We start from the raw sequence: 71,563 nt of genomic DNA on the forward strand, positions 1-71,563 counted from the left end.
CCCCGCTTGGCAAGCCGGAATCCACCCAAGTGCCCCCCCAACCCTGATGGAGGGCTGAAGACTCGAAGAACAAGATAACACTCAACCATCATCTGCTGATTGATTATGACTTCAAACAAACATCAGCATGATGAAGCGATTCCCCTAGACTTGTATAAGGACAAAATCCTATAAGGACAGAACCAAAAACTCAGGGACTTTGAGTCTGGTTCTGCAACCACCCTTCAGGAGCATTGGATGCACATCTGACAACAACTCGGCTCCACCCTTGTGTGCAGGCTACCTGGCCAGTAACTTGGCATGAGCAACCTCTAGGCAGTGTGACAGACCCAGACCAGTGGGGTACAGGAGTCTGGTAGAGGGCAAATATACTGGTCACTGGATGAGTAGTTTTCTGTTCCCTGAGTGACCAGAGCAGGGGATGCACTAGAGTAATCAGGAACCTGCTAGAACCAATTAAGGCAGGCAGGCTAATTAGGACACCTGGAGCCAATTAAGAAGAAGCTGCTCGAGTCAATTAAGACAGGCTAATCAGGGCACCTGGGTTTTAAAAGGAGCTCACTTCAGTTTGTGGGGAGAGTGTGAGGAGCTGGGAGCAAGAGGCGCAAGGAGCTGAGAGTGAGAGGGTGTGCTGCTGGAGGACTGAGGAGCACAAGTGTTATCAGACACCAGGAGGAAGGTCCTGTGGTGAGAATAAGGAAGGTGTTTGGAGGAGGCCATGGGGAAATAGCCCAGGGAGCTGTAGCTGTCATGCAGCTCTTACAGGAGGCACTATAGACAGCTGCAGTCCACAGGGCCCTGGGCTGGAACCCGGAGTAGAGGGCGGGCCCGGGTTCCCCCACAAACCTCCCAATTGACCTGGACTGTGGGTTCTTCCAGAGGGGAAGGCCTCTGGGCTGTTCCCCAACCCACATGGTGAATCTCTGAGGCAAGAAAATCCGCCAATAAGCGCAGGACCCACCAAGATAGAGAAGGAACTTTTTCACAGCAGGTAACTATAACAACTTCAGTTTGCAGACGGTGTGTGTATGTGTGCATGTATGGATAGAGGGTTGTCTTTATAAATGAGTGTATTTTGCTTCCTTTCATAAATGAACTATTGTTTTGTATTAACAATAAATGCGGCGCTTTTGCCTTATCCCTCTTACAAGGTCCTGTTGGTCTTTATTGGTATAACATTGTCTGCTTCCCAAGGCCCAGAAAATGCACTAGTTTACCCCAGCTGAGGACCTGGCCTGTAATCAATTTTCAGCTCCAGCGCTGTCACTGCACCACTAAATGCTCTTCCACTTTTTTTGTTTTCAAACCGTGCTTTCCCCACAAAACTATGAAATTCGCTGATGTCATGTTTCCGTAATAAACTTCTCCAAACTGAGAGCAGTGACGGTGTCAGCCCACTTCTGTTCACCAGTATTTATTTATATTATCTTGGCACATACAGTCCCACTATGCTTGGTGCTATACATACACACAGTAAGAGGCACTCCCTCTCCCAAAGAGCTTACAAGCTAAGTAGATGAGATGAACAGAAGGTGGGAGAGCAAAAAGATTATTACCCCTTGTGATAAATGAAAGCGGGAGGGTAGCTCCCTTTTATGGGCACCCAGCCAGCCAGGTACTATAAAATCCCTCTTAGAATCATAGAATATCAAGGTTGGAAGGGACGTCAGGAGGTCATCTAGTCCAACCCCCTGTTCAAAGCAAGACCAATCCCACTGAGAACTGTCTAGATCCATCCTCTTCAGGTAGTTGAAAGCAGCTATCAAATCCCCCCTCATTCTTCTCTTCTGCAGACTAAACTATCCCAGTTCCCTCAGCCTCTCCTCATAAGTCATGTGCTCCAGACTCCTAATCATTTTTGTTGCCCTCTACTGGACTCTTTCCAATTTTTCCACATCCTTCTTGTAGTGTGGGGCCCAAAACTGGACACAGTACTCCATATGAGGCCTCACCTCACCAATGCTGAATCGAAGGGAATGATCATGTCCCTCGATCCGCTGGCAATGCCCCTACTTATACAGCCCAAAATGCCATTAGCCTTCTTGGCAACAAGGGCACACTGACTCATATCCAGCTTATTGTCCACTGTAACCCCAGGTCCTTTTCTGCAGAACTGCTGCCTAGTCATTTGGTCCCTAGTCTGTAGCAGTGCATGGGATTCTTTCTTCCTAAGTGCAGGACTCTGCACTTTTCCAGGTTGAACCTCATCAGATTTCTTTTGGCCCAATCCTCTAATTTGTCGAGGTCCCGCTGTATCCTATCCCTACCCTCCAGCGCATCTACCACTCCTCCCAGTTTAGTGTCATCTGTAAACTTACTGAGGGTGCAGTCCATGCCACCCTCCAGATCATTAGTGCCTCTCTATGCTAAAGTAAGGGCTGTCAGATTCTGTAGGCCAAGTGGCTAATACATTCTTACCTTGGTTTGAAAAGGCTGCCTGGCATTACTGCAAATACTCACTGAGAGCATTGTTCCCTGAAGGAGTAAAGAACAAACCTCCCACTAGAGTCTGACTCTGCTGGACTTACTACAGGGAGCCATGGAAAATGACGGGGATTGCTGGCACCCAAAGGCCTAGTTTTGGAGACCACAGATCTGCCCTCATGGAACTGTGTAGGTCCTTGGGGCCCAGCACACTACAGGGATCTCTCCAAAGGGACTGGTTACAGGCTGCTGCATAGACCAGACCCTGTGAATCCATGACACCCTGCCCCAGGGCATTGAGAAGCCACTCAGACTCCAGACTCCCAGATGCCTCCTACAGGGCATCAAAGGATGAGACTAGAATAGAAAAAATCCAGATAAATCCAGGGTAACTCCAATAAAAGTAAACCAATGGAGTCATTCCAAATTTACACCAATGTTACTGAGATTAGGGTCAGACTCATACAAAGGTGCTTAGACTCCTTTATTTAGTAATATCTCCCTCTGTTGTTTATTGCCATATCTTAGATTTTAAACAAGTTTTATTCATCTTCTCTCAAGTGTTTTTCCTCCTTGGACTGTTCTGGTTTCTACCACCAGCAAGTGCCCAGAGGACAAACAGAATTGGTAAGTTCTCCAGTTAGTGAAACATAATGTCTTGTGTAAAGTTTCTGTGCCCATAATAAGTGAGTCCCATATAGAGTGTCTGCAATGAAGCTGGTATTTGCTTGGCAGCTCTCAGCAGCATTATCTGGACTCTAATGTGGGGGTTCGTTGCATCTGGGTCATGAAGAGTAGCGGAATACCCAAAGGGGTGGATACACCTCAGGTTCTAAACAGGCCGTGAAGGGAAATCTCAAACTTTTGAGAAGAGGAAAGATTGGGCGTCAGGGATAATTCCTCCTTCTCTGTGTTCCTTTATTCATTCACTCCCTTTTTCTCCCTCTGTCACTCCTTAGGGTATTCTAGTTTTAGTCTGCTCATACTCTGTCCCATGGCGGACAAGAACCTCTTTCTGCTGCCATGTCCCACTAAGAGGTCTTTTAATAGTGTCACTAGGCCATACTGAAAAGCCAGAGGTGGGCCCAGAAAGTGTTAGCTGGAGATTTCCTATACTGGACTGCAGTTCCTGGAGGTCTGTCAGAAAGGAGCGAGGGAGAATGAAGTAGCAGTAACTCTGGGTCTGTCCTTTTGACAGTTTCTCCTTTAAGAAGCTGTTAGTATTACAGGATTGCAAATGAAAATTGAGATCACGATCAATTTCATGTAGAAACTTGAAGCACTGGGAAATCATAAAAATGGAGCTAAATCCAATGGAGAGGCATTGAGGACCAGCAGCCAGGGCCAGCCCTAGACCAAATGGCATGCCCCCACCCCTCCAATTGTTAAACTTTTAAATACCTTATTTTTTATTACATTTGTAGCCCATTTCATTACTTTTATGCATGATTTGTATGCATGATTTATCCCTGTCTCATAAGACTAGCTGGTGATACTAGGGTTGCCAGGCGTTTGGTTTTTGACCGGAACGCCCAGTCGAAAAGGGACCCTGGCGGCTCTCCGCAGCACCGCCATTAAAAGTTGGCAGCAAAGTGGGGCTAAGGCATGCTCCCTGCCTGCCCTGGCTCTGCGCAGCTCCCTGGAAGCAGCTGACATATCTGGCCCCTAGATGCAGTGGCGATCAGCGAAGCTCAGAGTGCTGCCACCACTCCCAGCACCAGCTCCGCAGCTCCCATTGGCTGGGAACTGTAGCTGATGGGAGCTCTGTGGGTGGCAGCTGCGGGAACCGTGCAAAGCCATCTGGCTGCATCTCTGCCTAGGGCCGGAACATTCCATCCACTTCCGGGAGCTGCTCGGAGCCAGGGCAGGCAGAAACTGGGAGCTCAGGCACCAATGGGGAGCTGTCTGAGGTAAGCGCCTCCCAGCCAGAGCCCCCACGCTGAACCCCCTATCCCAGGTTGTACCTATCCTATCCTGTACCCTATCCTGTACCCAAGCCCCCTGCCCCAGCCCGCATCCCCTTTTGCACCCCTATGTCCTGCTCCAGCCCTGATCCTTCTCCTTCACTCCAAACCCTTTGGTGCCAGCCTGGAGCAGGCCAGGAAGAGGTAGTGTAGGAAGCCAGCAATGACAGCACACACCACCTGGTGGAGACAGAGAGCTCAGGGACACTGCGGCGGGGAAGGGAAATGCTGAGTATGGGGGAGACCTGCCTGGGGGGTCACACCGGGATTCTTGTTAGCACAGCCCTCCAATTATAGCGCTCCGTGACCCAGAGATGGCAGGTTCCTCGGTCTATGGAGGGCCCTGCGGCTGCACATTGCTGATGCAGGAAAGGAGCAGCGATTAGTGGTTAGAGCACAGGAGCAGGGCTCAGGGGATCCTGGTTCTGTTCCCAGCCCTGCCACAGATTCCCTGGCTGATAGTGGGCACGTTACTTAGTCTCCCTATGCCTCAATTCCTCTCCTGTGACATAGGGATAGAACAGGCCACACTCCTGGGGATGCGTAGGCTGAGGCCAACTGTGCCCTGTGTGAAGAGGCCTAACAGGGGATGGAAACATCCCCCCCGGGAACCTACCCGTGTCCTGCACAGCTCAGAATCCAGGGAGAACAAGGGGTGCAAAGCCACACGCCCCAGCCCTGCTGTGAATGGAGGAACAGAGTAGGGGAGAATCAGGCCGTACCTGACTGCGGGTGCGGGTCACCGGGGTGAGGAAGATCAGGTCGGCCAGGAAGAGGCAGAGGCAGAGCTGCAGGTGGAGGGAGGTGTTGACGTTGCAGATGGAACAGCACAGGAGGAAGGTGAGGATGGTGAGGAAGAGGCACAGCAGGGAAAGGGTCATTCCCACATAGGTGATGACGGTCAGTGGGTTACTTTCCTGTACCACAGCAAACGGAGAATCACCAGTGACCCCAGTCCAGCCCCCTCAGCCCTGAGATCCTGAGGTTCCTACTCAGACTTTGCCCCACCAAAGCCACCAATGGCTCAGGGTCCAGCCCTTTGAGCTGAGTCTGAGAGTGAGACACCTCCACTGTGGTGGGACTCATAAGGAGAGCGAAGCTGGGGAGATGGTCACAGCTGCAGGTGGTGTGAGTGCTCTTTGTGTGCAGAGCGGTGCAGCCAGCTGGAGACCAGGGCCTTTTCCAGTGATGAATTTCCAGTGGATGCAGAGAGCCTCTTCCTTGGCTGTCTTTGCCTGGAAACACAATAGCACCATCATCATCCTCACAAGATCACTGTTGTTTCTATTATTGTGTGTATATCCCATGCAGTAATAAACCCAAAGGCACGTAGTGCCCCATGGCTCTCCCCACGCAGCACCCAGTGCCCATGGGGCATTTTATAATGACAGTGGAGAGAGAACTTAGAGCTCAGAACTACCTGAGAGCCCTTGTTATCTACCAGCACTACAGGGCATGTGGCACATGGCTGAGCTGTTCTCATTCCATCCAACAGAGTGCTAAGAACATATAACATAAGAACATAAGAAAGGCCGTACCAGGTCAGACCAAAGGTCCATCTAGCCCAGTATCCTGTCTACCGACAGTGGCCAATGCCAGGTGCCCCAGAGGGAGTGAACCTAACAGGCAATGATCACGTGATCTCTCTCCTGCCATCCATCTCCATCCTCTGACAGACAGAGGTAGGGACACCATTCCTTACCCGTCCTGGCTAATAGCCATTAATGGACTTAACCACCATGAATTTATCCAGTTCTCTTTTAAACTCTGTTATAGTCCTAGCCTTCACAACCTCCTCAGGTAAGGAGTTCCACAAGTTGACTGTGCGCTGCATGAAGAAGAACTTCCTTTTATTTGTTTTAAACCTGCTGCCTATTAATTTCATTTGATGACCCCTAGTTCTTGTATTATGGGAATAAGTAAATAACTTTTCCTTATCCACTTTCTCCACATCACTCATGATTTTATATACCTCTATCATATCCCCCCTTAGTCTCCTCTTTTCCAAGCTGAAGAGTCCTAGCCTCTTTAATCTCTCCTCATATGGGACCCGTTCCAAACCCTTAATCATTTTAGTTGCCCTTTTCTGAACCTTTTCTAGTGCCAGTATATCTTTTTTTGAGATGAGGAGACCACATCTGTATGCAGTATTCGACATGAGGGCGTACCATCGATTTATATAAGGGCAATAATATATTGTCAGTCTTATTCTCTATCCCCTTTTTAATGATTCCTAACATCCCGTTTGCTTTTTTGACCGCCTCTGCACACAGCGTGGACATTTTCAGAGAACTATCCACGATGACTCCAAGATCTTTTTCCTGACTTCTTGTAGCTAAATTAGCCCCCATCATATTATATGTATAGTTGGGGTTATTTTTTCCAATGTGCATTACTTTACATTTATCCACATTAAATTTCATTTGACATTTTGTTGCCCAATCACTTAGTTTTGTGAGATCTTTTTGAAGTTCTTCACAGTCTGCTTTGGACTTAACTTTCTTTAGCAGTTTAGTATCATCTGCAAACTTTGCCACCTCACTGTTTACCCCTTTCTCCAGATCATTTATGAATAAGTTGAATAGGATCGGTCCGAGGACTGACCCTTGGGGAACACCACTAGTTACCCCTCTCCATTCTGAGAATTTACCATTAATTCCTACCCTTTGTTCCCTGTCTTTTAACCAGTTCTCAGTCCATGAAAGAACCTTCCCTTTTATCCCATGGCAGCTTAATTTACATAAGAGCCTTTGGTGAGGGACCTTGTCAAAGGCTATCTGGAAATCTAAGTACACTATGTCCACTGGATCCCCCTTGTCCACATGTTTGTTGACCCCTTCAAATAATTATAATAGATTAGTAAGACACAATTTCCCTTTACAGAAACCATGTTGACTGTTGCTCAACAGTTTATGTTTTTCTATGTGTCGGACAATTTTATTCTTAACTATTGTTTCGACTAATTTGCCCGGTACCGGTCTGTAATTGCCGGGATCACCTCTAGAGCCCTTTTTAAATATTGGCGTTACATTAGCTAACTTCCAGTCATTGGGTACAGAAGCCGATTTAAAGGACAGGTTACAAACCTTAGTTAACAGTTCCGCAACTTCACATTTGAGTTCTTTCAGAACTCTTGGGTGAATGCCATCTGGTCCCGGTGACTTGTTAATGTTAAGTTTATCAATTAATTCCAAAACCTCCTCTTGTGACACTTCAATCCGTGACAGTTCCTCAGATTTGTCACCTACAAAAGCCAGCTCAGGTTTGGGAATCTCCCTAACATCCTCAGCCGTGAAGACTGAAGCAAAGTATCCATTTAGTTTCTCCGCAATGACTTTATCGTCTTTAAGCGCTCCTTTTGTATCTCGATCATCCAGGGGCCCCACTGGTTGTTTAGCAGGCTTCCTGCTTCTGATGTACTTAAAAAACATTTTGTTATTACCTTTGGAGTTTTTGGCTAGCCGTTCTTCAAACTCCTCTTTGGCTTTTCTTATTACATTCTTGCACTTAATTTGGCAGCGTTTATGCTCCTTTCTATTTACCTCACTAGGATTTGACTTCCACTTTTTAAAGGAAGTCTTTTTACCTCTCACCGCTTCTTTTACATGGTTGTTAAGCCACGATGGCTCTTTTTTAGTTCTTTTACTGTGTTTCTTAATTTGGGGTATACATTGAAGTTGGACCTCTATTATGGTGTCTTTAAAAAGCGCCCATGCAGCTTGCAGGGATTTCACTTTAATCACTGTACCTTTTAACTTCTGTTTAACTAACCCCCTCATTTTTGCATAGTTCCCCCTTTTGAAATTAAATGCCACGGTGTTGGGCTGTTGAAATGTTCTTCCCACCACCGGGATGTTGAACGCTATTGTATTATGGTCACTATTTCCAAGCGGTCCTGCTATAGTTACCTCTTGGACCAGCTCCTGCACTCCACTCAGGACTAAATCTAGAGTTGCCTCTTCCCTTGTGGGTTACCGTACAAGCTGCTCCATGAAGCAGTCATTTAAAGTATCGAGAAATGTTATCTCTGCATTTCGTCCTGAAGTGAAATGTTCCCAGTCAATATGGGGATAATTGAAATCCCCCACTTTTATTGAGTTCTTAATTTTGATAGCCTCTCTAATTTCCCTTAGCATTTCATCATCGCTATCACCGTCCTGGTCAGGTGGTTGATAATAGATCCCTAATGTTATATTCTTATTAGAGCATGAAATTTCTATCCATAGAGATTCTATGGAACATGTGGATTTGCTTAAAATTTTTACTTCATTTGATTGTACATTTTCTTTCACATATAGTGCCCCCCCCCCCCGCACGACCTGTTCTGTCCTTCCGATATATTTTGTACCCCGGAATGATTGTGTCCATTGATTGCTCTCAGTCCACCAGGTTTCTGTGATGCCTATTATATCAATATCCTCCTTTATCACAAGGCACTCTAGTTCACCCATCCTATTATTTAGACTTCTAGCATTTGTGTACAAACACTTTAAAAACTTGTCATTTTCCCGACATGCCTACCACATTGTAAAAATTTGGGATGCCTGGATATCAGGAGCAAGTGTTAAATCTCTGGAAGACCTGTCTCTCCTAACACAAATGGAGCAGTTCTTAGAGGGTGTTCCTGAGCAGATAGAAAGGTACATCCTAGATGGGAAGCCCAAAACAGTAATCGAGGCAGGGGAGTTCGCAACCAAATGGGTGGAGGTGGTGGAAAAGAAAAAATCTAGTAGCAGTTGGAGCGGATATCAGAAGGGGCAACCCGAGACAACACCCTACCACCGGGGCAGCCCAAGGCCCCACCTATATCCCAAGGAAAACCCCAAACACCTTATCGTCCCCTCACACCTGTCTCCAGCAACCCACCTCACCCCAGTGACCAGTCAGCTGGATGATGTTTTAAATGTAACAATGTGAAGGCCAACTGCCCCAAGAGCCCCAACAGATTACAATTCATTACACCGGCTCATACCGAAGGTCCTCAGGCCCAGATGCCTCCTGGATACCCTCAGAGTGAAGGGAAACTGTGAGTGTGGGCAAGAAGAGGGTTATCGTGTGGAGGGACACTGGAGCACAGGTGTCAGCTATCCACCAATCCTTAGTGGACCCCAAATCATCAACCCAGAAGCCCAAGTAACGAGTCAACCCTTCAAGTCTTAAGTTTCTGATGTTGGGTCTGGCCCATGCTGAAGGACAATGGCTTTGTGGGTAAGGCACAGGACTGGGACTCAGGAGATCTGGGTTCAGCTCCTGCCTCGGCTGTTGACTCTGGGTGCCCCGGACAGAGACCGTAATCTCTCTGCACCTCAGTTTCCTCTCAATCAAAGCAAGGGTAATCCTCCTTCCTCTATTTGGTTTGCAAACGCTCAAGGAGAAGAAGTGTCTGTGACTCAGTCTTTGGGAGGGCCTAGCACAATGGGGAGCTGATCTTAGCTGGTGCTTCTAGGCACTGCCGTAATACAAACACCAAAGATTTTAGTCCAGACATTTCCATACGGTTGGTAGAAACACTGAACAAAACACCCAACAAATGAATGATCAGTTCAAAGGTACCTGCAGCGAGAAGTTCCTGCACCTCTCTATGACTCCCGCAAACTCAGGGCTGCAGTTAAAGATGGGCATTGGAGCAACGGAAAGAGAGGCGCAGACATTAGAGCTTTTACATCAGATCAGATTGGGGGGGAAAATCCCCTTATCTTCCCAACCATGAAGGCTGCCCTCTGACTCCATGCCAGTCCTGTGCTGCCAATAGTCTAGTAAGTGCCTGCTTCCAAACTCTTCTCAACTTCCTCCCCCTCCCCCCCTGCCTTTCTCTCCCTCCATTGACACTCCCCTGTCTCCCTTTTCCTGCTCCTGTTCCTTTGGTCCCTCATGTGACCTGGTCTTCTGAATCCCTTCAGCTGATCAGAGTGTTTCACAAGGTGATGGAAGGAATTTAAGGCATACCCCTAGAAATGCAGGGGAGCTGCTGGCCTTGAGCCTGTGTATCAGCGCTAGAGAGTGCTGTATTTGGGAGGGCGGGAGAAACTAATTCTTACCCCATCCTCCTACCACACCTACAAGCCAGCTTCATAGACCTCTTGATATGTTTCCATCTACCCCACAGACAGACCTGCTGGATACAGACACCTCTTCTAGCTGGGGGAGAACTCATCTTTACATGTGGTTTTGTTCTGTACCCAGGTCCCGACCCTAGTGGAAGGTGGAAGGGATGCAACCAGTTTCTCATCCACTGTAATTCCCAGGTCCTTTTCTGCAGAACTGCTGCTTAGCCAGTTGGTCCCCAGCGTGTAGCAGTGCATGGGATTCTTCCTTCCTAAGTGCAGGACTCTGCACTTGTCCTTGTTGAACCTCATCAGACTTATTTTGGCCCAATCCTCCAATTTGTCTAGGTCATTCTGGACCCTCTCCCTACCCCCCAGCATATCTACCTTTCCCCCCAACTTAGTGTCATCTGCGAACTTGCTGAGGGTGCAATTAATCCCATCATCCAGATCATTAATAAAGATGTTGACCAAAACTGGCCCCTGGGGCACTCTGCTTGATACCAGCTGCCAACTAGACATGGAACCATTGATCACTACCCATTGAGCCTGACAATATAGCCAGCTTTCTATCCACCTTATAGTCCATTCATCCAATTCATACTTCTTTAACTTGCTGGCATGAATACTGTGGGAGACTACATCAAAAGCTTTCCTAAGTCAAGATATATCACATCCACCACTTTCTCCATATCCACAGAGCCAGTTATCTCATCATAGAAGGCAATCAAGTTGCTCAGGCACGATTTGCCCTTGGTGAATCCATGTTGACTGTTCCTGATCACCTTCCTCTCCTCCAATTACTTCAAAATGGATTCCTTGAGGACCTGCTCCATGATTTTGCTGGGAACTGAAGTGAGGCTGACCGGTCTGTAGTTCCCCAGGCTCTCTTTCTTCCCTTTTTAAAATATGGGCACTATATTTGCCTTTTTCCAATCACCTGGGACCTCCCCCAATTGCCATGAATTTTCAAAGATAATGGCCAATGGCTCTGCAATCACATCCGCCAACTCCCTCAGTACCCTTGGATGCATTAGATCTGGACCCAGGAACTTGTGCATGTCCAGCTTTTCTAAAGAGTCCTTAACCTGTTCTTTCACCACTGAGGGCTGCTCACCTCCTCCCCATATTGTGCTGTCCAGTGCAGCAGTCTGGGGACTGACCTTGTCTGTGAAGACCGAGCAAAAAAAAAAAACATTGAGTACTTCCACATCATCTGTCACTATATTGCCTCCCCCATTCAGTAAGGGTCCCACACTTTCCCTTACCTTCTTCTTCTTGCTAACATACCTGTAGAAACCCTTCTTGTTACCCTTCACATCCCTGCTAGCTGCAACTCCAATTGTATCTTGGTCCTCCTGCACCCCAAACTCCTCATTCCCAGCCTCACCCCAGAGACTTTACCCCTAGCCAGAGTTCTCAGCCCCCTCCAGCCTGGAACCCCCTCCTGTACCCCCAACCACTCTTCTCTGGCCCCATCCCAGAGCCTGCATCTCCAGCTGGAGTTTCCACCCTCTCCTGCACCCAACCCCTTGGCCCAGCCTGGATCTCCCTCCCACACCCTGAACCCCTCGTTTCTGGCCCCACCCCAGAGCCCACACCCCCAGCTGGAGCCCTCACCCCCTCCTGCATCCCAACTCCCTGCCCCAACCTGGTGAAAATGAGCAAATTAGTGAGGGTGGGGGAGAGCGAGCGACAGAGAGGGAGGGATGGAGTAAATGAGAGGCGGGGCCTTGGAGAAGGGGAGGGAGAGGGGCAGGGCCTCAGGGCAGGGGCAGGGCAGGGCAGGGAGTGGAGCTAGAGTGTTCGGTTTTGTGCCATTAGAACATTGGCAGCCCTAACTACATACTATGGGTACCATTCTAAGGAGCCTCACAGATTCCTTAAAATAGTTATACCAGCAAACCCTCGCCAGTGTAGACAAGGCCTTAGTTCCAATCAATTAGATTTGGGCAAAACTTTTGAAGACAATGGAGTTGCTCCGTTGTCACTGAGGTAATTCAGATTTATACCAGTGTAAATAAGATCAGGAGTATTTCTAGTAAAAGCCCTGACACTCAATTTTTTTCATTCAGGACTCATCCTCTGATATTGCTTAGGGGCCTGGGTCTGAGTGGTTTTTCATTCTCCCAGCACTGCATGTTTTGAGGATGAGACAGGTCTTTCTATTAGATTTCTATTAGGCATCTGGAAGACATCTTACCTCTAGTTGTCTTCTATGGGGAAAGAAGACCTTAAAACTCTTCTCTGCTTGTATTTTTAGGAGATGACTGCTTGCCCATTCCAAAGTTTGAAGATTCTGGTCTTCTGCGCTACCCATACCATGTGTTTTTGTGAGGAATATCTGCTAGGCCACCATCCCTTCAAACCCTCCTGCCTGCACCCCTCTTTCTATAGGAACATAGCTAGAAACACTCCCAGGTCCTGCTACTGCTGCATATGGGTCCTGTATCATTCAGGGAATGTCTACACTGCATTGAGGAGATAAAAGCTAGCTTCAGTAACAATAGCAGTGTCGTTGCTGTATTGGGTAGCTCTAATATGGACAGCGCAGTACAGAAAGAGCAAGTTTAAGGTGAAGATTGGAGAATACCAGCAGACAATAGAGCTGGTTGACTTTTTTCAAAGTTTTGACAAAAATGCTGTCAAGGCTGATTCCACACTCTGGGACTTCGAGTGCAGAAGGTGGGGACCCACTAGGATTTTAAAAATTAATACTGGCCACTCTAGGCTTGTATTGAACTCCCAAGGTTACAGCTTCTCTCTCACCTTGGCTTGGTAAATGCTTCCACCACTCTAATGCAAAACTCCTTTTGGAACCCAGGAAGATGCACTTGGGAATTCTTTCCTGTGGGGTACCCTCAAGCCCTTTCACCCGCTCCCCCGTTCGGGGAAGAGCTGAGAAAGAAAACAAAGGAAATTAGCTGTTGCCACCAGCTAATTAAACAACATATGCACAAACCTCTTAGGACACCAAAAATCCAATCCTGTTCTTAAAAAAAGGTAAATATTAGTAAAAACAAAAAAGAAAGAAAAATAGATCTGGAACTTAGGCTTTTGCTAGATTCCAAAAATTAAGCACCCAAACTTGCTTTCTTGGGGGTTCAGCTTAAAGGTTATGTTGGAGAATAAGAGAGTTCTCACTCTTTTGGTTGGGTACAGCAAAGTCAGATACTTTATTCTCTCAAGCAGCTGCGTAAAGGGAGAGAGTGCACTAGGACACAGGGTCTCCCCCTCCTAGGCAGGTCTCTCAACAGATAAACAATTACAGCAAGCATTTGTACCTTTTGTTACAGACAATGAAAAGCAACAGCTGCATTTTGTTTATACATAGGTCATTCTGATATCTTGTCAAGTATCAGGGGGTAGCCGTGTTAGTCTGTATCTACAAAAACAACAAAGAATCTGGTGGCACCTTAAAGACTAACAGATTTATTTGGGCATAAGCTTTCGTGAGTAAAAACCTCACTTCTTCGGATGCAACCGAAGAAGTGAGGTTTTTACTCACGAAAGCTTATGCCCAAATAAATCCTTTATTCTGATATCTTGTTTTTCTCACTTATGTAGACTCTTAGTCTACATTCCATATTGTCTGCATATTATCTACACAAGGTCGCAACAACTTCTCTCACAGTTCTTTCCCACTCGCCTCACACAATCCTTGCTTCTACAAATCTCGCGTCATTAGGGTTACAGTTAGCCTAACTCTTGCTAACAAACTGTCATGCATTGCAATCCCCTTCCTGTCAGTTCTTTCTCTGCTTCCACAACCTCCCCTTTTGTACTACTAGTACAACAAACATTCTCAAATCTCTATTTGCATTAAGTCTTGGAATTCAGATTCTACATCAGATGCTTCAACCTTAGGGGTTTTGATTGGATGTAATGACAATGCATGATTAGCATGGACATGAAAGGTATTACTATTATTACATCCTTTACAACAACATAATCCTAAACTAAATAACAACAATAAAAGCAGTAACATTCCCACAGTAATAATATGATGGAGTTGTACAGTTTTAATCACAAAACACAATACATCATACTTAGTACATAAAGTAGACACTCTATAAGCTGTCTGAAAGGCATTCTTTTCAACTTGATATATATTTTGAAGCATGTGAATTTGCCCTTGTATTTCAAAGATTCTCTGAACCTCTGGTAACAATGAAAGCAAAATTTGAAATCGATCAGGCACTAAGCTGGTCCAATTAAAGGGTATCTGGAACCTAAGGGCTACTTGCAAAATGCTATCTGCAGGCCAGGAAATAATTTTGCCTGCAGCGGTAGTAAGATTAAAATGTATATCTTGCAAGGTGGTGGCTTTAACATACACACAGCTATCATTAGCTTGAAAAAGTAAGTGTCCTGTCAGGGTAGTTCCTTGTCCCCTACCCTCCCAGCAAACGTAGTCATGAAGAGTAACAACTGCTCCTGGCTTCAGTTTATGGATACACTGAAGCTGTGGGGGTTCTAACGGCCAAAACGTCCATTGACTCCCTAACCCCATCCAAATGTCAGGGGTAATCCCAGGAGCACTGACTAAAAATTGATTGGGCATACCAGGTAATCTAATTTCCCAGATGTCTCGGTGAATTACCCAATCCCACATGCATCCTCCCCATTGACCCGGCAGGATTTGGTATGTGGGAGCCCACACCCCCCAACGGTCCATATGCTTGGAAGGAGCACTGAGAACGTTCACACTTCCACCCAGAAAGTCTCCAAGTATGTCTCCATGGCCACAGATCAGATGGTACTCCTGATGTGTCTGTAAAGGCAGTGGGCCAAGCCTGATGCTCAAGATCATTCCGAATGGCCATTAGCTGGTCATTCAGGAAATCCTGAATTTCTGAACATGCTAGATCCCACTGCAATGCCTTCCCAGCCTCAGTGATATTCACTACCATCTCTCTCAGCAACTTCTAGGTCATAGAACTAAGGGCGGACTCCCTAGTGTAGTGTTAATCACAGTCCATCGATATCCTAATACATCTGTCTTTGGTGTAGTACTATACCACATCTGTTGGTTGAACACCTTTATATATTTCCGGGAGGCATTGATATTAATGACATAAGAGGGGGTGTATTGCAATAAGGTACAGGTAACATTATTAGTCACTGGAATAATTTCTATGCAGGTAAAATTTCCAGTGGCAGAACAAACTCCAAGAGTATTTGTTTGATTATTCACTAATTGGGTGACCAGATAACAATAAGGGCCTCTCTCATTTAACACAGTGCAAATTCCAGGAACAGCCATCATATCTACTTCACTATAGAACCCATCAATTTTCAATTACAGATTCTTGGAGTTCACTAGTGGTGATATCATATACTTTTATCTCCAAAGATCCATTCGTTTTCCATTCAATTGTTCACTTAAATGGGATATCCTGAACCTTAAAAATAATTTCTTTTTCAAACGATATTTAAATAAATCACTAACGTGTGAAGGCTTTGGCCATTGGTTTTATCAAATATATGGCATTGTCTGTATTTGGATGTGTTACGGGGGTAATAGTGTAATGGAGAAGATGGCAGGGGCAGTGGCAACAAGGTGCCTTCGGTACTTGTCATTCAAAATCCAGTTAGGGAGGGCAATACATGCTGAAGGACATATTCAAAACACAGGGCACAGCCTGTAGAATAAACCCCAAAATCCAATCAATACCACATTCCCAAGCAAGTTTCTTCCTGGAGTGTATAATTCTTTGTTTCTCCACCAGGGTCAGTTCTCAATGTCTTTTGTAGTCAGGAATCCCTGGACTTTGGTGGTTTCACTGGAGCGAGTGTTCCTTCTTCTGTTGTCCTGAAACAGTCGTGGTTCAGCATCATACAGGGGAGAGGTTACTAGCACATCACCCTGTAATGGTTTTGCTTCTTCTAGAAAAATCCAAAGGCACAGTAGGTCTGCCAGTGGACAAGGGAGTGGTTACTAGCACTTCACCTTGTCTTTTTTCCCCTGCTGTCCAGAAGGCACAGCAGAGCTAGAAGGAGGAATAGGCTGATCATCAGTCAGAGAGTCCTCCCGAGGTGGAGGGGTCTTTTTACAGTGAGAAGCATGGGTCCAGGCAGGTAGTCCTTGGCACTTCATAGCAGTGTTGGTGGTTAACAGGATTTGGAAAGGGCCTTTCCAGCATGGAGCCAAAGCAGTCTTTCATTGATGGACTTTATGTAGACTCAGTCTTTTGGTTTCAATGAATGGCAGGGCTGCTAGGGTCTTTGGGTAGCACTTTTTTACCTGTGAGAAAAGAAACCTAACACATTTCATTAATGCCTGGCAGTGTTTTGCAGATTTTAGAGTTGCTTGGGCTCATTCAAGCCCCCCCTTTTCTTGGTTGTAAGCCAAGTCTTAGCTGTAAGCAGTGTCTTTGAATGGGGCCAGCGTCTTATCTTTGGACTGAGCTTGCTAGCTATTTTTTTCCAGTTAACTCGTTCTGTTCTTTTTCCTTCTCCCCTTCTTGGGTTCTTTTACCCTACAAAGGAAACTTCCACTCTTCACTCATACATCTTTTCCAACAATGAACACATACACATTGCCATTATACAGTACATTAGTCTTATTATTCAATGTATGCCATGTACACCCTTCCAGTAAAATAACTTCTATACAGAGCTTTGGAGCAACAAACCAGGACAAGCACACCCACTTTTGAGGAGTCCACTCGGTACAACCTGTGGTGTCCAATAGCTTTCCCTTCTCCCCAGCCCTCTGGCTATAAATCTGAGGTAACCAGAAGGATCCCATGTGCAATATGGGGAGTGGGTTAACTTTTCATGTCCTTCCTTCCAAAGACTGTTGGTATGCAAATTTTAACAACAGTTTTTTTCAATTAAAAGATCTGGCCAATGAAGTTTCTTTTTCTTACTTAAGCAAATGTATTAGACTTTAGTATATCACATTTTCCTGATTTATCCAAACACTTTGTATTCCAAGTTGAATAAAACAAGTATCTGCTTTTTGATTTAACCCTTCTATTTAATTTTGAACTAGACTGTCTTATGAAAATATTAAACACAACAATTCTGGCCACAAGACAAACACCACAAGACAGGACATAGAACACAAAAATAATTCCTATTGTGCCAGTAAATGCATGGTACATTGAATGCTGTTCAGCTGGCATCCGTTTTCTCTGGTTATCTGAAAGACAAAAGAACAGAGGTCTACCCCTTCTGGGCAGTCAGTCATTACTTGAAATATTTCATTTATATACAAATGTTCTTGTTGATTTCAGGCAAAACAGAGGGATTACCCCATATTTCCTTATATTTGTTTCATAGGCAGCCCAGGTTTCAGTGGCTTCTACCTTATCAGTTAGATAATTTGCATTAGTACAGATGCTTTTTGGCTTGCTTCTGGATTCAAAGCTATCCACAGCTTAAAGACTCTTACTTAAAAAAAGGACACAATTAACTTTCCCAGACTTTTGATTGCCTTTTACTTCTAACTCCTGCTTTCAAACACACAGCGATCTGAAAAAAACAACACAACCTATATTGGTAGGTTTGCATTTCTTTTACCTCTGCTACATTATACACTGCACATGTTCTGGGGAAAATGTACGTTTCCTCCATAATTCAACTTCCACAACACTAGTCACATTAGTTTCTACACAAGATGTAACTGTTTCTTTTATGCTTACAAATTCTCCATGCACCCACAGCAAAGTGACAGTTCAACCTCACAGAGCCAGGGGCACTGTCCTTCTCTCTCTTTACCAGACCTTTTATCTGCTATTTTGTTACCCAAAAACAAATTCAAATCTTTTATTCTCCTGGCTTTGACTACCCTGCTGCAGCCACAACCTTTGGTCTTTATTTAAAACATTTTAAATTTTGTAAAGCATTAAGTCACCTTAAGGATTAAATGCTAAATACCATATTAAACAACACTAGTTTTTTGTGTCTGGCAAAAGTATTCTCAGTTTTGCAACTTTAAACAATACCAATTCATTTTAAACTTATAAAATCCCCATGCTTATAATTACTTACTTTAGTTTTTACTATGCCCTTAAAGTTTTTAACCTGTTTTCCAATCTCTCTATCTGTTGCCTGCCCACTTGGGCCTGATCCTGCTTTTCTCGCTGAACCATCCCTTCCATGGGCACCGGCTTTTTTCACTACTAATTTAGCTAGAAGGGTGGGCTTCTCAACTAGCCCCCACCCTTCCTGGTCTCTTCCCTTAAACATTCTTACTTACAAAGCTACCCGAGTCCTCCCTCGTGAGGTTTGCCACCTGGGCAAAAACGCATGGCCCATTGGCGTTTAACTATTCAGTTTTCTTTTGTGGCAAACACACTGCTGTTACAGCATATGCAAATACAAATGGTTAAATTCTGACAAGTCCCTGAAGGACCAGTACTTGCTTAGCCAGTGCTTCCTTTTCTGCCTGGAAGTCCTGTCTCAAGGCTTGCAACTTGCCCTGGGCGGAGGTTTGAGTTGCTGCCTGGTTCATGATCTATGCTCTTAATTGCTCAATTCTAGTTATCCAGCACTCAACTCTTCCCTTTTCTCCAACTTCTCTATTGCCCAGTCCTGCTACGACTGGGGTAGATCCACCTGACACCCTTCCCGGTCAACCGGGGTGGAGAAAGGAATGCTAAACCCCTCTCCGGTTCTCAGACTTACTGCGGCTGAGAGTAGGCACACTTTCATACTCACACACGTACGTCCAGACTGGCCACATCTGTGTAGAACGTCCAGAGAAGGGGGAGAGGTGGACGGGAGATTATCCTGTATACAGCTTGTCCAGTATCTCCAACTTGCTTCCACCCTTGGGAGGGTTGTTCTTTTACATCCTGGGGTCTCCTGCGGCGTCTCTTCAGAGATTCCAGTCCAGGCCGGCTGCCTGTGGCTTCTTCAGTGTCCCCAAACCACGTCGGCTCCAGGGTCGCAAAGGCAGAGTGTTGGATCTCACTGGACAGTTAAGCTTTGCAAATGTAATCTCAGTCCTGTAACTTGTATTGCCTTTCGTTTGCCTCTGTCTATATTTTTCACAGCCAGCTGGGGCCAAAAGCAGTTTTTCTTTGTACTTAGCATGGTCTGCGTTGATTTTTGACCTTGAACGCAGAGCAACTTTCTCTTTATCTCTGGGCCAAGCTGAATTTCAAATTAACCTGTTCCTTTCCTCAATAGACAAATTGCTCCCATTGTGTGTCAGAGGCTTTTTGGTGATTAAAAGCTCCTCTGAGATGTATGATCTTATCTAGATTGAAGGTACCTTCTAGTGGGCATTGTTTAGATGGATTTGCATGCGTGTAATGAATCCAATTCTCTAAATACCTGCAGGTTTTAGGACCATAATGTACGTACATAAAATAAGCTGGGGTACCCTTAGGGGGAGAGAGGGAATGCTTAGACTGTCCCACACCCACTTTCCAATCACACACACAGGGAGGATGCCCTGTCCACGCTAGCGGCACATAAACTAAGGATCTCTCCCTACAGGGTACTCACACAGGAGAGACTAACGAGGATGGCCACGACCCTCCTACACCTCCCTTCAGCAAAGAGCATTGGCTAGTCTCAGAGAGACCCCCACAAGGCCTCTATTTCTAAATACCACAATGCATTTGTACCTTATGTCTGGACTCAATACACTATGAGGCGGTAACAACCCCTCTTGAGGCGGTAAAAGCCCCTCAGCGCCGGTGCATACCTAATGCATTTCCCTTATGCATTAACCTTGTTGGGGGCGGCCAAACTATAGTCCCCAGTACTGCATACAACTACCTTATTGAGGATGGCAAACTAAGTCCTCAGTACCACTTTAACTAACCTTGTTGGGGGCGGCAAAACAGTTCCCCAGTACCGCTCTGCATCTGATCTTGCTGCACAGTCAATAAGTTCAGATGGCGTAAGCCCAACAGGGACAGACGGCCCCACGGACAGTCCTCCTCCGACACCCCAATAGAGATTTCAAAAGGTCTCCTACCTCTATTGTGGTGCCATGGGGTTCGAAGGGGAACGGTCCGTGACAGCTGCCACTGTCTCAGTAGGCATTGCCATTCCAGATGAGCCCCCAAATTGTCAGAGAATAACAGAGTTCTCACTCTTTTGGTTTGGTACAGCAAAGTCAGATACTTTATTCTCTCAAGCAGCTGCGTAAAGGGAGAGAGTGCACTAGGACGCAGGGTCTCCCCCTCCTAGGCAGGTCTCTCAACAGATAAACAATTACAGCAAGCATTTGTACCTTTTGTTACAGACAATGAAAAGCAACAGCTGCATTTTGTTTATACATAGGTCATTCTGATATCTTGTTTTTCTCACTTATGTAGACTCTTAGTCTACATTTTATATAGTCTGCACATTATCTACACAAGGTCGCAACAACTTCTCTCACTGTTCTTTCCCACTCGCCTCACACAATCCTCGCTTCTACAAATCTCATGTTATTAGGGTTACAGTTAGCCTAACTCTTGCTAACAAACTGTCATGCATGGCAATCCCCTTCCTGTCAGTTCTTTCTCTGCTTCCACAGTTACAAGCAAACAAAGGCATCTGGGGTTAGCACAGAGGAGTCCATTTGCCATAAGAAATAAAAAGAAATAACCCTAATTGCATCTTTCCAAACATTCCTGATCTACTTACACATTTGGGAGTTCCAAATAAGTAGTTCTAGGTATGATCTGATGATTTATGATCATACCTGGCTTAAAGCTTCTCATAGCATAACTGCTCCCTGTTCCCCTCTTTCCCAGAGAAACAATGACAGAGACACAAAGGGGAAGTTTTTTCCCCATTTTAAAAAGTTCTAGCCTTCCCATTGGCTCTTTTGGTCAGGTGCCAACTCCCTTTCCTTCACCTGGGGGATTTTGTTAACCCTTTACAGGTAAAGCAAGAAGAGAACAGCCACCAAGAGGGATTTTACAGCTAACTGGCTGGCTGGGTGTCCTTAAAAGGGAGTTACCCCACCCCCTTCATTTATCACAAATGCATTGAAAAAAAAGGAGTGGGGGAAGAATCAAGAACATTTTAAATTTCAACAAACGGGAGAGGAGGGGAGAAAATGTAGGGAGGAAAAATGCCAATGTTTTTATAGTTTTTGAGCAACTACATAGCTGGCTGAAATTTTGTAGTTTTAGTGGGAAGTGAGTATCAAAATAGTAACTGTAGGGGACTTAGGCACCAGAATTTAAGAGTTTGAAATAAGACTGGATGACTTAAGCAATCAATTAAAACAGCTTGAGAACTGAACATCAAATAAGTCATTCAGCAAAATTATTCCATGGATAATGTTGAACAATGAACATATTAAAGGAAATTGGTTTCAGAGGGGTAGTTGTATTAGTCTGTATTAGCAAAAACAACAAGGAGTCCTTGTGTCACCTTAGAGATTAACACATTTATTTGGGCATAAGCTTTTGTGGGCTATATGCATGCATCTGATGAAGCAGGTTCATCTGATCAGATTTACCTTCTCCCAGCGGCTTTCCCATAATTGCTCCCTGTCTCTCACCAGCCTGGGGGAAAACACCCCCTTCTTTTTCAGTTGGGTCATTTTTATTCTGGAAGACTATCACCTGGCAATTTCCTTGTCCAATCTCCTCTGTTATCACAGGCATTGGGGCTGCATCTTGATTTACAGAGACACAGTTACTTTCCAAAAGCTTATCAGAAATAGCATCCTGAAAAACTGGGACCTGGATTGGGGTACCCTTCGCCACCCCTTTCTCTGTCCCTGAGAAGTCAGCTGTGTGACTGCTCCCCTCCAGGAGGTCAGTTACACAGTTCCTTCTCAAAACCTGGGTCACAAGCTGAGTGCCTGGGTGCACAGATGCTGACCCAGCCATTCTCCTAGTATCCTGGGCATTCTGCCCTGAGTGACTGGTTAGGAGACATTCCTGTACCCCCACTATTCCTTCCCCAGTTCCCTCCTCTGGGCCTCCTCCTAAGACACATTCCACTGTGGGTCAGCAGGGATTGTACCTAAAATCTTCTGCACTAAAAGCATGAGCCTTGTACCCCTTTAGCTAAGAGATATGGAGCATAAGGACTGTCTGATTCTCTGTTTCCCTGTGAGGGCAACCAGCACACTGCAGGGGTTAGGGAAGATAATAAATAATAAAGGGCCCATCCCCTTAGTGGGATCAGTTACTGACTCCAGTGAGGTGAACTTGGCTCAAAGACTCTGTTTCCAGAGACAAAGGGACTAAAGAGGAAGATGCTGTGACTGAGTGTGTGTCAGTTCTGCTTTTGGTCTTGTTTCTGGTTAATAAGGAAGCTGCCAGGGTTATAATCCCAGAACTTGTCTTCTGAACAGCCATGGGACGCCGAGGCTTTGCATCTCCTCCAGGTAAGTAGAACCCAGTTAGTGATGACAGAGCCATGATGTAGGGGAGAGTGTGGCAGGCAAGCCGCTATCCTCAGAATAGCTGGGAGTAGCCAGCTGGCAACTTATTAGAGATGCCAGGGAGGGGAAGCTAGAAGGGTTCTGTCCTCAGGTATTTCAGAGGTTCCCTGGCCTATCAGGGGACATCTACACAGCCCGTGGCAGGGACCCTTGACAGACTCGGGTTTGTGCTACCATGATAAAAATAGCTGTGCAGACACACTTTTAAGTTGTGGTTTGGACCAGCCGAGGCCCATCCCCCTCCCTAGCCTGACCTCCCGTCCAAGCCACAACTTAGAAGCTCTGTGTACACAGCTACTTTCAGCACAGTCGCACGAGCCCGAGTCTGTCGAGATGGTTCTGAGTCTTGCTGCTGCAGGCTGCTGCGCGGTGTAGATGGACATTCTGTGACCAGTTGGGCTTCACAGGTTGACAGTGTTGGAGAATAACAGAGTTTTTACTCTTTTGGTTGGGTACAGCAAAGTTAGATACTTTATTTTTTTAAGCAATTGCGTAAAGGGAGAGAGTGCACTAGGACACAGGGTCTCCTCCTCCTAGGCAGGTCTTTTAACAGGTAAACAATTACAGCAAGCATTTATACATTTTGTTACAGACAATAATAAGCAACAGCTGCATTTTGTTTATACATAGGTCATTCATATATATATATATATATTTACTTATTTAGACTTTAGTCTACCACATTGGCTACACATTATTTACACAAGGTCGCAACAACTTCTTACAGTTTTTTTCCACTCGCCTTACACAATTCTTGTTTTTACAAATCTTGAGTTATTAGGGTTACAGTTAGCCTAACTCGTGCTAAAAAAGACTGATGGCATTTGAAATTCCCTTTTCATTTTTGTCAGGCCTTGCTCTGCTTCCACAACCCCGCGTTTTGTATTACTAGTAATACAAATAAAAATTTGAAAATGTTTGTTGTAAGTTTTGGAATTTAGATTCTACTTTAGATGCTTTAACCTTAGGAGTTTTGATTGGATGTAATGACAATAGATGATTAGCATGAACATGAAAGGTATTACTATTATTATGTTTTTTACAATAACAATAACATAATTTTAAGCTAACTAATAACAACACAAGCAATAACATTTTCATAATGATAATATGATAGGGTTGTTGTACAGTTTTAGTTATAAAGCACAATACATAATACCTAGTGCATAAAATAGACACTTTATAAGCTGTATGAAAGGCATTCTTTTCAACTTGATATATATTTTTGAAGCATGTGAATTTGCCCTTGTACTTTAGAGATTTTTTGAACCTTTGGTAACAGTGAAAGCAAATTTTGAAATCGATTAGGCATTAAGCTAGTCCAATTAAAGGGTATTGGGAACCTAAGGACTACTTGCAAAATTCTATTTGCAGGCCAGGAAATAATATGATTGCCTGCAGTGGTGCTGAGATTAAAATATATGTATTGCAATGTGGTGGCTTTAACATACACACAGCTATCATTAGCTTGAAAAAGTAAGTGTCCTGTCAGGGTAGTTTTTTGTCCTTTACCTTTTTAGCAAATGCAGTCATGAACAGTGACAACTTGTTTTGGCTTTAGTTTACGGATACACTGAAGATGTGGGGGTTCTAATGGCCAAAATGTCTATTGACTTTCTAACCCCATTTAAATGTCAGGTGTAATTCCAGGAGCACTGACTAAAACTTGATTGGGCATACCAGGTAGTCTAATTTCCGAGATGTCTTGGTGAATTACCCAATTCCACATGCATTTTTTTCATGGACCCGGCAGGATTCGGTATGTGGGAGCCCACACCCGCCCAACCGGTCCATATGCATGGAAGGAGCACTGAGAACGTCCGCACTTCCACCCAGAAAGTCTCCAAGTATGTCTTTATGGCCACAGATCAGATGGTACTCCTGATGTGTCTGTAAGGGCAGTGGGCCAAGCCTGATGCTCTAGATCATTCCAAATGGCCATTAGCTGGTCATTCAGGAAATCCTGAATTTTTGAACATGCTAGATCCCACTGCAATGCCTTCCCAGCCTCAGTGATATTCACTACCATCTCTGTCAGCAACTTCTAGGTCATAGAACCAAGGGCAAAAATAACATGTAACTCACCAACTTTAGCCTGTACGTGGGATAGCTGTGCCCCAGAATTCAGGCCAGTGGTCTTCTTTAGTTGCCCCAATTTTTCATTATGTTTTTGGTTTTTAAAAATATTTTAAACTGCTGCTGCACTATTGGCCCCATCCCATAGAGATCTGGTTATGTTTTTTTTTTTTTAGAAGAAAGAACCTCTGTTGTGCTAATTTAATGGCAGTCCCCCATGAACAATTTGGGTATGTAGAGGTGATCTGGAAACTGTATAAAGGCAATGAAAATTTAACAGTCCCTAATGTAGTGTTAATTACAGTCCATCGATATTTTAATACATTTTTTTTTTGGTGTAGTACTATACCACATTTCTTGGTTATGTACTTCAGGGAGGCATTAATACTAACGGCATAAGAGGGGGTGTATAGCAATAAGGAACAGGTAACATTATTATTCACTGGAATAATTTCTATGCAGGTAAAATTTCCAGTGGCAGAACAAACTCTTTGGGTATTCGTTTGATTGTTTACTAATTGGGCGACCAAATAACACAGTGCAAATTCCAGGAACAGCCATCATATCCGCTTCGCTATAGAACCCATTAATTGCAAAAACAGAGCTAGAAGGAGGAATAGGCTGATCATCAGTCAGAGAGTCCTCCCGAGGTGGAGGGGTCTTTTTACAGTGAGAAGCCTGGGTCCAGGCAGGTAGTCCTTGGCACTTCATAGCAGTGTTGGTGGTTAACAGGATTTGGAAAGGGCCTTTCCAGCATGGAGCCAAAGCAGTCTTTCGTTGATGGACTTTATGTAGACTCAGTCTTTTGGTTTCAATGAATGGCAGGGCTGCTAGGGTCTTTGGGTAGCACTTTTTTACCTGTGAGAAAAGAAACCTAACACATTTCATTAATGCCTGGCAGTGTTTTGCAGATTTTAGAGTTGCTTGGGCTCATTCAAGCCCCCCCTTTTCTTGGTTGTAAGCCAAGTCTTAGCTGTAAGCAGTGTCTTTGAATGGGGCCAGCGTCTTATCTTTGGACTGAGCTTGCTAGCTATTTTTTTTTAGTTAACTTTTTTTTTTTGTTTTGGCTTTTTTTAATTTACAAAGGAAAGTTTTATTTTTTACGTATATACTTTTTAAAAAATAATGAACACATACATATTGCCATTATACAGTACATTAGTTTTATTATTTAGTGTATGCCATGTACACCTTTTTAGTAAAATAACTTCTATACAGAGCTTTGGAGCAACAAACCAGGACAAGCACACCCACTTTTGAGGAGTCCACTCGGTACAATCTTTGGTGTCCAACCTTTCCTTTTTCTCCAGCCCTCTGGCTAGAAATTTGAGGTAACCAGAAGGATCCCATGTGCAATATGGGGAGTGAGTTAACCTTTCATGTCCTTGCTTCCAAGCAAATGTATTAGACTTTGGTATATCACATTTTCCTGATTTAACCAAACACTTTGTATTTCAAGTTGAATAGAACAAATATTTGCATTTTGATTTAACCCTTCTATTTAATTTTGAACTAGACTGTCTTATGAAAATATTAAACACAACAATTCTGGCCACAAGACAAACACCACAAGACAGGACACAGAACACAGAAATAATTCCCATTGTGCCCGTAAATGCATGGTATGTTGACTGTTGTTCAGCTGGCATCAGGTTTCTCTGATTATTTGAAAGACAAAAGAACAGAGGTCTACCCCTTCTGGGCAGTTAGTCATTGCTTAAAATATTTTTTTTTATATACAAATACTTTTGTTGGTTTAGGAAAAACAGAGGAATTACCCCATATTTCCTTGTATTTGTTGCATAGGCAGCCCAGGTTTCAGTGGCTTCTACCTTATTAGTTAGATAATTAGCATTAGTACAGATGCTTCTGGATTCAAAGCTATTCACAGCTTAAAGATTCTTACTTAAAAAGGGACACAATTAACTTTCCCAGACTTTTGATTGCCTTTTACTTTTAACTCCTGCTTTTAAACACATAGTGATTTGAAAGAAAACACTACTTATAGTGCCCCTTAGAGCCCAATAGGATTTTAATTAAATAGCATGGTAAGTTTGCATTTAATTAGATTAGATGCATGTGCAGTGTATATTTTTTTTAACCCTGCTAAAATATACACTGCACATGGTCTGGGGAAAATGCACATTTCCTTCATAATTTTACTTTTACAACACCAGTTACATTAATTTTTACACAAGGTGTAACTGTTTCTTTTATGCTTACAAAATTTTTATGCACGGCTAGTAAAGTGACAGCTTGACCACACAGACCCAGGGGCACTGTCCACCTCTCTTTTTACCAGATCTTTTATTTACTATTTTGTTATTCAAAAACAAATTCAAATCTTTTATTTTTTTGGCTTTGACTACTGCTGCAGCCACAACCTTTGGTCTTTATTTAAAACATTTTAAATAAAGACCAAAGGTTGTGGCTGCAGCAGGGTAGTCAAAGCCAAAAAAACAAAAGATTTGAATTTGTTTTTGAATAACAAAATTTGTATGCACCCCTAGTAAAGGGAAGAGACCAGGAAGGGTGGGGCTAGTTGAGAAGCCCACTCTCCTAGCTAAATTAGTAGCGAAAAAAGCCGGTGCCCATGGAAGGGATGGTTCAGCGAGAAAAGCAGGATCAGGCCCAAGCAGGCAGGCAACAGATAGAGAGATTGGAAAACAGGTTAAAAACTTTAAGGGCATAGTTAAAAAAAAAAAAAGTAAGTAATTATAAGCATGGGGATTTAAAATCCCCAAGACAATAATTAAAATGGTAAAATCTAAGTTGATTAAATGTCGTTTTAAAAAACAAGCAAGTAATTAAAAAAAAAATAAAAAGTTAACTCTGTAGTTGCTAAAAAAATCAAGCAGTGAAACTTGGTAAAAATGTCTGTAAGTAATCCAGGCAAAAGGTTATTTAAGTGAAATTATTTGACTATGAATAAGTTAGTCGAATTTGCTGAAGCACACTCCTGCTGTGTACAATCTGTATTTTTTACCCCTGCTAAAATATACACTGCACATTTTCTGGGGAAATTGCACATTTCCTTCATAATTCAACTTTTACAACACTAGTTACATTAATTTTTACACAAGGTGTAAATGTTTCTTTTATGCTTACAAAATTTTTATGCACCCCTAGTAAAGTGACAGCTTGACCACACATCCTCTCTTTTTACCAGATCTTTTATTTACTATTTTGTTATTCAAGAACAAATGCAAATCTTTTTTTTTTGGCTTTGACTACCCTGCTGCAGCCACAACCTTTGATCTTTATTTAAAACATTTTACATTTTGTAAAGCATTAAGTCACCTTAAGGATTAAATGCTAAATACCATATTAAACAACACTATTTATTTGTGTCTGGCAAAAGTATTCTCGGTTTTGCAACTTTAAAAAATACCAAGTTCATTTTAAACTTATAAAATACAGATTGTACACAGCAGGAGTGTTCTTCAGTAAATTCGACTAATTTATTCATAGTCAAATAATTTCACTTAAATAACCTTTTGCCTGGATTACTTACAGACATTTTAACCAAGTTTCACTGCTTGATTTTTTTTAGCAACTACAGAGTTAACTTTTTACTTTTTTTAAAAAAAATTACTTGCTTGTTTTTTAAAACGACATTTAATCAACTTAGATTTTACCATTTTAATTATTGTCTTGGGGATTTAAGTTTTTAACCTGTTTTCCAATCTTTCTATTTGTTGCCTGCCCGCTTGGGCCCGATTCTGCTTTTCTCGCTGAACCATCCCTTCCATGGGCACCGGCTTGTTCCACTACCAATTTAGCTAGGAGGGTGGGTTTCTTAACTAGCCCCCACCCTTCCTGGTCTCTTCCCTTAAACATTTTTAGTCACAAGGCTATCCAAGTTCTTCTTTGTGAAGCTTGCTATCTGGGCAAAACGCATGGCTCATTGGCATTTAACTATTTAATTGTTTTTGTGGCACACACACTGCTGTTACGGCATATGCTGAGCACAAATGGTTACATTTTGACAAGTTCCTGAAGGACTGGAACTTGCTTAGCCAGTGCTTTTTTTTAGCTTGAAAGTCCTGTCTTAAGGCTTGCAACTTCCCCTGGGCGTAGGTTTGAGTTGCTGCCTGGTTTATGATTTATGCTTTTAATTGCTTACTTTTAGTTATTAAGTACATAACTTTGCTTTTTTTAAATTTTTTTATTGCCCAGTCCTGCTATGACTGTGGTAGATTTATTTGATACCCTTTCTGGTTAACCGGGGTGGAGAAAAGAATGCTAAACCCCTTTTTGGTTCTTAGACTTATTGCGGCTGAGAGTAGGCATATTTTTAATTATGCAATTTTTAACATATAACACCAACAATACCAAGCAAGCAGACTAGGGACCGAATGGCAGCAGTTCTGCAGAAAAGGACCTAGGGGTTACAGTGTATGAGAAGCTGATATGAGTCAACAGTGTGCCCTTGTTGCCAAGAAGGCTAATGGCATTTTGGGCTGTATAAGTAGGGGCATTGCCAGCAGATAGAGGGATGTGATTGTTCCCCTCTAGTCGAGATTGGTGAGGCCTCATCTGGAGTACTGTGTCCAGTTTTGGGCCCCACATTACAAGAAGGATGTGAAAAATTGGAAAGAGTCCAGCGGAGGGAAACAAAAATGATTAGGGGGCTGGAGCACATGATTTACGAGGAGAGGCTGAGGGAACTGGGATTGTTTAGTCTGCAGAAGAGAAGAATGAGGGGGGATTTGATAGCAGCCTTCAACTACCTGAAAGAGAGTTCCAAAGAGGATGGATCTAGACTGTTCTCAGTGGTACCTGATGACAGAACAAGGTGTAATGGTCTCAAGTTGCAGTTGGGGAGGTTAAGGTTGGATATTAGGAAAAACTTTTTCACTAGGAGGGTGGTGAAGCACTGGAATGGGTTACCTAGGGAGGTGGTGGAATCTCCTTTCTTAGAGGTTTTTAAGGTCAGGCTTGACAAAGCCCTGGCTGGGATGATTTAGTTGGGAATTGGTCCTGCTTTGAGCCGGGGGTTGGACTAGATGACCTCCTGAGGTCCCCTCCAACCCTGATAATCTATGATTCTATGAATCTATGAAAGCAAACATAAAATAACAAGGGCAAAATAAATAGATGGTGTGCATTATGACTGAATTTTAAAGCTTTATTAATAAAATAATAAACCAATAACAGAGAGTGTTGGAAATGCTCCCACATCACTCAGGAAAAAAAAAACATTAATGCCCCAAGCTTTAAGCCACTTTTATACTTACATACATACGTCCAGACTGGCCACGTCTGTGTATAACGTCCAGAGAAGGCGCTGTGCAATTTTCAACTTGCTTCCGCTCTTGAGAGGGCTGTTTTTTTACTCCCTGGGGTTTTTTGTGGTGTTTTTTTAGAGATTCCAGTCCAGGCCGGCTGCCTGTGGCTTCTTCAGCGTTTCCAAACCACGCCGGCTCCAGGGTCGCAAAGGCAGACTGTTGGATTTCACTGGACAGTTAAGCTTTGCAAATGTAATCTCAGTCCTGTAACTTGTATTGCCTTTGATTTGCCTTTGTTTATATTTTTTTTTACAGCCAGCTGGGGCCGAAAGCAGTTTTTCTTTATACTTAGGATGGTCTGCGTTGAGTTTTAACCTTGAACGCAGAGCAACTTTTTTTTTATTTTTGGGCCAAGCTGAATTTTAATTTAACCCTTCTGGTCCTAGAACCTGCAGGTATTTAAACAATTAATCTACGTACATAAAATAAGCTGGGATATCCTTAGGGGGTAAGAGAAAATGCTTAGACTGTCCCCCACCCATTTTCCAATCACACACACACAGGGAGAATGCCCTGTTCGTGCTAGCGGCACAAAAACTAAGGATCTCTCCCTACAGGGTACTCACACAAAAAAGGCTAACAAAAATGGCCACGACGCTCCTACACCTCTTTTCAGCAAAGAGCGTCAGCTAGTCTCAGAGAGACGGCGCTGCTCACTCTCTTTGCATTCAGCAAGATAATTAAACTGTCAATAGCTCACACACAAAAAAAGGGGGGGAAAAATGGGTACCCACACTCCTAGACCCAGGCAGCTTCCTCGCCGGACAATGCCAGGCCTAGTCAGCCACCGTGGGTCGGATCTTTTAAAAATTCTCTAGTTACCGGGCTTGCGTTAGAGTAGTTCTGGTCACGAGCCAAACGACTTCGCAGAGTACTCTGGGCGACTTCCGGTAACTTTCATTCACACTGGTAAACACACAAACACAACACACACACGCACCCCCCCCCCCCAAGGCCTCTATTTCTAAATACCACAATGCATTTGTACCTTATGTCCGGACTCAATACACTATGAGGCGGTAACAACCCCTCTTAAAGTGGTAAAAACCCCTCAGCACCGGTGCATACCTAATGCATTTCCCTTATGCATTAACCTTGTTGGGGCGGCCAAACTATAGTCACCAGTACGGCATACAACTACCTTATTAAAGGCGGCAAATCAGTTCCCCAGTACCGCTCTGCATCTAATCTTGCTGTATTTAACCAAAAGAGTGAGAACTTTGTTATTCTTCTACAATTTGGAGGCTTGTCTGGAATAGCAACGCCTGCTAAAACAATAGCAACTGCTGCGGACCGTTCCCCTTCGAACCCTATGGTGCCAAAATAGAGGTAGGAGACCTTTTAAAATCTCTATTGGGGTGTCGGAGAAGGACTGTCCATTGGGCCGTTTATTTCTTTTGGGCTTATGCCATTTAAACTTATTAACTGTATAGCAAGATTAGATGCAGAGCAGTACTGGGGAACTGTTTTGCCGCCCACAATAAGGTAGTTTGGCCGCCCCCAATAAGGTTAATGCATACAAATACCTTATTGGGGGAGGGGTAAAAAAAATACACTGCACATGTTCTGGGGAAAATGCAAATTTCCTTCATAATTCAACTTTTACAACACTAGTTACATTAATTTTTACACAAGGTGTAACTGTTTCTTTTGTGCTTACAAAATTTTTATGCACCCCTAGTAAAGTAACAGCTTAAACACACAGACCCAGGGGCACTGTCCTCCTCTCTTTTTACCAGATCTTTTATTTACTATTTTGTTATTCAAAAACAAATTCAAATCTTTTATTTTTTTGGCTTTGACTACTGCTGCAGCCACAACCTTTGGTCTTTAACGGTTGTGGCTGCAGCAGGGTAGTCAAAGCCAAAAAAATAAAAGATTTGAATTTGTTTTTGAATAACAAAATTTGTATGCACCCCTAGTAAAGGGAAGAGACCAGGAAGGCTGGGGGCTAGTTAAGAAGCCCACCCTCCTAGCTAATTTGGTAGTGGGAGAACAAAGGGGAAAGGTGACAGGTGGCTGGGTTTAGAGCTGAGCTTTCAGAGACACAGGAAACACACCTGGAACTAAAGGAACAGAGATGGTGAGAGAGAGCCAAGATGGTTTGTTTCCATAGCAGCCTGGCTCATAGGAGCCCTGGCATTGGTCAGCATGGACCATGTCTTAACCTGGCCCAGAGAGGAGTCAAAGATAATGCAGGGATTGGGAGTGTCAAACTGCCCTGCAGGGACTCCAGGGCACAAGTCCCAATCTCGGGGCAGACTGGTAGGAAACGGGGCACAAACCCCAGATTGGTTCTGAGTTCTATACTTCGATTTCAGCAACCAGTATAAGTGTGACCTCCTCAGGCACTAGAACCACCTCAACATGGAGTCACCGACAGTCCCCTTAGGCACTCTGATCTACCTCGCTACCCAGGGGAGCCTCCCTTTGTGACAGATGGTCCCTTACACCAAGAGTCACAGCAGTATGCAGGTTACTGCCAGTCCCAAAGGACCCCAGGCCAATTGTGCCCTAGTCTCTCACCAAAGAAAGAGCATGTAGCCAATCCTGTAATAAACTAAGTAAAGATTTATTAACTGGGGAAAAGAAATGAGAGCTTTTTAAGGTTTTTGAGGTTTTTAAGGCCCGGATTGACAAAGCCCTGGCTGGGATGATTTAGTTGGGGATTGGTCCTGCTTTGAGCAGGGGGTTGGACTGGATGACCTCCTGAGGTCCCTTCCAACCCTGATATTCTATGATTCTATGATTCTGTGCCTCTCTCTATGCTAAAGTAAGAACTGTCAGATTCTGTAGGCCAAGTGGCTAATACATTCTTACCTGGTTTTGAAAAGGCTGCCTGGCATTACTTGAAATATTCACTGAGAGCATTGTTCCCTGAAGGAGTAAAGAAGGAACCTCCCACTGGAGTCTGACTCTGCTGGACTTACTACAGGGAGCCATGGAAAATGACGGGGATTGCTGGCACCCAAAGGCCTAGTTTTGGAGGCCACGGGTCTGCCCCTGTGGAACCGTGTAGGTCCTTGGGGCCCAGCACACTACAGGGATCTCTCCAAAGGGACTGGTTACAGGCTGCAGCATAGACCAGACCCTGTGAATCCATCACACCCTGCCCCAGGGCACCGGGAAGCCACTCAGACTCCAGCCTCCCAGCTGCCTTATACAGAGCATCATAGGATGAGACTAGAATGGAAAAATCCAGTGCCTAGCTTCCATTCTCCCCACATCAATGAGGTCCAATGCCCTGATCCTAATTCTGATCTCCTAAGTCCCAGGATAAATCCAGGGTAACTCCAATAAAAGTAAACCAATGGAGTTATTCCAAATTTACACCAATGTTACTGAGATTAGGGTCAGACTCATACAATGCTGCTTAAAATCCTTTATTTAGTAATGTCTCCCTGTGTTGTTTATTGCCATATCTTAGATTTTAAACAAGTTTTGTTCATCTTCTCTCAAGTGTTTTTCCTCCTTGGACTGTTCTGGTTTCTACCACCAGCAAGTGCCCAGAGGACAAACACAACTGGTAAGTTCTCAGGTTAGTGAAACATAATGCCTTGTGTAAAGTTTTTGTGGCCATAATAAGTAAGTCACAAATAGAGTGTCTGCAATGAAACTGGTATTAGCTTGGCAGCTCTCAGCAGCATTAGCTGGACTCTAATGTGCGGCTTCGTTGCATCTGGGTCATTAGGAGTAGTAGAATGCCCAAAGGGGTGGGTACATCTCAGGTTCTAAACAGGCCCTGAAGGGAAAACCCAGAATTTCGAGAACAGGAAAGATTGGGTGTCAGGGATAATTCCTCCTTCTCTGTGTTCCTTTATTCATTCACTCCCTCTTTGTCCCTCTGTCACTTCTTAGGGTATTCCAGTTTGTCTGCTCATACTCTGTCCCCTGGTGGACAAGAACCTCTTTCTGCAGCTATGTCCCACTGAGAGGTCTTTTAATAGTGTCACTAGGCCATACTGAAAAGCCAGCTGGAGACTTCATATTCTGGACTGCAGTACCTGGAGGTCTGTCAGAAAGGAGCAAGGGAGAATGAAGTAACTCTGGGCCTGTCCTTTTGGCAGCTTCCCCTTTAAGAAGCTGTTAGCATTACAGGATTGCAAATGAAAATTGAGTTCATGATTAATTTCATGTGGAAACTAGAAGCACTGGAAAATCCTACAAATGGAACTAAATTCTGAGAGGCATTGAGGACCGGCAGCCAGGGCTGGCCCTAGACCAAATGGCACACACCCCCGCATCCATTTGTTAAACTTTTAAATACCTTATTTTTTATTGCATATATAGCTCATTTCATGACATTGATGTGTGATTTGTATGCATGATTTATCCCTGTCTCATAAGACTAACTGGAGATACTAGGGTTGCCAGGTGTCCGGTTTTCGACCGAATGCCCGGTCGAAAAGGGCCAATGGTGGCTCCGGACAGCACCACTGACCAGGCCTTGAAAAGTCCGGTTGGCAGTGCAGTGGGGCTAAGGCAGGCCCTGCCAGCCCTGTCTCTGTGAAGCTCTCTGGAAGCAGCTGGCATGTCCGGCCCCTAGGCGCAGCGGTGATCAGTGAAGCACCAGCTCCGCAGCTCCCATTGTCCGGGAACTGTGGTTGATGGGAGCTGTGGGGGCAGCAGCTGTGGGCAGGGGCGCTGCGCAGAATCAGCTGGCTGCACCTCCGCCTAGAGGCCGAACATGCTGGCCATTTCCGGGAGCAGCGTGGAGCCAGGGCTGGCAGGGAGCCTGCCTTAGCCCCACTGCACCACCGACCGGGAGGTGCCTGAGGTAAGCGCTGCCTGGCCGGAGCCCCCACCCTCAACCCCCTGCCCCAAGATGTAACCCCCTTCTGCAATCCAAACTCCCTCCCATTGCCGGCATCCCCTTCTGCACCCCAATACCCTGCCCCAGCCCTGAGCCTTCTCCTGCACTCTAAATCCTTTGGTCTTGGCCCGGAGCCCCCTCCTGCATCCCCAAACCCTCATCCCCACCCCTACCCCAGAGCCCGCACCCCCAGCCGGAGCCCTCACCCCCTCCTGTACCCCAATCCCTTGCCTCAGCCCAGTGAAAGTGAGTGAGGATGAGGGAGAGCGAGGCACTGTAGTAAGTGGGGGTGGAGAGCTGGAGAAGGGGCGGGGCCAGTGTGTTAGTTTTGTGCAATTGGAATGTTGCCAACCGTAGGTGATGCCCTGCTCCGTGTATAGTCGTGAGGGCATGGCTGACAACATTCTAGGAGGCTGGAGGGAAATATAGTTCTCAGAAAATCTGGAAGGTTCCATGAGATCCTATAAAGGTTCACAACATTCTAGAGGCTAGTGAAAAATGAATCCACATATGGAATACCTGAAACATTTTACTTCAAACATTCTGGTTTCCCTTTTGTCTCTAACAACAAAAACAGCACCCTGAGCCCACGGCCCCACAAACCTGGCACCCAGGTGGTTATCAGCAAATCAGCAAAGGTCTGTTGTAGGCAGTGGTGCTACACTGATTTACACTAGCTGAGGATCTGGCCCTATATAACTAAAAGGGAAATAAAGAAAACTTATTAAATGAAAGTTTTATTTAACTTTTTAAATTGTAATTTTATTGATCGGTTTCTTATGTGTGTTTAATAAAAGGTTCTCTCTCTCTTTCTCTGTATATATATATATATTTAATGGTGGTGGTTGCAACAGGAGAAGGTGCCAGTGATAACTTGATACAAGACCCCAAACCACACTTATGTGTTTAATGTTGTAACAGTACAAAAGGGTTTTATTATCACCTCAGCCCAATAGGCCCAAGGCACCTGCCCTTATCAACACAACAGACTAAAGTTCTCTTCCCAGCATTGATTTTAATGGTTAGAGCACAAGAGACTGAGAGTCAGGAAACCTGAGTTTTATTCTTAGTTCTACTGCTGATTTGTGGGGTTACTTTGAGCAAGCTCCTAACCCTCTCTGTCCCTTAGTTTCCCTCTCAGTGCAGTGGGGACAGTAATATTGACCCATTTCCTGGTGGGACTGAGAATTATTTAATGTCTGTCTGTAAAGTGTTTTGAGCTTAGACAGCAGGAAGTGCTAGGGAAGGGCAAACAATTATTCTTAGAGCTGAGTCCAAATCATTAAGTGTGCATCTGGATCTGAAATTTTTCTGTGTTTCCATGAGGGTTTGAATCCAGGATTCAGGTTCTGAACTATTATAAAGACCAGGGACAATCATGGAGTTCAGATCCAGATTGGAACATTCCCCGAAGTCATGTTTGGTTCCATGGCCTTTGTTGGGTTCTAAGTTGTCTAAGTTGTGCTTGTTCATTATTTAAAGTAATGTTTACTATTAATAAAAATATTTTAATGTAGATTAAAAGTATAATGGGAAAGATTTCTAGCTGCATTAAGGTTTTCAAACTCCTTTTCTTTTTTGCTGGGCCTTAATTTTTGGCCTGAACAAAGTTGATCCAGCCCCTTTTACTCTATCTCTCTCTCTCCACCTGCAATGTTTTATTGCTATTTTTCCTTGCAGGCACATGTCAGACTGAGACTCTAGGAAGAGAATTCATCACCTCCTACATGGACGACTGTGGGAACTCTAATCAATTTGAAGTGCAAATTACTGGCTACTTTGCCTTCACTTCAGTGTCTGTTTCCATCTCCAATAACCAGTTTGATAAGAAGATTATGGTAAATTGGGGAGAGATGGTGCGGGTCAGCCTACCAGAGTCAGTTGGAATTAAGGGCACTACCAATTTCTCCAATGTGGTCCTAGTCAAGGCTGACAAAGATATCTCAGTAGTGTCCGTCAGCAACAAACATGTGAGCCCTGAGACCACTGTGCTGTATCCTGTCTCCAGCTTGGGAAATGAACACTACATAGTGACTCCCTCTACAGAATCCTTAGATAGTTACCCAGAGTTCTCTGTTATGACATACCAAGAGCCCAACTCCGTGGAGGTCCATGTGAAAGGCAAGTTACATTACCTAATACAGGACAACTCCACTGGCTCCAGACTGACAATTAAACTCCACGCTTTCCAAGGCATCCAGTTTCAAGGCATAGGAGATCTGTCTGGCACCAGGATTGTCTCAGAAAAGCCAGTGGCCATCTTGGTTGGCCAGAGGTGTTTTTGTAATAACACTAAATGCAACCATGTCTTTGAGCAGCTCCTACCAGTTTGCAGCTGGGGTACAAAATACATCGTTCCTCCCTTACCCAGGCAGAAAGTAGATGAAATAGTCTACATCACTGCTTCCCGGAACACAACTGTGTTGTATCAACTAGGGGAACAGGCAGAGACTGTTACTCTAGCAGGAGGCAGTGTACTCCAGCGTCCTGTCAAGCCCTGGATCCCAGTCTACATCTCTGCTAATGTGGGCATCCAGGTGGTGTTCTACAGCGTGGGTGCACCTCTCCCTAATTCCTCCCACGCCTTTCTGATGAATGTTCCAGATGTTGCCAGTTACTGCCAGATGTATTCTATAAATGCCCAGGAGGGCTTCGAGAACTTTGCCTTGATGGTGGCCAATACATCAGAGACTGGCGCCATCATCCTAGACAATCAGCCTGTAAGGGATGTGGTGTGGAACCGAGTCCCTGGCTCTGAGTTCGTTTGGAGCATGCATACGCTTGCACCTGCCATCAGATCCCATGCTGTGGAACATCCCAGCTCTCCATTTGCGCTCCTGAGTGTTGGCACTGCCGCCATGGACAGCTATGGGATTCCGGGTTCCTGCAGGAAGAGTGAGTAGCATGGGTTTTAAATCGATTTTGACCACAGTTTGTGTCCATGCTGCAAAGAAAACAGTGTCACAACCAGGGAGGCAACCATGGGCCTGGTGTAAAGTCTGTTGATTTTGATGGGGCTCCACTGAGTTACACCAGCTGAGAATTTGGCCCAGCACGGCATCCTAGGCCACCACTAGCCACAGTTACTCCGGCTATGTCCATACTACAGCAGTGACAGCAGCACAGCTACGGCGCCGCAGCTGTGCCTCTGTAGCACTGTAGTGTAGACACTTGGTACAGCGATGGAAGGGGTTTTTCTATCACTGTAGTTAATCCACCTGCTGAGAGGTGGTATCTAGGTTGATGGAAGAATTCTTCTGTCAACCTAATGGTGTCGACACTGGGCTCAGGACACCTTAACTAAGTCTCTCAGGGGTGTGAGCTGCACCGATCTAGTTTCAGCCCAGCTCATGCAGTTAGGCAGACAGGGACTCCCAGAGGGGGGGACAAGAGGGGAATTTGCCCCAGGCCCCGGGCCCCGCGAGCCCTGTCCTGGCGGTGGTCCAGGTCTTCAGCGGTATTTCGGCGGTGGGGGGCCCTTCAGTGCTGCCGAAGACGCGGAGCGACTGAAAGCCCCCCCCACCGCCGAAATGCCGCTGAAGATCCGGACCGCCGCTAGGTGAGTAGAAGCATCGCAGCTCCCCTGCTTTGCCCCAGGCCCCATGAATCCTTTGGGCAGCCCTGTAGGCAGATGCTCGCCAGCTGTTCTGAATTGGTTTAAGAACTGTTGCACTTTTCCTCCTACACTTGGTTGTAATGCCCTCTGGGTACCCAAGAGAATTTTGTGCCCAATTCTTACTTATGCCACTCCTGTGCTTGTGGCAGGGAATAGAAAGGGTGGAGGAAAAGGTAGCTTTAAACCACCTTTGTGCTCTATGCATTCTGGGACCATGGAGGGATGCTGTAATTTACCCTCTGCTTCTCATGGCCCCTGAAAATCAGAAAGTAGCTGTAGCATGGTGCATTCTGACCACATCCTTGATCTGCCTTGCATATGAAGCCAAGTTCACGTAAAGGCCCTTCTACCAGTTCCACACGAGCTGTGGAGGGTCCCTCCACAGGGAACATTCTTAGGAGCCATTTACACCCAGTTTAATCACCTTTTCCAGGCCAGAGCAACATAAGGCTTTTAGTGTAACTGAGGCCTGCTCAACACCTGAAACTTCAGTCAATCATAAGCCAGCCTAAGCCTCAGCATAGGCAACACTAGGTCAACAGAAGAATTCTTGTCTTGTCCTAGCTACCAGCTCTCAGAGGTGGATTTACTACAGCAATGGAAGAACCCTTCCACCACTGTAGTCAGTGTCTACACTACAGTGGCACAGCTGCAGCTGTGCCACTTTAGTGTTTCGAGTGCAGACATACCTTGCTGAGACTCAGGCCTTTTTGAAGTACAATAGCAGGGTTAGAACAGTTCCTGGGAAGAGAAACTTCTCGACTATAGATGTAACAACTGTCATCTTGGTTATCACCAAGGATGAAACCCAGGACTTTGTAACTGTATGACCCACTACTGTTTGAGCTGAGGGATGAACTCCCATAGCTAGGAGCTGTAGCAGAACCAGACCCTCGGTGGACCAGCCCCTAGAGGACACATAACACACACTGATCAATGAGATACACAGACAAAGCTTAAGTGAGTATTAACCAGGTGATGTGTGGACACACACCAGGCTTTTAAGGCTGAATGTATTGCTGACTGATTACAGAGTCAGTTGAAAGTTGTCAGATAGACAGAGCTTAAGGGATCAATGGAGTTAAAGGGAGACAGCACCTGCTGGGTTTAGGTAGATCATCAACTTTGTATTGTGGTAGGAAGAAAATTGCCTTGTGATTTTGGTTGCCTAACCTGAGACCTTAAAGGGGCCTGATTTTCAGAGGGTGAGTGCTCAGCACTTTTGAAAGTCAGGGCCCTTTTAAGAGGTCTCAAATCACGAGACACTTCTGAAAACTTTAGCCCTGCAGATGTTGACCTGATGTTATTGCCCTGCCTCTCTTTCTGTTGCTAGATGTTACCTTTAAATGCCAGACTGAGACTCCACAGATACAAGAGCAGTTGAAGATGTGCAAAGATGTCTTTCTGAAGGTACGTGGAAGGGGTTTATTTGGGTTTTTGAGGGTTTTCACAAAGAGTACACAGAAAACTTTGAGCCTGAGGATTCTCTGTCTATCCAGGGTTTACCACTGACTTCAGTGGGAGCAGAATCAGTCCAACACCAAGTGCTTTTGAAAACTCAACCCTATCATGGTGTGTGACACCCCCACAGTCTATCAGAGTTCTGCAGTTAAGGCACCAGCCAGAGATACAGGAAGTCAGAGTTCGGTTCCCATCTCTGCCCCAGACTCACTGTGGGAATTTGGGCAATTTTCTCAGTCTCTCTTTGCATCGGTTCCCCACTTGTAGAAGGAGGATAATAATCTTTACAAACCCCTGTGAGGAAAGGAAGGAGAAATTCATTAATATGAATGAAAGCTTCAATACTATGTGAAATATCAGCGTGTCTGTGGGCTTCACCACACTTAGCCTTAACATGTCGTAATCTGTAGCATTCCAGTGGGACAGCCAGCCAGCCATAGGTCAAAGCAACATCGCTCTGCAGAACCATTAACCTTAAATTTGGGTGGCGTTTCCATGCTTTCAGAAATAACCCATTTCCTCTCATTGCTCTGCAGGGCAACAACAGTGAATTTTGCTCCTTCGTGAATTTAACCATAGTGAATTTGGAGACCATGTGTGCCCAGGACAGAGCAGTATCATTGGAGGTCAGAGGTTTTGCCCCTACGTGTGTGGGCGCTCTATGGCCAAATGCCCTGAGCACTGGAATAGCAGTTTCACTTTGAGGGGAATTGTAGCTACTCTTCAGAAAAGGGGTGTGTGTGCACATGCTCTCTAGCTTAAGTGGCAGGGGATCTGGGTTTTGTCCCCACTGGTCCTAGGAAGATCCAAATCCCTTCTGGGGGCAACACAGAGAGAACCTAGATGCCTGCTGATTTGTTGCAATGTTCTCTGGCACCTACACTGAAGGGACCAGGGATGAGGAGGGAATGACAGGGCATTAGCCCTACCCTGACGTCAGCCTACTGTGGAGTCCTGAGCAAGCCTCAGTAGCCTCACTCGCTCTGTAAAGGGCTCCCTCTTTGAGAATGCTGCAGTCCCTCTGAGTGGGGAAGGTCACTATGAACCTGTTTGTCCTTAAGAGGGTCATTGTTCCCCTGGGAGTCTGAAGAATGTGACTCATAAACCACTGAAATCCTCCCTCCTTCTCAGGGTGTTTCCTTTCCCAATCCCAGGAAGTTGCTGGCCCCTTTGGTTCCTTCCTGAATAGCTCCACCCTCAGTGCTGGTGGGAACGAGAGCAAGAGGGAGGTGGCCGCCGCCGTGACGTTCCTCCTGCAGAGTGTGGAATTGGCTGCACTGACGGCTGCTTTGAAGTCTCCAGGGATGAAGACCCAGAACGTGACAACAGAGTCTATGGGTGAGGAGGATAGGAGGCTCCCACATCACCTGGTGGCGGTTGTGTGATGTGGGGTTATACTCTTTTCAGTGCAGAACACCACTGCAGCCTCCCTACTCATCTCTCAGGGTTTATAACCCAGCCATGGGCAGCAGGTGCACGAGTCATTGAGAGAAGCTAACCATTGAGAGAGACTAACCCCCAGCCCCACCCATTCTGCCCAAGGCCCTACCTCTCCCTTTCAACCCCCTTTCTTCCGCTGGAGCCCAGAGCAACCCGGCCCCCCACCCCTGCACTACCCCAGCGTGCCAGGCGAGCAGCGCAGCAGGAGCACCCCCAGCCCTGGAGCTCTGGGCAGCAGGATCGTCCCCAACTTCAGCGCTGGGTGGAAGAGCAGGCAGCATGACAATGCAAGGTCCCGACCCCAGCCCCAGCCCCCCAAACCCTGGGCCTTGTGAGCACCAGCCCCAGCCTGCCAGCCCCAGCCTCTCAGCCACAGAAGAGCAGGAAGGGAACTGGAAGCAGGCAGGAGGGGACCTGGGGGCGGAGCATGGGCGGGGCTATGCCAGGCTGTTTGGGGAGGCACAGCCTTCCCCGGCCTATGCTACCCGCCAGCCATAAACCCAGCCCAGGGGCTTTGCAGCAATGGCAGCTGCCTGAGAGGGTTTTAAAAGCAATGCCAATCTCCTGTCGCCACAGGCAGCTGCCATTGCGTCCTCCTTTCACTCCCTGCCCCAGCAATATCCCTTCCTGCTGCTTCCCCTGCTAAAGCGCGGAGGTGAGGCAGCAGGGAGAAGTTGCCTTCTGCCTCTTGGAACAGTGGCATCTTCATGGGGACGCAGGGATGATGGATCGTAGGAGGTCAGCCAGAGGGGCTCAGGGAAACACAGAGAAATGGAGGTGAGGAGAAAGGGGTGGGGAGTGGTGGGATTCCGAGAGAGTGGAGCTAGGGTTACCATACGTCCGGATTTTCCCGGACATGTCCGGCTTTTGGGGGCTCAAATCCCCGTCCGGGGGGAAATCCCCAAAAGCTGGGCATGTCCGGGAAAATCGGGAGGGCTCCGTGGTGCTCGGCCGGGGCCGGTGGTGCGGGGCCGGGGGCATGGTGCCGGGCCGGGAACCAGGGGCGCAGTGCCGGGCCAGGGTCACAGTGCCGGGCCGGGCGCGGGGCCGGACGGGGAGCCGGGGGCGCGGTGCCGGGGTCCGGGCCGGGAGCCGGGCCCGCGGGGCCGGGGAGCCGGTCAGCCGGGCCCGCGGGGAGCCGGTCAGCCGGGCCGGCGGGGAGCCGGGCCCGCGGGGAGCTGGTCAGCCGGGGAGCCGAGCCCGCGGGGAGCCGGGCCCACGGGGAGCCAAGGAGCCGGGGGGTGCGCCGGGCCGGCACCCCAGGGCCCGAGCCGACCCAGGCTGGAAACGCCGGGGGGCCAGCCTGGGCCACGCCTCCCCCCACACCCCCCTTACCTGCTTCAGGCTTCCCGCGAATCAAATGTTCGCGGGAAGCAGGGGAGGGGGCGGAGACTTTGGGGAGGGGGCGGGGTTGGGGCGGGGCCGGGGGCCGTGGAGTGTCCTCCATTTGGAGGCACAGAATATGGTAACCCTAGTGGAGCTCCAAACCTGCTTTGCCCTTGCAGCAAGAGGCTTTGCCATTTCCCTCCCCAGCTATCGAGACGCTCCTCGTTGTCCCGGCTGCAGGTCCCTGTGATGAGGTCTTCAGACTGAGAGCTCTGAATGAGACAATGGACATTCACTGCGATACGGTCACCAAAGCAGCCACAGAAGGTACCATCCTAGTGCTTCCCAGGCACTCACCCCTTTAACCAGACACCAAACCCCAGCCCTAGTTCTCCCCTTCCTCTCGTCCCAGGCTGGCTTGCTTGCCTCTGTTTTCCTGACACTGGTGTGGACCTTGTTGGCTGAGCCGGTGTTTCTCAGGCCACTGAGCTCTGCAGAGCCCTTCATTCCTGGTTGTCCCACAGCATGAAAACTGAGCAATGTGTGGGGAAGGGAGGCAGGGAGGAGAGAGAAGCTTTGATGGGATATGAATTGGTCCAGAGAATGGAAAGATCAGAGATCCGTTGGCCCGACACATGATGTTCTGATGATGAGCCCAGCTAGGCCCCAGGTTGATGTGCCTGTCTTCCTGGAATGGAACCAGGATAATATTTACCAATTTTACTCCTGTTTTCAGGCCAGTATGACCTAACTGGGACTGGTTCTTAATTCTTTATCACCAGGGAAAGCTCCTCACTAACAAACCCTTCTGCCTCTCCTAATCAAGAAAAACTATGGCTTCAACCTCAGTGCCTTTCACGTCGGGCTGTCTACCTAGCTGGATAATGTGCAGTATGGGGGTATGATTTTTAAAGAGCACTAACGTACGGTGCATTAATTGGTCTGTAGAGACCCTACTAGTGTGCACTAAAGGTTCCCTAGTGTGCTCTAATATACGTTAGTGCACTTTAGGAATCACACTCCCATAGGGCACGCCAGATGTTTCCAACACAGAAGTGCTTCTGTGGAAGAAGAGGGAGGAGGCAACATGCTCTAGTAGTTAAAGCTCAAACTGCTAGCCAGGACTCCTGGGTTCTTTTCCCAGCTCTGCCCCACACTCACTGTGATCTTTGGTACCTGGCTTGCTCTTTCTTTGTCTCAGTGTCCCTGGCATTGTGATGAGGCATCATTTCATGTTTTCAGATTCTTGGGCTGTTGCTTTTATTTCTTACTTCACCCTGGACTCCATCATTGACAAGAGATTTCTCAACGAGGGAGATCTAATGGCTGATGAGAAATTGAGAAATTTTCACCTGAATTCCAGGGTGGTGAGTGGGGCTGTCGGAGATGGGAGGCTCATGAACCTCTCCAAACCTGTGAACTTCACCCTGCGCCATAGACAGGTGAGTGTAGATCCTTTTACTTTGCTCTGTGCCCTGGGCTCCAGCTGGTCACTTAAAAGGTGAGTCTCCTGAAAGGCGTCTGAGTTGTGTTGCCTTTCTGGACTGAGAAACAGTTATCTGAGAAAGAGACGGCGCTTCTTCAGTCCTGACACGGGGGCTGTTCTGGGGAGGACGTTACATAGGGTTCACACCAGACCTGATTGGGTTATGATTCATCATGTAAAATGCTCAGGAGTAACAATTGTTTGGCTCACCCCTTAGAGCAGGAATAATTGGAAGGCATCTCCCTATAGCAGTGGTCCCCAAACTTTTGAGGGTCGCACCCCTCCAGCCCATTCACACCCCTCCCCCTGAGCCAGGGCCGGGAGCAGGGCTGAGGCTGGGGGCGGGAGTGGAGCTAGGCTGTGGTGGGGGCCAGCAGCTAAGCCCATGGCCAGTTGCGGCTCCGCTCCCAGCCCTGTCCCTGCCCCCATCCTGGGCTGGGAATGGACTGCAAGGGACTGGGGCTGGGAGTGGAGCCATGCTGAATCTGGGGACGCTGCCAGACATGGGGCTGGAAGTTGGGGATGCGGCTACTGGTGGGAATAGAGTAGAGCTCAGGGTGGGGAGGGACAGGAGGGGCTTCCATTCCGCACCCCATGGGGGCTGACCCAGGACCAGTCATGTTCTTTTGAAGGTTCCTCTGTGTTCCCCCTCCCTCCCCCCAGTTTGAGGACCTCTGCCCTATAGATAGCAGAGTTCAGGGAATCAGTCTGAGCCAGGGCCGGGAGCGGGGCCGCAGCTCAGGGGCAGTGGGAAAGGACATGGACAGGGTAAGGGGGCTGAGGCTGGGGCCGCAGCTGGGTTGGGTCTGGTGCAATGAGCAGGGCCAGAGCCATGGCTGGGGGCTGAAGCTGGGGGCGAGAGTGGAGCAGCAGCCAGGCTGCAGTGGGAGCCAGCAGCCAAGCCCATGGCCAGGTGCAGCTCTGCTCCCAGCCCCTCCCCTGCCCCCTGCCCCCAGCCTCGGCCCTGGGCCGGGAATTGAGCCGTAAGGGGCTGGGGCTGGGAGTGGAGCCATGCTGAGGTTGGGGACGGTGCCACGCATGGGGCTGGAAGTTGGGGATGTGGCTACGGGTGGGACCAGAGCAGAACTCAGGATAGGGAAGGGCTGGGTGGTGCTCCTTCTCCTGGGAATTGTCCCTCTGAAGGTCCCTCTATGTCCCCCTAGGAGGGCGCACCCCACAGCCCTATAGATAGCAGCCCCACAGCCCTATAGATAGCAGAGTTCAGGGAAACAGCTTGAGATGGTGCCTTCTTTGATGAAATAATGAACTTGCTAGCGTGCATGTGGGTATTTGTGGGCGGGTGTGTGAATGCCTTTTAATGACTCACATCGGAACTGCACAATTGTGTGTCATAGACCCTACAGTGCTCAAGTTAAGGGAATTACCACTTTAGCTCGGGGATCAGGGCCTTGTGCTATTGGAGCTGGAGGATCTCACTTGTATTTCCACTGCCAATGGGAAGTCCCAAATGGCTGTTACGTGCAGCACAATGAGAGCCATGAAGCCCGTGGTGACTTCAGGTTTATTACTGTCTATTAGAGATGTGTGACAAAAGAAACAGTGTTCTCCCCATGATCCAGTGAGGATGATCATGGGGTGTTTTTGTTTCCAGGCAAAGAAAGAAGAGGAAGAGGCTCTCTGCGTTCACTGGAAATTCATAGCTGGGAGAGGCTTCTGGGCTGAGGATGGCTGCACCGTTCTCCACACGAACAGCACTCACACCATCTGCAGCTGTGACCATCTCTCCAGCTTTGCGCTTCTTATGGGTCTCACCAGAGTGGAGGTATCTCACTGTCAGACTCAGATCAAAGGGCTGGACTCTGAGCTCCTGACCTAGGCAAAATCAGTGGGAATTTTGCCTGAATGAACGCTGCGTAGGAACCTCAGTGTATAATCTGTGGCCATACAGGATGGGTCAAGGGGGCTGGGCTGGGATTGTGATCTGAGGTGCCTAGAGTAGCCCACACTGACAATGCCAAGGCCAGGATAGGCTGTAAAAAGGAGAGCAGATTCCCCCAAAACTGGTGATCATGTTTTCTAGAGCGTTAATCATTTGTGTTGCTCTTCTCTGGACGTTCTCCAATTTGTCCACATCTTTCCTGAAATATGGTGCCCAGAACTGGACACAATACTCCAATTGAGGCTTAATCTGCACAGAGTAGAGTGGAAGAATTACTTCCCATGTCTTGCTTACAATACTGCTGCTAATACGTCCCAGAATGATGTTTGCTTTTTTTGCAACAGCATTACATTGTTGACTCATATTTAGCTTGTGATCCACTCAGAACTATCCTTAGGCAAATGCAGTTGCATACACGGCAGTGTAGCGCACCTGAAAATTTGGGGCACCCCTGGGTCCTAGTGTCCAACTTCCACCTCTTCCTTTCCCTGTTCTGACCTTTCCTGCAGGCTCCCACAGCTAGCTGCTGCAGCCTGGTGACTCTTACTCCGGAGGGGATCTAGTAACTTAAAAGTGAAAAAGTCTCCAGCCTGCCAGACCTATTAGCACAACATTGAAACTGTTAAAGACTCATTCAAGTGGTAATGAAGCCATTTAACAGGCATTTAAAGGTATATACTGTCAGTTTCTGAGTTTACTGACAAAAACCGTTGTGCATTACTGTAATATTTACTCAGAACATGTTAGTCTACAGGACCTTAGTTTAAAATTTGCTTTAAAATATTTCATTAGAAGATTGCTGAAGATTACAAAATCACATCTCTAAAAAATCCTTGCATAGGTTTTTAAATCCACAATCTGAGTATTCATCTGTAGCCTTAAATGCTTGGATCTTCAGACATATATATTTTTTTAAATACATCCTTCAGAAGACCACTCTTAGCTAAAATACACATTTTAATTTTAATTACTATAGTACAAAAAACTTGCTTCCCAAGTCTTCTGGTCCTTTCTGTCCACCCCTTTCTCCTGTCACACCTACAGAGCTGAATGCGCCAGTGCCGTGCTGTGATGGGTTCGGTCACAGAGACCCCCTTGGGCCTCTCATCTGAATTGCTGAGATTACCTCTGAGACCATTTTCCCTGCCAGCTTGGGTCTCCAGAACCCTGCCTTGTTGAGCCAGACATGCTAACCTGCGGCAACACAGACTCAGGGTCTGAACAACGCCCCCAAAGCTTCAGGCTTTAACTGAAAACCACTCAGCAGGTCACCTATCTCCAGCACCCAGACACCCAGTTCCCAATGGGATCCAAACCCCAAATAAATCCGTTTTCCTCTGTATAAAGCTTATACAGGGTAAACTCATAAATTATTCGCCCTCTATAACACTGATAGAGAGATATGCACAGCTGTTCGCTCCCCCCAGTTATGAATCACTTATTCTGGCTTTAGCAATAAACAAAAGTGATTTAAGTGGTTCCAAGTCATAAGAGACAGAACAAAGTAAGTTATCAAGCAAAATAAAACAAAACATGCAAGTCTAAGCCTAATACATTTAAGAAACTGATTACAGGTAAATCTCACCCTTAGAGATGTTCTAATAAGCTTCTTTCACAGACTAGTCTCCTGCCTCATCTGGGGCCAATCCTTTCTCCTGGTACAGTCCTTGTTAGTACCAGCAGGCATCTTAGCTGAAAAGCAGGGGCTTTCTCATGATTGGGACCGCTCCTTGTTCTGCTCCACCCCCTTTTATAGCTTTGGCACAAGGCGGGAATCCTTTGTCTCTCTGGGTCCACACCCTTCCTTCTAAATGGGAAAGTACCATATTTAAGATGGATTCCAGTATCATGTGACATGGTCACATGTCCTGTGTAGACTAGCCCTGACTAAAGTCAATATATACCACATCTACCGCTTCCCCCCATCCACAAGGCTTGTTACCCTGTCAAAGAAAGCTATTAGGCTGGCTCGGCATGATTTGTTCTTGACAAATCCATGCTGACTGATATTTATCACCTTATCATCTTCTAGGTGTTTGTAAATTGATTTCTTAATTATCTGCTCCATTATCTTTCCCAGTACAGAAGTTAAGATGACTGGTCTATAATTCCTCAGGGTGTCCTTACTTCCCTTTATTTACTATATAGTGTCCCAGGGCTCACTGGTGATTCTCCCTTTGCTGTGTTACAGGACAGTGACCCTCTGACCATCATCACCTATGTGGGACTGACCCTTTCCCTGCTGTGCCTCCTCCTCGCCATCCTCACCTTCCTCCTGTGCCGCTCCATCCGCAACGTCAGCACCTCCATCCACCTGCAGCTCTGCCTCTGCCTCTTCCTGGCCAACCTGCTCTTCCTCACCGCAGTGACCCGCACCAGCATTCAGGTCTGTTATCCACTTTTATTCTTGGTTTAAAATTGAGCTGTGTCCAGATCTTCTGTCAGCATTTATAAAGCTCCCCTCACTCCAGCACCTTTTTATACCCTCAGCTGGACGGTAACATTTATTCCATGCTCTTTAGTCCTGCAGAAATAATTATTTACTCCCCATCCAAAAGAAATCTCTATGGGTGAAACCAGTCCTTCCCTTTCCCTTGTGCGCTCCTTCCTTCATCATTCAAACAAAGGAACCCCGATTTTCAGAGTCACAGTCCCCTGCCTGTCCTCTCTGCCCCCACACTGATGGGCAGATGCAAGACACCTATACCCTGAAGCAGAAATAGAGAAGAGAACCTACACCCTCCAGGTCTCTCCCTATTCTGAGGACTGGGAACTTGTTTATGTCCCTGCTCCTTTTCCTAGGATTCCTCACAGTATCCAACAATTCCCCGATTTATTTGGGAATTACAACGCCCAGAAACCATCTTTTCTGAGTGGAGATCAGGACTGGGCTGGACTCTGAATGATTGAAAGGGCCAGACAGCTTGCTCTTAGACAAGTCCCCGTAGACTGAAGAACGTATTGTCTCTGGGAGAGCTCCATAACTAGAGAGATGTGTTAATAAAAATGTGATCCTCCTATGTGATCCTCCCCCCACCTCCAAATTCAGTATTTCCTTTCCCAGAAGCAGTGTCCCAGAGCTCTCTCTCATCCTGTCCTCAGGTGGTGTGTGCTGTCATTGCTGGCTTCCTACACTACCTCTTCCTGGCCTGCTTCACCTGGATGTTCCTGGAGGGGCTACACCTCTTCCTCACCGTCAGGAACCTGAAGGTCGTGAATTACACCAGCACTAGCTGGTTCAAGAAGAGATTCATGTACCCGTTCGGCTACGGATTCCCAGCCCTGGTGGTGGTTATTTCGGCAGCGCTGAATCCTGATGGCTACGGAACTTCCAAACAGTACGTGCAGCGGCCATCCCAAAGGGGAGCTGAGATGTGGCTTCCATGCGTTTGTCCGGCTCACCCCAGGTCTGACTTGAACCTAGATTTCCCTGCTCACCATGCCTGGGAGCTGAATGTGACACTAAGCTGCCCCAAGCACTGTAGTTGAGTTGCCCACCTGTCAGACATCTACACTCCTCACCCCACTGATGATGCAGAAGAACAAGCCAGAAAGATCCCAGCTTGACTCCCAGCTCCCAGGCTGGGTTTGTGGTGCTGGTGGGTAGGAAACAAATGAACCTTCTTCCTGTGTGCAGATCCCCGAGGATCCCCTCTCTAAAGTGAGCGGCTCCACTAAAACAGGGCGTGGCATGTTCTAGACATCCCAGGCTAGATCCTCAGCTGGTGTAAATCAGGGCAGCTCCACTTCCTTCAGTGCAGCGAGGCCAATGTCCATCCGCTGCATGTCTGGCCCATCATCAATACTGCGCCCATCCACCAGAAAGGGTCATTTGAGGAGGTGGAAGAGGAAGTGGTGGCTGAAAGCAGGAGATGCTGAGGTAGATGGGAAGGGCTGTTCGCCTGCTGCCCGCAAGGGAGTTGGCCATGTCACAGGCAGGCTGAGATCCATCTTGCTTTTGAGAGCCAGCTGCCCTGTGACACCCCCTCTCTGCCCCCGGGGCTGAAAACGGGCAGTAATCCCATTAAAGTCACCATCTTCTTCCTTCCTGCCTCTAGCTGCTGGCTAAGCCTGGACAGAGGCTTTCGTTGGAGCTTCCTGGGTCCAGTCTGTGCCATAATCCTGGTGGGTACCTCCCAGAACCACAGGGCCCCATTCTCCTCTCACCTCTGCAACCCTGTGGACTCCAGTGGAGCCAAGAGAAGAATATCTCCCAGAGAATTTAAGATGAAAGAGTCCTATAAGATCCCATTTCATCCACCCCTCTTTGGCCAGTGCAGGATTTCCCCCTAACACAACTGCCTACATTCTATGGAGTCAGTCAGGGCGAATGGGTCGGGCCCTGGGTTGTGAGTCAGGAGACCTGACTCTGCCACTGGCCTGCTGTGTTAACTTGGGAAGTAGCTTCTTCTCGCTGTACCTCTGTTTCTCCTGCCACCCTTTGTCTGTCTTGCCCATAGACACCGAAAAAAAATAGTGGATGCTCAGCACACATTGGCAGCCAGCTCCCCCACTCATCCCCCCCCCCCATGCCTCCCGTCCACTGGCAGCCACGCCGATTAACTCCTCCCCCTCCATCCCGTCACCTCCCGCTTGCCGCAGTCTGCTGTTCTGAGTTGTGCAGGAGGTGCTGGAGGGGAGGGGATGGATCTGGGTGGGAAGAGTTGGGGCAGGGGTGGGAAGAGGCGGGGGCTTGGAGAAGGGGTGGGGTGGGGGTGGGGCTTTGGGCGCAGTGGGAGGTTGAGCGGCCCGGGGGAATCCGGTGCCTGTGGTCTTGCCCTGTTATTTTGCTAACAAATGCTCCAGGACAGGAGCTACCCCTTTCTACGTGTGAGTACAGAACCCAGTGCAGTCTCAGTTGGAGCTTCTCGGTGCTACCATAATATGATTAATTATAATACGTCATTACTCATGCAATGCTGCCATGCAAGCAAGTGGAACCTCTGCCGGAATGAGGATAGTTTTGTCCCTTCCCTTGTCCAGCCTGGCTGGTAAATAACCCAGGTGATGGGGGAAGGGAAGGTGGCTGCACCGTGGGGAGTTTGAGGATGGAAGGGTGCATGTGTTGTAAGAGATAAAAGTACCAAATGTCCTTGCAGATTCCTCCCCATCTCAGGCAGCAAGTTAAGAATTAATTTCAGCCTCAGAATTGAAGGGAATACTCTATAGATAGGATCTAGAAGCTTTGGGCCAAATCACATGGCTCTAAATCTGGAATAACTGCAGACCCCATTGGAATCAGTGGAGTCACTCCAGATTCAGATAAGAGCAGAATGTGGCCCTCTGGCTGTATGATCACATGTGATGCATTGCAGCCCTGCCTATGCCAACAGTTCCCTGCATGTCCTGGGACCCACCTTGACGAGCAGTCACTGGTCAGCAACAGTCTGATCCCATAGGATTGTTCCATGCCTCAACCAGAGAGACTGGCCTTGGCTGGCATGTTTTACAAGGAATATTTCATGCTGTTTCCACAGATAAATTTAACATTTTTTCTTGTAACCCTCTGGATCCTGAGAGACAAACTCTCCTCCCTTAATGAAGATGTGTCCACTCTCAAAGACACCAGGTAGGACAGCGCTAAATCTACTAGAACAGAGGTGGGCAAACTTTTTGTATTGAGGGCCACATCCGGGTGCGGAAATTGCATGCAGGGCCGTGAATGTAGGGCTGGGGCTGGGGGTTGGGGTGCAGGATGTGGGAGAGGGTGTGGTGTGCAGGAAGGGGCTCAGGGCAGGGGGTTGGGGTGCAGGAGGGAGTGGCCCTGCACCACTCCCGGAAGCGGCCAGCACCACGTCCCTGCAGCCCCGGGCCGGGGGGGGGGGGGGGGAGGCAGGGGGCAATGCGCGCTGCCCTCACCTGCTGGTACTTCCTCAGAAGTTCCCATTGGATGTGGTTCCTCGTTCCGGCCAATGTCAGCTGTGGGAGGGGGTGTGGGGCGGGGGCAGCTTGGGCAGACCTCTGCTCTCCCCTTCCCCCAGAGGCTTCAGGGACATGGTGCTTGCTGCTTCTGGGAGTGGTGTGGGGCCCGCTGCACCACGGGGGTGGCAATCCCACGGGCTGGATCCAAAGACCTGATGGGCTGGATCCGGCCCATGGGCCGTAGTTTGCCCACTCCTGTATGAGAAGGGTCCAGTGAGCCTCCTGTATGGGAATTCCTGTGGGATTCTGCACAGATTGCTGCCACCATACAGCTGAGCACATGCCACTGTAGGGTTTCCAGGTTATCTTGCGACCTTCTGCTTGATGAGAGAGTAACAGTCTCACTGCCCAAGGTGCTGATAAACCCCAAGTCACATCAGCAGTCCCTTACTCAGAGGGGTGAAATATTGGAACGGCCTTCCGAGGGAAACGGTGGGGGCGACGGACCTGTCTGGTTTTAAGATTAAGTTAGATAAGTTTATGGAGGGAATGGTTTAATGGTAAAACATAGTAGCCAAGGAAAACCAAGCAATGGTACGTAAATAGTATAATGGCCAACAAGGGTCAGGCTAGAGACTCTTGCCTACATGCTCGGGGTCTTACTGATCGCCATATTTGGGGTCGGGAAGGAATTTTCCTCCAGGGTAGATTGGCTGAGCCTCTGGAGGTTTTTCGCCTTCCTCCGCAGCATGGGGCAAGGATCACTGGCAGCAGGGTCTCTGCCGATTGAAGTCACTAAAACACAGGATTGGGGACTTCAACGGCAGAGTCCAGGGAAGGGTCTTGTGGCCTGCAACATGCAGGGGGTCAGACCAGATGATCATAATGGTCCCTTCTGACCTTAAAGTCTATGAGTCTATGAGTCCTAAAGTTGTCCATGGGACCATCTGCCAAAATAAGGACAATTTGCATGAATAATGTATGCTGTATTGGACCTTAAATTAGACACAGGACAGCCAGGGATCTCTGGCAATTGGAGGGTCAGATTAGGAGAGAGGAGAGGTCTATGGCAATAGAGGATCATCATGGGAGATACTTTTCTGCCATGTGCATCATGTTGGTCCCTGGATGGATATTGAGATGACAGTTGCAGTCTGTTCCAAAGCCCGCTGAAGTCAGTGGAAGTAATGGTACGGAAGAGACGGCTAGATCAGTGAGGCTCTCGCAGTAAGTCCTGCGGCACATTCAGATTGTGGCATGCAAATGGTCTTTAAAGCAGCTCATTATGAAATCTGTTTGTTCGGGAGGAACAAGATCAGGGCTGCCAGCTGGGAGTGCTGGATGGAGACATGAGAGGGGAAAAGATTTTAGAACCAGATCAGAATGTTGAGGCTTCAGAAAGCCATGGTATTACTGCACATGCCTAGTGCTTTGTAAGGAGAAATGCAAGTCTGTGTTGCTATTCAGAGCTGGGCCATGTGCTACTTAGGGAGGAAACTCATCTCTTTTCCCTGGGGCTGTGGATACTGTCGAGGTAAAGTGCCATCCACTGAGGAGGAAGGCAAGTGTGGCTTACTGTTGCTCTGTAGCAACCCCTCTGTTTATTTATGGAACAACATACATAGGTTCCCAGGAGCCCAATATCCTGTTCCCACTGTTCCCACTTGATTAAAAACAAAACCGTAATGAGAGATTGAACCATTTGCTTTGGAAGAACCACCTGTGAGAGGGGAAAGTATGTGTCTGGGAAGATGGTTGGGCACGATATTGTATTTTGGATTCATAGGCATATGTTGCCATTGTGTTCGCCTTGACAGTAACCCTAAGACACAGTAAAGTGGGTGCCAGCTGTTTTGCCCCACACCACCCAGAGCCCCCTGACTTACCATGGGGTCGTTCTCATGGGATCTCTCCATCTGCCTTTATCCAGACTACTGACTTTTAAAGCTATCGCCCAGCTATTCATTCTGGGCTGCACATGGAGTCTTGGTCTCTTCCAAGTTGGCTCAGCAAAAATGGTCATGGCGTATTTATTCACCATTGTCAACAGCCTGCAGGGAGTCTTCATCTTCCTGGTGCACTGTCTCCTCAATCGCCAGGTAATGCCCATGGCGCGTCATCAGCCACCCAGTGACTTCACGGGCCTAGCAGTGGCCTGGTTTGAGGGTGTTAGTTACATGATGTAGTGACCATGTCCCTTATTCTCCAGGTGAGAGAAGAGTACAGGAGATGGATTAAAGGCACAAGAAAACCCAGCCCCCCAACCCAAACGTTTAGTCTGTCCGTGTCCACTGTCACAACCAGCCCCAAGATGGTAAGAGATCCTCTATTCTGTTCCAATACCAGCATCCAAAAGTCGCATCCATCCGGGTCTGTTGTAGTTCCTGAGGTGCCTTGTCCTCTGAGTGACACAGGCTTGTTTTAATCCATCTGAGAACGGCATTGGGAGTCTTAGTGAGATTCAATTTCATCCAAATCAAGGGGGAATCCCAGGTCTCCTAGAACCCAGCACAGAACTCCTCCTTTCTTGCACACCTCCATGTTCCCTTCCCTTTGCTTCTTTGCAGGCTCCATGCATCACTGGCTGTGGAATGGGCTGGGAAGGTGCAGATGGGCCATCCCCAACAAAGAGTTAGCATTGCATGGAATTTCCTCTGGCTCCATTACCTCTACTGGGAAAGGATCCAGAAGTTTTGTCTGGAGGGAAAGTGGAGTCTTATGTCTGGATAAATCTCCCTGCTCCAGTCCCAGCATGAGAGGCCACAATCTTTGTCTGGAAGTGAACATTTCTGGTTTATTTAGAGCAGCCTATATTGACTGCTCCTTTATGGCTTACCTGTGCGTATGTGGGGGAAGGGAGCGGGCTTTGTCTACACTTGTTAAGTTATTTTCCTGCAAGTGATGTCACCTCAGTGGAGGCTGGCTGAATTTTACAGAGTCTGCACTATTCCTGAATGAGGACCCAGTCCTGATCCCATTGACGTTGACTGGAGTTTTCCCATGGGATTGGCACTCAATGTATATTTGTTTTGCTGGCAGATGAGTTGGGGAGAGCCCTCCACTTCATCTCTGTGAAACAATCACCTCATGTGCTATGTGTGTAGGCTAGCTCTACTATTTCATTGTAAAGTGTAAATAATAAAATAACCTGCTTATGGACCTTGGTTGCGTCTTTGGTTTGAGGGTTTGCTATCATGTTCTTCCTGTCCTGGAAGCCTAGGGCCCAATTCTAAAGCCTCTTTGTGCCAATCTGGCAGTGTAAAGGGGCTTTAACATGGGCAGAAATGGCCTGTGATTAGCCCTCCTGTGCAGGAGTCCTTCCTGGCTGCTGTAGAGCTGGCATAAAATCTCTACGTTAGCCCCGCTCCCAGCCTTGGCATGGGGGTTGTGACTGGTGGGGTGGAGGTGCTGCTGAGGGCATGGCTGAAGCACACTGCTTCATGGCTATTGTTGTTGAGTATTAATAGTTTTATATGTGATTTTGTGATTTCATAGGTATATATGTAACAGAGTCAGGATGAGCTCTACCCTGACATCTGGTGGTGAATTATGGCGAGTGTGGAAAAGAACTTGTTTGCATAGGCACACCCACCCATGAGACAACAGCAACTGAAAGTGGTTACTTTGGCTGGTTGTGGATCCCCATTTTCTCTGTTATTGGGGCAGGAAGAATAAAGTTTTGTTACCCTGATTCTGTGAATCAAGGCCAGTGGAACTGTTGTATGACAGAAGGACTCACCATTAACTAAGTAGCACTTACTTGACAAGGGGCATGGGTTACAAAACCCATTGTATTGTGAGAGGTTGGGGGTAAGTATTTGTACCTGGTGGTGTGGGCCCCTTTTGTGAGTCTGAAGTACCAATTTCTTCTCTACTGTAGAATATCAGAGCTAACTTTGATTCCATTCGGAGTCTAGTTATAGGTTGCTGAGCTGAATTTGTTTTAGGCCAGTAGTGCACCAGCACTGGGCCTATCCTACTACTAGCTGAAATCACAAAAGAGCTAAAGTTACTAAGAGCTGAGATCACTGAGTGCTATATTAACTAGTGGGGGAGCCTGAAACTATATTGCTAAGCGGCTGGCGGAGCAGTTTTTGGGGACAGCTGGAGGAGTAGCTAGCCTTGTGGGGATGCTTGGAGCAGCCCAAGGAACGGCGGGCAGAGCCATGTGTGGGGATGACTGGAGCGGCTCACAGGTCGGTGAGCGGAGCGGAGCAACTGGTAGAGCAGAGCAGTTCGTGGGATGGCAGGAGCGGCTCACGGGACGGCTGGTGGAGTGAAGCGGCTTGTGGTGAAGGCTGCGGCAGAACCCCACGGAGAAGTGGCCGGTCGGCCTCGGATCACATAAGGTGCCCCTTAATACCTTGTGTGCCCCCCTCCCCCGAACTCTGGGGCTAGCCATTCGGTCCCTAGTCTGTAGCAGTGCATGGGATTCTTCCGTCCTAAGTGCAGGACTCTGCACTTGTCCTTGTTGAACCTCATCAGGTTTTTTTTGGCCCAATCCTCTAATTTGTCTAGGTCCCTCTATATCCGATCCCTACCCTCTAGTGTATCTACTACTCCTCCCAGTTTAGTGTCATCTGCAAACTTGCTGGGAGTGCAGTCCACACCATCCTCCAGATCATTAATAAAGATATTAAACAAAACCGGCCCCAGGACCGACCCTTGGGGCACTCCGCTTGAAACCGGCTGCCAACTAGACATGGAGCCATTGATCACTACCTGTTGAGCCCGACGATCTAGCCAGCTTTCTATCCACCTTACAGTCCATTCATCCAGCCCATACTTCCTTAACTTGGCAGCAAGAATACTGTGGGAGACCGTATCAAAAGCTTTGCTAAAGTCAAGGACTAAAGCAGTGGATGTGTTATTCCATGCTGAATAGGGAGCTGACCTTGTGCGTGAAGACAGAGGCAAAAAAATCATTGAGTACATTAGCTTTTTCCACATCCTCAGTCACTATGTTGCCCCCCTCATTCAGTAAGGGGCCCACACTTTCCTTGATTTTCTTCTTGTTGCTAACATACCTGAAGAAACCCTTCTTGTTACTCTTAACATCTCTTGCTAACTGCAACTCCAAGTGTGATTTGGCCTTCCTGATTTCACTCCTGCACGCCTGAGCAATATTTTTATACTCCTCCCTGGTCATTTGTCCAATCTTCCACTTCTTGTAAGCTTCTTTTTTTGCGGTTAAGATCAGCAAGGATTTCACTGTTTAGCCAAGCTGGTCGCCTGCCATATTTACTATTCTTTCTACACATCGGGATGGTTTGTTCCTGCAACCTCAATAAGGATTCTTTAAAATACAGCCAGCTCTCCTGGACCCCTTTGCCCTTCATGTTATTCTCCCAGGGGATCCTGCCCATCTGTTCCCTGAGGGAATCAAAGTCTGCTTTTCTGAAGTCCAGGGTCTGTATTCTGCTGCTCTCCTTTCTTCCTTGTGTCAGGATCCTGAACTCGACCATCTCATGGTCACTGCCTCCCAGGTTCCCATCCACTTTTGCTTCCCCTACTAGTTCTTCCCTGTTTGTGAGTAGCAGGTCAAGAAAAGCTTTGCCCCTAGTTGGTTCCTCCAGCACTTGCACCAGGAAATTGTCCCCTACACTATCCAAAAATTTCCTGGATTGCCTGTGCACCGCTGTATTGCTCTCCCAGCAGATATCAGGGTGATTAAAGTCTCCCATGAGAACCAGGGCCTGCGATCTAGCAACTTCTGCTAGTTGCCAGAAGAAAGCCTCGTCCACCTCATCCCCCTGGTCTGGTGGTCTATAGCAGACTCCAACCACGACATCACCCTATTCTAGTCTCATCCTTTGATGCTCGGTAGGAGGCATCTGGGAGTCGGGAGTCTGAGTGGCTTCTCAATGCCCTGGGGCAGGGTGTCATGGATTCACAGGGTCTGGTCCATGCAGCAGCCTGTAACCAGTCCCTTTGGAGAGATCCCTGTAGTGTGCTGGGCCCCAAGGACCTACACAGTTCCATGGGGGCAGATCCGTGGTCTCCAAAACTAGGCCTTTGGGTGCCAGCAATCCCCGTCATTTTCCATGGCTCCCTGTAGTAAATCCAGCGGAGCCAGATTCCAGTGGGAGGTTTGTTCTTTACTCCTTCAGGGAACAATGCTCTCAGTGAGTATTTGCAGTATGCCAGGCAGCCTTTTCAAAACAAGGTAAGAATGTATTAGCCACTTGGCCTACAGAATCTGACAGCCCTTACTTTAGCATAGAGGGGCACTAATGATCTGGAGGGTGGCATGGACTGCACCCTCAGCAAGTTTGCAGATGACAGTAAACTGGGAGGAGTGGTAGATGCGCAGGAGGGTAGGGATAAGATACAGAGGGACCTAGACAAATTAGAGGATTGGGCCAAAAGAAATCTGATGAGGTTCAACCAGGACAAATTCAGAGTCCTGCACTTAATAAGGAAGAATCCCATGCACCGCTACAGACTAGGGACCAAATGACTAGGCAGCAGTTCTGCAGAAAAGGACCTGGGGTTACAGTGGACAAGAAGCTGGATATGAGTCAACAGTGCGCCCTTGTTGCCAAGAAGGCTAACGGCATTTTGGGCTGTATAAGTAGGGGCATTGCCAGCAGATTGAGGGACATGATCATTCCCTTCAATTCAACATTGGTGAAGTGAGGCCTCTGGAGTACTGTGTCCAGTTTTGGGCCCCACATTACAAGAAGGATGTGGAAAAATTGGAAAAAGTCCAGTAGAGGGCAACAAAAATGCTTAGGGGTCTGGAGCACATGACTTATGAGGAGAGACTGAGGGAACTGGTATTGTTTAGTCTGCAGAAGAGAAGAATATAGGGGGATTTGATAGCTGCTTTCAACTACCTGAAGAGGATGGATCTAGACAGGCCTGCACAACTCGTAAAGTGGCAAGGGCCATATTACTCCAAAGAAAATAACTGAGGTCTGAACCGCCCCTGCCCTGCTGAAACACACACCCCCAGCGCCGCCCAGCCCCCGTGTAAGCAAGCAGGACTCACCCCGGCGGCGCCTCCTGCTGGTCTTCTCGGGAATTAGCTCATCCAGCCGTTGGAGCGCCCTCTGTAGGCTGGTGTCCCACTGCCGCTGACCCCATGTCCCTCCCGGACCCTGGTGCCCTTTGATCTGGGGTGCTGCCCCCTGGCAATACCCCCACACTCTGCCTCTAGGTCTCCCCTCTCTGGGGAACCCCCAACCCTCTAATCCCCACCTCACTTCAGTATAAGGCTACTGCCAGTCACCAACTAGCCCCTGCGCCCTGGGGCAGACTGCAGTATCAGCCACTCATCACAGGCAAGGTTAGGTTTGGACCTGCTGCCTCTCTCTATAGCTGGGCTGCCCCTCTCCAGCCCTAGTACTGGTTTTAGGCCCTTAGCTAGCTCTTCCCCTTCAAGAAAGGCTTGAAATGTCCTATGTTTTAGTCCTCTAGAACGGATGTAGTTTACAATGGAAACTACCACTGACATTACATGCTCAAATTTTAAGTCTTTGCTACACAAAACCTGCTGATGTACAATGCAGTGATGTTTGGCTATTTCTCTCCCGATAAATTCTTCAAGAAGAGTAACTGCTCCAACATTTTTTCTGCACATAGCTGGAGCACCATCAGTACAAATGGCCACCAAGTTTGTGAAATCTAATCCCAACTTATCATTCATGCACTTTATCACTTCACTGGAGATTTCTTTTCCGGTTGTGCGACCCGTCATGGAGTACATGCCAACAAGTTCTTCAGTAATTTCAAAGTTTTTATCAATACCTCTAATAAAAATAAGAAGTTGGGCGGTGTCTTTTAAATCGGTGCTTTCATGCATAGCTAGGGAGTAAAAGCAGAATTCACTGACTCTCTGCTTTAACTGATCACTTAGATTGGTAGAAATGTCAGCTATTCTTCTCTGGACAGTCATGCGTGATAGACTGATATTCTCAAATATTCTCCTCTTTTCTGGACATAACTCAGATACAGCAATCAACATACACTTTTTTAAAAACTCGCCTTCTGTGAAGTATTTCCCAGCAGCAGCAATTTCCTTAGAAATTTGAAAGCTTACTTTAGTAACTGTATTGTCCTCAGTGCTCACTTTCTTGAAAGTTTGCTGTTGTCCACTAAGGTTTTTCACTAAACTGGCTCCTTTAATTATTTTTTCATTTGGGTTCAATTTGACAAGATTGGGATGTTTAGTTTCAAAGTGCCGCCGAAGGTTGTATTCTTTCGGAACGGCTAACGTTTCGCGACACACGAGGCACAGTATTTTGTCTTTGGAAACAGTACGTAAGTATTTATTCATCCATTCAGTGTTGAAAACTCTGTGCTCTGATTCTCTTTTTCTTTTCACTCATAGTAGTCATTATGAAGCTCAAGATTTTGTTGAATAAATTCACATACAAGGGAAACACTCAGTCAGGGCCGGCGTTTCCACTAGGCGACCCTAGGCGGTAGCCTAGGGCGGCAGGATTTGGGGGGCGGCATTTTGCTGCCCTCTGCGGAAATTTGGGGGCGGGGGTCCTTCTGCTCCGGGTCTTTGGTGGAAATTCGGCAGTGGGTCCTGCACTCACTCCAGGAGTCCCCGAAGACGCGGAGCGGAAGGACCCCCGCCACCGAATGCTCAGAGGAGGAGCACTGCCGCCTAGGGTGGCAAAAACCCTGGCGCCTCTCCTGCTCACAGTCACACACAAAGAGACGAGATCTCTCACGGCGCGTGGCACACTAGCAAGGCACTGACAGTGTGTGGAAGCTTGTAGAGGGGGAAAGAAACGGCGCGCATAGGGTAACCAGATCACAGCAGTAAAATAGGACCTGCCCCCTCCCTGCTCGGCCCCACCATTACACCGCTCTTCAACCCCACCAGGGGTCACTATATTACTGCACACAGCAGTACCAAAAATTAAAATACTGAGAATGGACGCCTCCCTCCAGCCACCAACTCGCCGCTCGCCTCCTCACCCCCCCCAAGTATAAAGCCTCGCTGCCACTACCTGCCCACACGCCTGCTCTGTTCGGCATCCCCCCATGAAATAAGGGGAGGGGACAAGGGGGACAGATTGAAGGGATTTTCTGGGGCTATGAACTAAGTTAGGGAGGGGAAAGGGGGGCAGTGTGAAGGGATTGGATGTGACTGTCCGCACACAAACACAGGGAGCCCTGCGGGGGGGCAGTGTGATAGGGGCCAGGGAGAGGTAAGGTCCCTGGACCAGGGAAGGGGGCAGCAGTCGGGGCAGGGCAGGTGCAAAACACACACACACACACACACGTCTCCCCTGGGGATTTCCTGGCTGCCCACAGACAGTTCAAACCCCCCCTCTCCCCATCACTACGGAGGCCGCCCTGGGAGCAACCAGCGCAGTAGCCGCAGGGCCATCCAGAGGATTCAGGGGGTCTGGGGCAAAGCAATTTCAGGGGCTCCTTCCATAAAAAAAAGTTGCAATACTATAGTAATGTATTTGGAAATGTAAAAAATAACTAGTGAAATACATTCAAAAAATAATTTTAAAATATACTAAACACATTATTTAAAAACATTAAATGCTTTAATGGTATGTATACATTTGCAATTACATAATGGGCTGTTTCTGGGTGATGGTTGGTGCCAATGGGCTGTCACTGCCTGGGGGTGGTGCTGCTGTTGCCCAGGGCTGGGTGGGTAGCTGGGCTCTGGGTCGGGGGGTGCCCGGCTCATAGGGGCTGGGCTCGGAGCTGGGGGTCAGGGCTGTGGGGAGGATGGGGTCAGGGAGGTACCCGGCTCAGAGGGGCTGGGCTCGGAGCTGGGGGTCAGGGCTGTGGGGGATGGAGTCGGGGGGGTGCCCGGCCCCTTACCATGCCGCTTACCCCATCTCCAGGAGCCTCAGCGCGCCGCGTCCAGGAGCGGCCCCATGGTGTCTCCAGAGGGGCCTGAGCTCCCACTGCTCGGCCGCAGCTCACAGCCCAGCCCCCTTACCAGCTGAGACGCCAGGGGATGGGAGAAGACGGAGGCGGGGGGAGCCTCTGACATACTCCTGGGGGCCCCTGCGGGGCCCAGGGCAAATTGTCCCACTTGCCCCCCCTCTGGGCGGCCCTGCCATCCAGGCGGCCGGCGCGCGGTGCGCGCGGGGCTGTGAGGTTGGCCCCCCGCCGGGCAGGGGGCGAACGTGGCAGACCCTCCTGCCGCTTGCCCACACAGTTCTCAGTGGTGGCAGATGACAGAACAAAGAGTAATGGTCTCAAGTTGCAGTTGGGGAGGTTTAGGTTGGATATTAGGAAACACTATTTCACTAGGAGGGTGGTGAAGCATTGGAATGGGTTACCTAGGGAGGTGGTGGAATCTCCTTCCTTAGAGGTTTTCAACGTCAGGCTTGACAAAGTCCTTGCTGGGATGATTTAGTTGGGGTTGGTCTTGCTTTGAGCAGGGGGTTGGACTTCATGCCTGAGGTCCCTTCCAACCCTGATATTCTATGGCTAGGTCTACACTACCCGCCTGAATCGGCGGGTAGAAATCGATCTCTCGGGGATCGAATTATCGCGTCTCGTCGGGACACGACAATCAATCCACGAATCGACGCTCTTACTCCACCAGTGGAGGTGGGAGTAAGCGCCATCGACGGGGAGCCGCGGAGGTCAATTTTGCTGCCGTCCTCACAGCGGGGTAAGTCGGCTCCGATACGTCGAATTCAGCTAGGCGAATGCGTATCTTAAATCGACCTCACCCCCCCCCCCCCCCGTAGTGAAGACCTGCCCTATGATTCTAAGAGGGATTTTATAGCACCTGGCTGGCTGGGTGCCCATAAAAGGGAGCTACCCTCCCCCTTTCATTTATCACAAGGGGTAATAATCCTTTTGCTCTCCCACCTTCTGTCCATCTCATCTACTTAGCTTGTAAGCTCTTTGGGAGAGGGAGTGCCTCTTACTGTGTGTATGTATAGCACCAAGCATAGTGGGACTGTATGTGCCAAGATAATATAAATAAATACTGGTGAACAGAAGTGGGCTGACACCGTCACTGCTCTCAGTTTGGAGAAGTTTATTACGGAAACATGACATCAGCGAATTTCATAGTTTTGTGGGGAAAGCACGGTTTGAAAACAAAAAAAGTGGCAGAGGATTTAGAGCATTGGCCTGCTAAACTCAGGGTTGTGAGTTCAATCCTTGAGGGGGGCCACTTAGGGATCTGGGGCAAAATCTGTACTTGGTCCTGCTAGTGAAGGCAGGGGGCTGGACTTGATGACCTTTCAAGGTCCCTTCCAGTTCTAGGAGATGGGATATCGCCATTAGTTATTATTAATAGTGGTGCAGTGACAGTGCTGGAGCTAAAAAATCAATTACAGGCCAGGTCCTCAACTAGTGTAATCTAGTTCATTTGCCCCAGATCCCTAAGTGGCCCCCTGAAGGATTGAACTCACAATGCTGGGTTCAGCAGGCCAATGCTCACACCACTGAGCTATCAATCCCTCCCCTTCAATGAGCCTTCTGGGCCTTGGGAAGCAGACAATGTTATATCAATAAAGACCAACAGGATCTTGTAAGAGGGATAAAGCAAAAGCGCCACATTTATTGCAATACAAAACAATAGTTCATTTATGAAAGGAAGCAAAATACACTCATTTATAAAGACAACCCTCTATCCATACATGCACACATACACACACCGCCTGCAAACTGAAGTTGTTATAGTTACCTGCCTAGAGGTTGCTCATGCCAAATTACTGGCCAGGTAGCCTGGACACAAGGGTGGAGCCGAGTTGTTGTCAGATGCGCATCCGATGCCCCTGGAGGGTGGGTGCAGAACCAGACTCAAAATCCCTGAGTTTTTGGTTCTATTCTTACAGGATTTTGTCCTTATACAAGGCTATGGGAATCGCTTCATCATGCTGATGTTTGTTTGAAGTGATAATCAATCGGCAGATGACGATTGAGTGTTACCTTGTTCTTCGAGTCTTCAGCCCTCCATCGGGGGGAGAGGGGGCACTTGGGTGGATTTCGGCTTGCCAAGCGGGGTCATCCGGTTATCTCCGCGCTATGCATTCTTCGGCCATGGGATATCACAGTTATAACTCTTAGGCTGGCAACTTAGATTTGCTAATTATTTATTTGCATCACACGCATTTATTCACATTCATTCTTTATCTTTAAGTCACATCTTGCACTTTTGTTTTACTACCTCCTCTTCCTTGACATCCTTATTTTACAAATTTATTTTTCAGATGTGACAGACTCCCATCAATCTATTTAACTTCTCTGATACAGTAGTAGAAAACAAGCAAGGCAATAAATGAAGGAGGGTAACGGGGGTTCTGCAAGACCAGTTCCAGAGCACAGTTGTTACAACAGCTCTTATCACCTCCTCGAACAGACTCTTTGTCTGTGGATGTGCTAGTGCAATTAGCAAGTTGTCCTTGTAACTTTTCACATAGAGATACAGGGAAGATAGTTTTAATTAGTTTGGTCTTGGTCTTTTCCAGTCATCTGGGACCTCCCCTGATCTCCATGAGTTTTCAAAAATAATGGCTAATGGCTCTGCAATCTCACCCGCCAACTCCTTTAGCACCCTCGGATGCAGCGCATCCGGCCCCATGGACTTGTGCACGTCCAGTTTTTCTAAATAGTCCCGAACCACTTCTTTCTCCACAGAGGGTTGGTCACCTTCTCCCCATGCTGTACTGCCCAGCTAATGTACTCCAGCTCCATGTCTAGTTGGCAGCCGGTTTCAAGCGGAGTGCCCCAAGGGTTGGTCCTGGGGCCGGTTTTGTTTAATATCTTTATTAATGATCTGGAGGATGGTGTGCATTGCACTCTCAGCAAGTTTGCAGATGACACTAAACTAGGAGGCGTGGTAGATACACTAGAGGGTAGGGATCGGATACAGAGGGACCTAGACAAATTAGAGGATTGGGCTGAAAAAAACCTGATGAGGTTCAACAAGGACAAGTGCAGAGTCCTGCACTTAGGACGGAAGAATCCCATGCACTGCTACAGACTAGGGACCGAATGGCTAGGTAGCAGTTCTGCAGAAAAGGACCTAGGGGTCACAGTGGACGAGAAGCTGGATATGAGTCAACAGTGTGCTCTTGTTGCCAAGAAGGCTAACGGCATTTTGGGCTGTATAAGTAGGGGCATTGCCAGCAGATCGAGGAACGTGATCGTTCCCCTTTATTCGACATTGGTGAGGCCTCATCTGGAATACTGTGTCCAGTTTTGGGCCCCACACTACAAGAAGGATGTGGAAAAATTGGAAAGAGTCCAGCGGAGGGCAACAAAAATGATTAGGGGTCCGGAGCACATGACTTATGAGGAGAGGCTGAGGGAACTGGGATTGTTTAGTCTCCAGAAGAGAAGAATGAGGGGGGATTTGATAGCAGCCTTCAACTACCTGAAGGGGGGTTCCAAAGTGGATGGAGCTCGGCTGTTCTCAGTGGTGGCAGATGACAGAACAAGGAGCAATGGTCTCAAGTTGCAGTGGAGGAGGTCCAGGTTGGATATCAGGAAAAACTATTTCACTAGGAGGGTGGTGAAACACTGGAATGCGTTACCTAGGGAGGTGGTGGAGTCTCCTTCCTTGGAGGTTTTTAAGGCCCGGCTTGACAAAGCCCTGGCTGGGATGATTTAGCTGGGAATTGGTCCTGCTTTGAGCAGGGGGTTGGACTAGATGACCTCTTGAGGTCCCTTCCAACTCTGATATTCTATGATTCTATGAATAGAAAAATTCAATGCCTAGCTTCCATTCTCCCCACATGAATGAGGTCCGATGCCCTGATCGTAATCCTTATTTTCTAAGTCCCAGGATAAATCCAGGGTAACTCCAATAAAAGTAAATCAATGGAGTCATTCCAAATTTACACCAGTGTAACTGAGATTAGGGTCAGACTCATACAAAGGTGCTTAGAATCCTTTATTTAGTAATATCTCCCTCTGTTGTTTATTGCCATATCTTAGATTTTAAACAAGTTTTGTTCATCTTCTCTCAAGTGTTTTTCCTCCTTGGACTGTTCTGGTTTCTACCATCAGCAAGTGCCCAGAGGACAAACAGAATTGGTAAGTTCTCCAGTTAGGGTATGTCTACACTACGAAATTAGTTCGAATTTATAGAAGCCGGTTTTATTGAAATCGGTTGTATACAGCCGATTGTGTGTGTCCACACATAAAATGCTCTAGGTGCTCTAGTCGGCGGACCGCGTCCACAGTACTAGGCTAGCGTCGACTTCCGGAGCATTGCACTATGGGTAGCTATCCGACAGCTATCCCACAGTTCCCGCAGTCTCCGCCGCCCCTTGGAATTCTGGGTTGAGATCCCAATGCCCGGATGATGCAAAACAGTGTTGCGGGCGGTTCTGGGTACATGTCGTCAGGCCCCTCCCTCCCCCGTCACAGCAACGGCAGACAATAGATTCGCGCCTTTTTACCTGGGTTACCTGTGCAGACGACATGGAGCCCGCTCAGCTCAGCTGAGCTCACCGTCACCATATGTCCTCTGGGTGCCGGCAGACGTGGGACTGCATTGCTACACAGCAGCAGCTGCTAACTGCCTTTTGGCGGTAGACGGTGCAGTAGACTGGTAGCCTTCATCAGCGATCTGGGTGCTGGCAGCCGTGGGGCTTGCCTTTTGGCAGTAGATGGTGTATTACGACTGTTAACCGTCCTATTACAAGTCGGGTCATCGCACATTAGCAGAGTCTTCCCCGAGCAGCCGATCGTGCAATAGGCCTGAAGACCATCGTCATACACTAACTGCCAAGCGCCCAGTATTTGCTGCCAAGCACCCAGAAAGATGCCGAGGGCTATCAGTCACGCTGCACCGTCGTCTTAAGATGTAAAAAATAGATTTGCTCTGTATTCATTTGCTTCCCCCTCCCTCCGTCAAATCAACGGCCTGCTAAACCCAGGGTTTTCAGTTTAATCTTTGGGGGGGACCATTCTGTGTGACAGTTGTTTGTGTTTCTCCCTGATGCACAGCCACCGTTCTTGATTTTAATTCCCTGTGCCTGTACGCCATGTTGTCACTCGGCCCACCCTCCCTCCTTCCCCTAGTCCGTCAGATACTACTTTCGCGCCTTTTCTTTGAATTCTGGGTTGAGATCCCAATGCCCGGATGATGCAAAACAGTGTCGCGGGCGGTTCTGGGTACATGTCGTCAGGCCCCTCCCCCCTCGTCACAGCAACGGCAGACAATAGATTCGCGCCTTTTTACCTGGGTTACCTGTGCAGACAACATACCACAGCAAGCATGGAGCCCGCTCAGCTCCGCTGAGCTCACCGTCACCATATGTCCTGTGGGTGCCGGCAGACGTGGGACTGCATTGCTACACAGCAGCAGCTGCTAACTGCCTTTTGGCGGTAGACGGTGTAGCATGAGTGATAGCTGTGGGGCTGGCAGCCGTAGGGCTGCATTGCACCAGCCCCTTGCCAGGCGATGGTATATTATGACTGGTAACCATCGTCGTCATACTGGAGTGGCTGTCAATCATGGCCACCTGGGCAGACATGTTTCGATGATGATGGCTACCAATCGTAATATACTATTTTCTGCCAATTGCCCAGTATTGTCTGCTAAGCACCCAGAAGAGGCTGAGGGCGATGCTGGGTGCTGGCGGACGTGGGGCTGGCAGACGTGGGGCTGCATTGCTACACAGCAGCAGCTCCTTGCCTTTTGGCAGACGATGGTATATTATGATTGGTATCCATCATCATCGTACTGGAGAGGCTATCACTCATGCTGCACCGTCGGCTGCCAGCTTAAGATGTAAAAAATAGATTTGTTCTGTATTTATTTGCTTCCCCTTCCTCCGTGAAATCATGGCCTGCTAAGCCCAGGGTTTTCAGTTTAATCTTTGGGGGGACCATTCTGTGTGACAGTTGTTTGTGTTTCTCCCTGTTCCTGTACCTGTACGCCATGTCGTCACTCGGCCCTCCCTCCTTCTCCTGGTCCATCAGATACTACTTTCGCGCCTTTTTTCTGACTAGGCGCCATAGCTAGCACTGGGATCATGGAGCCCGCTCAGATCACCGCGGCAATTATGAGCACTATGAACACCACGCGCATTGTCCTGGAGTATATGCAGAGCCAGGACATGCCAAGGCGAAACCCGGACCAGCCGAGGAGGCGATTGCAGCGCGGCGACGAGAGTGTTGAGGAAATTGACATGGACATAGACCTCTCACAAGGCACAGGCCCCAGCAATGTGGAAATCATGGTGTCACTGGGGCAGGTTCATGCCGTGGAACGCCGATTCTGGGCCCGGGAAACAAGCACAGACTGGTGGGACCGCATCGTGCTGCAGGTATGGGATGATTCCCAGTGGCTGCGAAACTTTCGCATGCGTAAGGGCACTTTCATGGAACTTTGTGACTTGCTTTCCCCTGCCCTGAAACGCCAGGATACCAAGATGAGAGCAGCCCTCACAGTTGAGAAGCGAGTGGTGATAGCCCTGTGGAAGCTTGCAACGCCAGACAGCTACCGGTCAGTCGGGAATCAATTTGGAGTGGGCAAATCTACGGTGGGGGCTGCTGTGATCCAATTTGCCAGGGCAATGAAAGACCTGGTGATAGCAAGGGTAGTGACTCTGGGCAACGTGCAGTCAATAGTGGATGGTTTTGCTGAAATGGGATTCCCAAACTGTGGCGGGGCCATAGACGGAACCCATATCCCTATCTTGTCACCGGAGCACCAAGCCACCGACTACGTAAACCGCAAGGGGTACTTTTCAATGCTGCTGCAAGCCCTGGTGGATCACAAGGGACGTTTCACCAACATCAACGTGGGATGGCCGGGAAAGGTACATGATGCTCGCGTCTTCAGGAACTCTGCTCTGTTTCGAAAGCTGGAGGAAGGGACTTTCTTCCCGGACCAGAAAGTGACCGTTGGGGATGTTGAAATGCCTATCGTGATCCTTGGGGACCCAGCCTACCCCTTAATGCCATGGCTCATGAAGCCGTACACAGGCAGCCTGGACAGGAGTCAGGACCTGTTCAACTACAGGCTGAGCAAGTGCCGAATGGTGGTGGAATGTGCATTTGGACGTTTAAAAGCGCGCTGGCGCAGCTTACTGACTCGCTCGGACCTCAGCGAAAAGAATATCCCCATTGTTATTGCTGCTTGCTGTGCGCTCCACAATATCTGTGAGAGTAAGGGGGAGACCTTTATGGCGGGGTGGGAGGTTGAGGCAACTCGCCTGGCCGCTGATTACGCGCAGCCAGACACCAGGGCGGTTAGAGGAGCACAGCAGGGCGCGGTGCGCATCAGAGAAGCTTTGAAAACGAGTTTTGTGACTGGCCAGGCTACTGTGTGAAACTTCTGTTTGTTTCTCCTTGATGAACCCTCCAAACCCCCCCCCCGACCCGGTTCACTCTACTTCCCTGTAAACCAACCACCCTACCCCACCCTCCCCTCCCCAATTCGAGCACCGCTTGCAGAGGCAATAAAGTCATTGTTTTTTCACATTCATGCATTCTTTATTAGTTCCTCACAGAAGTAGGGGGATAATTGCCAAGGTAGCCTGGGATGGGTGGGGGAGGAGGGATGGAAAAGGACACACTGCATTTTAAAACTTTAACTCTTATTGAAGGCCAGCCTTCTGATGCTTGGGCGATCATCTGGAGTGGAGTGACTGGGTGGACGGAGGCCCCCCCACCGTGTTCTTGGGCGTCTTGGTGAGGAGGCTATGGAACTTGGGGAGGAGGGCTGTTGGTTACACAGGGGCTGTAGCGGCGGTCTCTGCTCCTGCTGCCTTTCCTGCAGCTCAACCATACGCTCGAGCATATCAGTTTGATGCTCCAGCAGACGGAGCATTGACTCTTGCCGTCTGTCTGCAAGCTGACGCCACCTATCGTCTTCAGCCCGCCACTTGCTCTTTTCATCCCGCCATTCAGCCCGCCACCTCTCCTCTCGTTCATATTGGGCTTTTCTCATCTCCGACATTGACTGCCTCCACGCATTCTGCTGTGCTCTATCAGCGTGGGAGGACATCTGCAGCTCCGTGAACATATCGTCCCTCGTCCTACGTTTTCTCTTTCTAATGTTCACGAGCCTCTGCGAAGGAGAAACATTTGCAGCTGGTGGAGGAGAAGGGAGAGGTGGTTAAAAAAGACACATTTTAGAGAACAATGGGTACACTCTTTCATTACAAGGTCGCATATTTCGGCTTGCAGGCAGCCATGGTAGGCCACAGTGTTTTGGCTTTTTTAACCTTCTTAACATGCGGGAAAGGTTGCAAACAGCAGCGCATTTCCCATATCAAGGATGAATTGGGTTGTCCATTTAAAATGGGTTTTCAATGTAAAAGGAGGGGCTGCGGTTTCCCGGTTAACATGCGGCACAAACACAAGTAAACCACCCCCCCACACACACACACACGATTCTCTGGGATGATCACTTCACCCCTCCCCTCCACCACGTGGTTAACAGCGGGGAACATTTCTGTTCAGAAGAGCAGGAACGGGCGCCTCTGAATGTCCCCTTAATAAAATCACCCCATTTCAACCAGGAGAGCTTTCTGGAGATGTCCCTGGAGGATTTCCGCTCCATCCCCATACACGTTAACAGACTTTTCCAGTAGATGTACTGGCCGCGATTGCCAGGGCAAATTAATCATTAAACACGCTTGCTTTTTTTTTTTGTAATGTTTACAAATATTTACAAAGTTACACTCACCAGAGGTCTCCTGTGTGCCCTGAGGGTCTTGGGTGAGTTCGGGGGTTACTGGTTCCAGGTCCAGGGTGACAAACATATCCTGGCTGTTGGGGAAACCGGTTTCTCCGCTTCCTTGCTGCTGTGAGCTACCTACAGTACCTCCATCCTCATCTTCCTCGTTCCCCGAACCCTCTTCCCTGTGTGTTTCTCCAGTGAGAGAGTCATAGCACACGGTTGGGGTAGTGGTGGCTGCACCCCCTAGGATCGCATGCAGCTCCGCGTAGTAGCGGCAAGTTTGCGGCTCTGCCTCGGACCTTCCGTTTGCTTCTCTGGCTTTGTGGTAAGCTTGCCGTAGCTCCTTAATTTTCACGCGGCACTGCTGTGTGTCCCTGTTATGGCCTCGGTCCTTCATGGCCTTGGAGATCTTTTCTAATACTTTTCCATTTCTTTTACTGCTACGGAGTTCAGCTATCACTGCTTCATCTCCCCATATGGCGAGCAGATCTCGTACCTCCCGTTCAGTCCATGCTGGAGCTCTTTTGCGATCCTGGGACTCCATCACGGTTACCTGTGCTGATGAGCTCTGCGTGGTCACCTGTGCTCTCCACGCTAAGCAAACAGGAAATGAAATTCAAACATTCGCGGGTCTTTTCCTGTCTACCTGGTCAGTGCATCTGAGTTGAGAGTGCTGTCCAGAGCGGTCACAATGAAGCACTGTGGGATAGCTCCCGGAGGCCAATAACGTCGAATTCCGTCCACACTACCCCAATTCCGACCCGCAAAGGCCGGTTTTATCGCTAATCCCCTCGTCGGAGGTGGTGTAAAGAAACCGGTTTAAAGGACCCTTTAAGTCGAAAGAAAGGGCTTCGTTGTGTGGACGTGTCCAGGCTTAATTCGGTTTAACGCTGCTAAA

The 71,563-nt window shown here is 47.6% G+C and overlaps 1 protein-coding gene across 2 annotated transcripts; it reads left to right on the forward strand.

The window, feature by feature from the left end:
• Positions 1 to 22,605: 22,605 nt before the first annotated feature.
• On the forward strand, positions 22,606 to 55,160 carry LOC128828173 (adhesion G protein-coupled receptor E3-like). Of its 2 annotated transcripts, XM_054012604.1 has the most exons (17): positions 22,606 to 22,736; positions 30,239 to 30,555; positions 33,621 to 33,686; positions 36,654 to 37,868; positions 39,923 to 39,999; positions 40,587 to 40,676; positions 41,205 to 41,388; positions 43,024 to 43,143; positions 44,059 to 44,258; positions 45,915 to 46,085; positions 48,394 to 48,588; positions 49,305 to 49,540; positions 50,261 to 50,327; positions 51,680 to 51,771; positions 53,995 to 54,163; positions 54,274 to 54,378; positions 54,632 to 55,160. In XM_054012604.1, the coding sequence occupies exons 4-17, from the start codon at positions 36,701 to 36,703 to the stop codon at positions 54,698 to 54,700; spliced, it is 2,943 nt and encodes a 980-aa protein (XP_053868579.1). In that variant the 5' UTR covers positions 22,606 to 22,736; positions 30,239 to 30,555; positions 33,621 to 33,686; positions 36,654 to 36,700; the 3' UTR covers positions 54,701 to 55,160. The 2 variants fall into 2 exon arrangements, with proteins under 2 accessions (XP_053868579.1, XP_053868578.1); XM_054012603.1 differs by lacking the exon at positions 30,239 to 30,555.
• The last annotated feature ends 16,403 nt before the right edge of the window (positions 55,161 to 71,563 follow it).

Source organism: Malaclemys terrapin, chromosome 23 (genome assembly GCF_027887155.1).
Source record: "Malaclemys terrapin pileata isolate rMalTer1 chromosome 23, rMalTer1.hap1, whole genome shotgun sequence".
NCBI lineage: Eukaryota > Metazoa > Chordata > Testudines > Emydidae > Malaclemys > Malaclemys terrapin.

Excerpts from the sequence above, each read along its gene's own strand:
- LOC128828173 (XM_054012603.1), top strand. The coding sequence starts at position 22,706 with ATGGGACGCCGAGGCTTTGCATCTCCTCCAG. Across the intron at positions 44,259-45,914 it reads TCACCCTGCGCCATAGACAG|GCAAAGAAAGAAGAGGAAGA; the intron begins GTGAGTGTAGAT and ends TTTTGTTTCCAG. Across the intron at positions 51,772-53,994 it reads TCCACTCTCAAAGACACCAG|ACTACTGACTTTTAAAGCTA; the intron begins GTAGGACAGCGC and ends GCCTTTATCCAG.